At 45.9% G+C, this 72,089-nt stretch overlaps 1 protein-coding gene across 2 annotated transcripts; it reads right to left on the bottom strand.

Moving 5' to 3' along the window:
* Positions 1-11,776: 11,776 nt before the first annotated feature.
* On the bottom strand, positions 11,777-43,685 carry LOC109852723 (netrin receptor UNC5C). Of its 2 annotated transcripts, none has more exons than XM_020424157.1 (11): positions 43,127-43,685; positions 32,893-33,140; positions 22,029-22,442; positions 21,089-21,370; positions 20,756-20,923; positions 19,278-19,442; positions 18,760-18,801; positions 15,464-15,601; positions 14,483-14,980; positions 12,993-13,950; positions 11,777-12,530 (listed from the first exon to the last, which is right to left on the bottom strand). In XM_020424157.1, exons 2-11 carry the CDS (start codon positions 32,981-32,983, stop codon positions 12,359-12,361), a joined length of 2,928 nt encoding a protein of 975 aa, XP_020279746.1. In that variant the 5' UTR covers positions 32,984-33,140; positions 43,127-43,685; the 3' UTR covers positions 11,777-12,358. The 2 variants fall into 2 exon arrangements, with proteins under 2 accessions (XP_020279746.1, XP_020279747.1); XM_020424158.1 differs by having other exon boundaries at positions 22,029-22,439.
* Positions 43,686-72,089: the final 28,404 nt, after the last annotated feature.

Below are 72,089 nucleotides of genomic sequence, written 5' to 3'. Positions count from 1 at the left end.
TCTCGCTCTTTCTCTTGCGTGCACGCGTGTGTCTCTGTCACACTCGAGCGGGACGAGCAGTAAAATTGAACGCGAGGGGTACTCGAACGGACGAGGGTGACTAGACGAGCGGGAAACGGAGAGAATGAACGGAATACCCGCGCGTTGCCGTGCGCGCTGTGTGTCGACGGCGAGAAAAGGGGTTGCGAATCGATCCGAAAATACCGAACCGGAAATTGCCGCGCAGTCTGCGCGCGGCGTACATATGCCTAAGCCCGCCTTCGAACCTTCGCTCGGTCGGGGAGAGATCGTCGCCTGTTTCGGCATTCCGTATCCGTGCGTGATGCTCGCGTCATTGGCATTTCGCATTGATTGCACGCCGGTCTTCGGAAATATTTGTCTCGCGCATACACACGCGATACCCGCGTCGGTAACTTGATTCAACAACTCTCTCGCAATCCCCGATCTCTGTTTGACATTGCCGGCTTTACACCAAGTCGTACCGCTGAAGTATGTGTTTATGGTATCAATCCTCTCGTCCCTCCCGCTGGGAAACGTCACATAACTTGGCGCACGGAATGCGGATATTCGGTCGGAAAAGAATACAAACTACGAGCCAAAGTTGAGAGAGAAAGAGAAATTGTCTGAGATTAGAACCGCGTTTAATGATAAAAGCGCACGGGCGCGCTTTTGTTCTTTTGCTCTCTCCGAGTCTTAATTAAAGGGATCCGCAGGAAGCTCATTTTCCGGCCAGTTTTCATGCACAAAGGATTGCCTGGCAGTCGACGATTCTTCTCTCTCTTCTTCTTCTTTTTTTCATTTTGCGGCCGTCGCTCGTACCGAAATAACGCGAAGCACTGTCGCGAGTTAGCGCGTAATTTTTCGTTCCGCCGCTTAGTCGCACATCGCGCACCGTTCTTTCTTTCTCTCTCTCCTTTTTCTCTTGTTCCTCTCGCAAAATTCTGGCAGCTTGTTATAACGAACTTTCGAAACTAGCTGAGATTTGCATGACATTACTACGGTCGCGTTCGTCTACGCGCGCGCGCGCGCGCGTGCACGCTCGGCAATATCGTCCTCGTAGCATTTTAAGGGGGCTTTACGAGTAAGAGAGAGGAAGAGAGAGGAAGAGAGAGATTGCCGACCCCGTAATTTACATAAACTAGGCGCTCAAGAATGACAAAACTGACGTAAACTTATAATTCTCTCGCGCGGTTTCTCGTTGACTCTCCGCCGCTACTTTAGCGTCTCTATACGTCTCTCGTAAATATATTGCCGGGGCTCATTCGCTAGTCTTCATTAAGGGTTTTCTTGGAATTCGCTCTCATTTTGGTAGCGCTTCCTCAATTGGCTTACATGCTGTTCTAGATTTTTAGAAAAATTGTTTCAAACGCTCAGGGTTTTGTTATGAATTTTTTAAATTATTTTTTTTATATACTAATGATGTATAATCGTAGTGGAACTTCTTAATTTTAACATTTATTTTTATAGTATATAAAATTTATTTTTATAATATATAAAAGAATTTATTCGCGGAAACATCACTAAAACTAACAAAATTTGGAGACATTTTTATTTTTAGAGATATGATAATTTCTCACACGCAAACATTCTGAAATCACGCGCGCGCACACACACAAATCAGTCTAGCAAACCTCAAATATTTTGCTATTTGTTCAAAACGTTCTGTGTATCGGAATTATAAATAAGGGCTTACCAAAAAGGCTTTGTAATTGACGTATAAACTACAAACTTCATTGAACTATCTGTCCAATTCCGCAAACACATTTTACATAATAAACATGTGTGCGGACGGATGTAGATACATAACACGATGAGCCGGCAACGAATAGCGTGGAAGGCAGATCCGTGCCGCGTAATGAGCTTGAATTTCTATTAATATCGCAACCCGAATGCGGTTTCACCCCGACGCGACGCGAAACTCGCGCGAAGACTTTTCGCGACTCGACGGTTTATTTGATTTTTGACTAGAAAATAACGTGAGACGTAAAAAAGGAACACAAGGTATGTTGCTGCAAAGAAGCTTCGGCGGAAGAAAGTGTCTCTCAATTAAAGGTAATTAAATTAATTGGGCCACGAGACAATCAGACCAATTACCGATACCAATCAACGATCGCGCCGCGCTGCCCGATGCGGCTGCACCCACGGGGCGTTTTTACTCGGATGACAAACCCCATTAATTACAGGGTCACGGAGCCGACCCTTCGAAATTAGCACCCTCCGCGCGCGAAGCCAGAGCTGCCAATTTCAGGTGGGTTTAACACGGCCGTGTCACGGAAAAACCATTTTCACGTGTCTTTTCACAGACCTTTCTATACGATGAAGAGCGTATATACTGTATGTGTGTGCGCATTGCGCTATCGAACTTGTAACAACTTTGAAAAGCTGTGAAATAAAGCAAAATTTTCAAAAACGCTCGCTCGCCCGCGTGAGAAACTTATATATTCGCGACTATATTTGCGCTCGTCTATTACATCTGTTTACAAACTCGTGTTGCGCCGCGAACACGGAAAGTAGGATTTAATGGTAATCCGTGAAAATCCGTAATTGCACGTTGTGCGGCTATAACGCCGGCATTTCGCAACAAGCCCTCAACTTGCGCCAATCGCTCGCGATCGCGTTTTCCTATCGCTAAAACCTTATATCGATGTCTTGCGATTAAATGATTGTTAAGATTGATATCTCAATTGGCGGTTAACGATATTTCCACGATTATTATACTGCGAACGGGTGTGTATCCGCGCCGAGAAATGCCTACTTTCTCGCCGACGCGCGGCGGGGATTTCACTTGTCAACGACTTTAATCATACAGAAAGTAAGGCTCAAATTGATAGGTACAAAGGATGTGGAAACACGCTAATTGCATAGTAACACGGTAGCGCATGAATTTTGCGCGAACGCGGCAGTAAAACATTATCCGGTCGGGAATATTATCACAATCCTGTTTTAGCGTATCGAAAGAGATATCACTTCGTGAATTGAAAATAAAGCAATGCACATCGGATTTTAATTTAAGGTCAGAATAATGACCCTCTTTAATTACGTTCAACTATATAATTAACTAATGTGCTATAAATGCGCGCAAATGTAAACACCGCTGCTACTACTGCAGCTGACAGAATGACGCTCGATTTGCGAGCGATTCGGTGAATTAAAGTGTTTAAATCATACAGCGGCTGTTTATTGCAGTTTATAATTATTAGTAGTGATTACAATGTGTAAAACACGTTCCGAATGTCGATCATACATATTTAATCAGTCCTCGAGCTCGCGGCTTTTCGCCCTCCGGAAACCGCGCATGCAAAAGTTTCCCTCGCACGATCGATTGATTAATTGCTCGACTAAACGGTAATTGTTTAAAATTTTTTGCTCCATGTTATCCATCATTTTTAAAATAATCGCTCGGAACACTTTCATACAGATCTTAAATCTTGCGTTGTTTTTAATGAAGCAAACAATTAGGTTTTAGATATTAAACACAATGTTTTAGATATTTGTGTAACATATTTAAATTCCTTTTTAAAAAAATGAAAAACTTATTTGAAAAATAAAAAATGATTCTTTTCGTGTATATTTTTTTACTTTACTTTGTAATACGAAATGTTCTTTTTTAATTACTTTCATATACGTGTCAGAAATGTCATTCATGTGAAAATCTCTTCTTGCACCTTGCGAACTGCAACTTACGGATGCACTATCTGAATGCGGGAGTCGAATAACATCTTCCTGCTAGTGGAGCACCAATTTGATTCGCAAATTAGCATCTGGTGTCGTAATCCTAATGGCCGTGATTCAAACTGCTCCGCTGCTGTTCAAACAGAGTTCTTGTAACAGCGCGATCGCAGGGCAATTTCCCGTAGACAAGCGCGCAAGCCGCTGCTACACGGAAACAACGCAAAGATGATTAAAGCTAAGCAGCCATTACGCGCGCCGCGTGATTGGTCACGCTCAAACCTCGAATCCTGCGAGTCGAAAATCCCGCACCCTTCTCGGCGCGATGCGAGCGGGTAACAGAAAATTATCACGACCGCGTATCGCTCCCAGTGGGGCCCCTTTCGCGCACGGAGAGTACCCTGAAGCTGGGATGCGCGTCCCTCGCAACCCCCTTGTCACGACCGCGCCGTCGCATTACGCATTCGCGGTGCACAAGGGGATTCCTCGCGGTATTCGTTACTAATGGGCGTTCTATTTAGCGGCGCCCTCGGTCCTCCAGGGACGTGTCACGCGTCACTGAGTTCCCCGGCGCGCATCTCTCGCCGCACAATGCTCGATACTGACAATCGCCGCCGTGCGGACGTCAAAGATATCCCAGAAGTCAGGGAAATCGCACGTGTGCCGCGTTTCGATATCCGTTTCGTTCTCGCATGTCGCTGTTGTCGTTGTGTCACACGTACGTATGAAAACACACGGTGAAGACAGTTTTGACGCGAGAGCGTGTGAGTTCTCGCATGTGGTGACACCACGCCAAGAGGGAGAAGGACGACGCGAACGACGCGCGCGTGCCCCTCGATCAACGTCAATCAGCCGTTAAACAATGACGTGCCGCGCAAAGAGGATTTTATTGTATTGCGGAGAGAGCAAAGTTGAAGGCACAATGCGACCCTTCAGCTCGCCAGGATTCAGCATCGCCAAAGTTACTCCCCCTTTCTCCGAACGCTAGGATCCTTGTTCCTTTCTCCGTTTACGTCCTTCTTTCTTTTTTTTTTTTTTTCCATATCAGCTTTGTTGCACACATGAAGCGTGGAAGATGCGCTTTTCGGAGGCGTTTTTATTCCGTCGGTTGCACGCACGATATTGTGCACACCCGATAGCTCCCTCAGAGAACGTAAACGATCTCGAGGCGCTTGACGTACACGTATGAGAGAGGGTGAGAATTAGTCTCCGGCGAGATGTATAGCCTTGGGTCATGGTAGATATTTTAAAAACATTAACTCGCTCTTTCTCTCCAACGTTAAGGGTTGAGTGAAATATTACTGGAAAGGATTGCCGCGTACACGTCTGCGTGCGAGATAGATGAAACGGGGGGATGAGGGTTAGAATAGGACGGACGCATGAATGCTGGAGTTGAAAGAGAGATGGTGGTTTGTTACGGTTGGATCTTGATAGCGCAACTCCGTAGTCACGTATAATATGTATAACGAGAATCCTATATCGCGTGCGGAGAGAGGTAACGTTGCAAAATTTATCTCAGTTGGAATTAGCGCAAAACAGCTTTTTATCAACATTGAGTGGTTGCGAGTAACATTAAGAAGATGCAATTTGAAAAAAATAAAGAGAAAACAGCTTAGTCAACAGCTGTGTTTACGTTTCGCATTACAAAGGCATCTGGTTTGCCCGAAAGGAACTGAGCCGCGACTAAGCAGGAAAGAGTAATGGCTAACCGCCGTTGAGAGAACGGTGGCGGCGGGTTACGTGCAAACAAATTACAGCCGTAATTACCCCGGGTTAGGGAAAGTATTTAATTAGACGCGACGCGTATCTGCAAAGAAGGGATTGAGAAAACCGGCCCGGTTGGTCTCTCTCTCTCTCTCTCTCTCTCTCCCTCGCGCGATCTTATCGCGTCGCACGTCGTACGCGCGATACAACCGTCGCTTGTGTTTCGTGCATTATGCGACTCTGTGTCTCTCTCTCTCTCTCTTTCTGTCTCTTTTTTTCTCTCTCTGTCGTCGTGGAGAACCATTTGTAAGTGACACGCAGAAGCGCAGCGTCTCTCGCGTATATCCCGCGAAGTGAGTCACGAAAATCGCGTGGGCTTGCGAGCGGGTATCTGTCCCGGCCGTTTATCTGCTGTCTTCAGAACCAGGTCGACAATGGTCGGAAGGGCGGATACATATGTACGTACGTCGACGACGCGGTTGCAAAGAGATTCGCTTTCTCTCTTCTTCGTTGCAAACGAGGATATTAAATACCGACTATTAAAGTAGATGACGCATTTTTCGTATAAGAAGATAAGAATTTGAACAATTAAATTTGACTTTGCAATTTTACAAAAATCTCTACAATGCGTGTTTCTCATGTGGTTAAAGAAAAACGCGACTTGTAATAGTAAACCGTAGTCAATGTATCTCGTTTTCTTTTTCATTTTAAGAAGCAAGATGGAAGAAACATCGTGCGGAAGAAACATTGTATACGCAGTTTCTGACTTCGTCATCTCTCTTTGAGTTTAACTTGTCTCAACGATTCGCGAGACATCGGTGTTTATCCGAGTGTTTGTTGTTGCGGCTACTGCAGCGAGCTCCCGCGGATAATACACGGAGCCACAATGAGCAATAAGAAAAATTGAAGAAAAAACTGGAGGCCCGATGATTCGCGAGATAGGCTTCTCAAGTTTCCGCAGGAAGGCAAGTTGGAACGAAAACGAGAAAACGGTTGCCTCTCCTATGGGAAGCGTTCTCTCTTCGAAATCGATTTCGCGTATAGAACGCGGGATTCGATGTAATAATGCTGCGTGCGCGTTATATACGAGCGCTCGACCGAGGCATTTTCCAATGGAGTCTGCAATAAATACGTCTCTGCGCCGCTGGCATTGCCGGATATATAAGTGCGCGAGATTCAATGTATTATGCATCACCGCTGTTCGTTGAAACGCCCGCATTTCTCACGCGCGTAGGGAGTACCGTAATCTTCTCCGTCTCGTATTTACACGTGTCTTTTGGGGATTTACGAGATTTCGCAGACGCGGCGTTTCGCGAGAGGCGAAGATCTTCGCGAAGAATTTGCCGCGGCCTTTTTCCGCGCGAAGAAGGCGCGATCGAGAAACGCGATGGCGTCGTAAATCGACAAGAAATGTGACCGGCGCCTGTCTTGCGAAATGTCAATTATTGTTCGCGCGTGTCATATACTCGCGCGAACGCGTTTATCGCATTGTGTACGCACGTATGCATATCTCTGCATAATTTTCATAAACATTTCTCGAAAGTCATGAGTCATGTTATTATGTGCACGTTTACCGAAGTTATTTATCAATGTATATATATTGTGGCGTACTCTTTGATATAGTCTTTGAGAAATCTTATTCTCTCGCGTCGAAGATCGGTTACTTCGTCGACCGGAGGCAAAAGGAACTCGTCACGAACAAAAACTAAACCGCGTAGCGTCACGTTTGTTGTGACGTCCTGACGATCAGAAGCGGATCAAAGCTACGTGGCTCGTGTGTGATATTTAAGTGTACAGCGATAGTCTTATCGCTATTCGCGCGGCGAACACTATAAACTCACGATTCGAGACTTACATTTTACTCCTACACGCACAACATATATGTATATTGATTTATCTCTCCCGAGTATTAAGAACGCTTTTACCTGGAAGAACATATTGTTGCGAATGTAATTTACTTTCGTCTTGTTATGAGAGAAAATGTAACCTTTCACGTGAATTGTTCTAATCTAGCATCTCGGTGCCGAGAGATCTGTGCTTGCTTATCTCCGATCACTAGAGAGATGCTAATCTCTAAAATGCCAGAATATTCTCTTCAGAATACCGTGTACGAATATATTTATATATTCGTGCATATATTATATATATATATATATATATATATATATATGTATCGTAACGTTTATCTCGCAGTAAGACGCACCTTCGCGGTGTGCTTACAAAGACACAAAGTCCGCACGAAGTAAAACGCATTGTGGCACGATCGCGAAAGCGGCGAATGCGATCGAACGAACATTCCTGTGATGTCGAGAGCGAGTGGCACGGTGCAATGTATCTTTAAGTATTATATCACATATATGTGTGTATGCTAAATCTATCGATAGAAAATACAACATTACAACGGCGTAAACATTCGCCGCTTAAACGGTAAGAAAAATCGGCGTAACACGCGCGAGTCGCTGAAAATTATCGGCGAGCGATGTAGAGCCGTGTGTTTCGTGTTTTTCGCGTCGCCTCGGGTGTAAATTTAAATTCTTGCGACACTGCACGATATATCCATAAGCAGAAGCTCTCTCTCTCTCTCAATCGAGAGACACGCACGGCAATTTCTGTTTAACGTGTCATTTGCACGTCGATATATCCCCTCGTACCTCTCGGCGCGCATGCCGTGACCGGAACACGCGTGGCGCACACGCGCGCGATCAAACGGCGGAAAATAATGAAGAAGCCGGGGTCTGCAAACGCGTTATTACTTGCACTTTCTGTCACGAAGGGACGTGTTTGCGCGGAACAACTCTTCGCGCACGCGAAGCGAAATATGTACGCGTGCTCCCGGACTAGAAAGAAAAACGCCACAACTCGTTGAAGTCCCGTCGTCGAAAAGAAAGGAAACGAAGCGCGCTGCGCGCGCGCTCGTGCGATACGCCGTCTCTTTAATGATGATTCAACATGCCAATAAGTCATTAATGCCGACGCAAGCGCGCCGACGCGCACAAACTCGTACGAGTCGGAAGAAGACTCGTGATCTGCGTGCGCCTTTATTATAATTTACGCCCTATCTGCCTTTTCTCCTCTCGGCACTGTAACGTCGCGTCGGTCGTCGCTACGGATAGACCGACCCGCTCTCGTGCATATCCCACGCGAACATCCGACCGAGTGAAAAAAGACGAGAGACTCCGTCCGCCCAGCGCGCCTCGCCGCACGACAGGAACGAATCGGAGCGCTTATTTTCACAGACGCATTCTCAATGAGGATTCGACATGCCGATGCGTCATTGACTGTCTCTCGAATGGCGAGCGATATGTGATATACTCGCTACGATATTTCACGCCGTCCCGCGTAATAGATGAGAGAGCCTATGGTATACGCAATGCATATTCTATTTGATTTATTCTTATGTGCGGAGTCTAAAGTTGTGTAATATGTTTTTTTTTTTTTTTTTTCCATTAATTGATGATGCTGTGTTACAAAGTACACACTATAAGGACAAATTTGACAGATATAAAGATTTTCACAGAGATAGAAGAATTAAAAACCAATTGTTACATTTTTTATTAAACCATATTATTGCAAGAGAAAGAGAGAGAAGAAAAAAAGCAAAAAACGAGATTGTTTCCTTGATAGACGACGTGAATCTTTCATTGTCATTGAAGTAACAAAGTCCGTTCGAGAAGTTCAGTCATGTTATCGGGAAAGGAAGTAAAGTCTGTTCTCTCGGGCTATTTTTACAGTGCGTCTTTCTGACCGGCAACATGCTGGAGCACTTGAAAAACACTTGTGCGCATTCCGTTACGTTTACGCAACGATCTCGCGGAGAGCGTCATGAAGAAAAAGGAGAAAAGAGCGGCGGCATTGCTCTTCTCAAGAGTTCTCCCTTTAAATGCCGGACGGTTTTAATGTTTGAATAGTTATGTGCCAGATCCATCCGTCACTTTTTTTTTTCAAGTTCAAGTATTTTCCGGTTGCCTCGCACTTTGCACAAGACACCCGAGGAATTTCGTTTCAGTTTTTTTCGATTTGGCTTACATCGTTTTTCCGGTACTTGTGAGTAAATTAATAAATAGCGCAATAAATAGTGTATACGTTGAAAACACGACGGAAAGAAAATATTGTTGAAAAAAAAGCTAAAATAAAATAGAGACGTGACGAACGATCAACCTGTTTACGGAATGTTGTATATTTAGTGGGTGAAAACTCACGCGGTTTGACAGGTGTAAAAATAAACTTGGTTCGCTTTACTATGTAATACGTGTACGTATACCGATACGTTTCCGTTACAGCAGAAAATATATCGTGATATAAAGAAATTCCATTAGGCAAGTTAAACAGTTTATCCGGAATGCAGTTGACGTTTTCGTAAAATCGCTCTTTAAAGAGTTAAGTGCCGAATGTCCATCATTTTTTTGCTCGCGATTAAAAAGAACTTTTTAAATACTTCACCTCTTGCCACCCAACGTTCCCATCTCACATCTCCGCGGCGACTGCCGCCTTACCCCGTTTAATTTCCGGCGCATCGCATCGCCAGCGCACAAGCGACGAAAGTTTTCCACAATTCAGCAGAGAGATAAAGCATTTATTGAATCAGATAAAGTTTAATTTACCGTACTAACACGTACAAATACGATGGAAACGTCGCCGGTTTCGATAATCGAGCTTCGCCGTCTGACCGTCGAATTTATCGTATATTTTTTGTTGTTTCAATCCATTTAAATTTTACATATACTCCCGCGCAGATTGAAATAGACCTGTGCGTCCCAACAAAATAACTAGCTTTCGTTTAATTAACGAAGCGTCTTGTTGGTTCAAAAACAATTTTTCACACATCATTGGTGATTTTACTCCGGACAGTGTCCGCTTTCCGTGCGTCTGTTGACCGAAAAATACCCGTCGTTTTTAAATGAAGATTGAATTGTGCGATATTTGATGTGACGAAATAGATGTTTGATATAACGAAATTTATGAATTTTGTGTGTGTCTGTGTGTGTGTGTGTGTGTCTGTCATTACAAACACAGCGTGTGGTAAGCGAATTACATTAACGCTATACAGACACCGAGGAAAGCTGTCAGACTCGGTAAAACTTGGGAAGGGGGAATCGAGACAGAAAGAGAGAGGAAGAATGTGGATTGAAGAAATGAGTGAGAAGACACGTGTGTGACTGGTATCGACATTTCAAAATTGCAACGCTCCGACGTCCATTGTCACCTATTTCCGCCTTCTTCAACTTCCGCAAAAGGTACGTACCTATTTTCGAGACGGGAGAAAATCGAGTGAGACCGCCGCCGCAGCTGGGATCGAGGAGGTAGAAGATAGAATATCTTGTCCCTGTCGAACGTCCGGAGACAAGCTGAAATTGAAGTAATATACAGTCTCTGCGTAGCTTGCGCGCGCGCGCGCGCGCCAAGATGCGCCTTTAATACCGGCCAAGAAGGATGTTCTTTCGCCGGCAAAAAATTATTGACAGTATGCCGATAAAGTACGTTTGCGGAGTTATTACGTTGCAGCATTCTTTACGAGAACATCCAGTCTTTCATGTGATCTTTCACTTCGGAAAGTTTCGCATGGATTTTATTTACAAGATGTCGTCTCGTGCATTCTCATGTAGATTTATTTTTTCTCCGCATATTTAAGAAAGAAGAATGCATTTCTCATGAGAAGATAATTTTTGCACGCGATACGACGCGCATACTTCATTTTCAAATTTTTAAGAAATTAAATATCTAAAGACACATCGGAAATATGTTGCACTGTCGCGAAACAAAGCTTTCGCGAATTAATAAAACTCGATGACCAGCACATATTTTATTTGTGTAAGAAAGAGGATAAAAAGAGGACGAGTCGGGTGAAATAATTAAAACGAACGAGTTTGTCTCTGAGGTATACAAGAATATTTTATTCGTCGAAAGTAACAAATATACAATTCTCTCAAATAAATCGTCGATTTAAATCATGTCTGTCGTAATTAGCTCGTTTTATATGCGATCGCGCGCGTCGCTCCGATTCGACGTTGATGAGCAACAACGCGCGCACGACGATCGCCACGGTTCGTCGTGTGTTGTACATCGCGATCTGTATTGTCGACATGGGGTTTCGAAAAAGAGATAGGTACGGCGGCGTTCACGAAACTCTAATGTAACAACAACGGAAGTGTGTACGCTCACGAAACCGAGATAATTTTGGCACGATTTTCGAAGAAAAAATAATAAACCACTCGCTCGTGCTCTCGCGTGCGTTCGTGTTCAACAAATCGATACGAAAAATTACGTCGTCGCGTCGAAGTGTCGCGGATATTGTCGATCCGCTCGAACTTTACTTGGTGTGTGTACGTGTACGTGTGTTTGTGTGTATGTGTGTATATATATATATCCGGTATATATATCTATATATATAACATATATATTTATATATATATATAAACATCCATCTCTAAAATGGACATATCCATCTGTATCTGCGCGCGTGTTTTTTTTTTTTTTTTTTTTAGTATATATTATGTACAAGATACATCCGTCTAAATGCACAGTTCCTAATTAATTTCATCACGATTATATGTAAGGTTTCTTTCATTTTATAGACCGCGCGCGTCTCAGCTCTTGAACTTTTGGGTAAACATCGCCACGGTCCTTAAATACGCTCATCGAATCTCCTCTTAAATCTCAGGAGATCCACGAGCTTTTCCTTCTAAACTCGCGTTTATTTACAGAGTACCGGCGCGTTTTGCCGCGCACAATTAAGGCAGTGTTTCGATGAGTCCGTTTCGGAGAACCGGGGTTCGTTCTTTATATTATCTCGTTGTCGTTCTCACGCGCGCTCAACTTCGTGAGCAATTCATAAATCACTAGTAACTCACTCTGTGATCGATCTCTCGAGTTCGCCGTTCGATCACCCACTGATTCACCGATCTCGCGAAATGTGGGCGTGCAACGTGGTCTCGACTTTCACTCACCGCTGGAAACGCTCCTTTCAAAGATCCGGTTTTCTGTTTATTCAGAGCCACGGGCCGAGCTGCGCCTCCAGAATCGTGGCGGCGTCGGTCCGGCCCATTACTCTGAGATGGTTGAGCAGATCCGTCACCGCCGTCGGTTCACGATGCCTCGCCTCCCACAGATCCAGAATGTGCTCGGTCGGACTGGCCTTGGTCGCGAAGTAATTAATGTACCTGTTACACGAACAAAAACACCGGCTGCGTCGTTATTAAAGAAAGCGAAATGGCCGTGCGCACACACATATATGTATATGTATATATTCATCCGGCAAAATAAAGCGCGTTTAAGCAAGAAGGTTTATGCAACAAGACAATCGATCGTGATTTGCGTTAAACTTTGTTACGTGCCGACACATTGTACCTATGAATTTTCAAATTAGATATGCGCATAAAGAAATTAATAGACCATTAATCATAAGCGTCACCGGAAAACTGATCAGATCCTGTTATTAAAGCAAATATTTGCTATCCGATGTTGATTTATCCGCATTGGAGCGTAAAAGTCACTCACTCTGTGTTAGTAAATGTATTCGCTGTATAAACATAACGGAGCGCAACTAATGGAATTCTACTCTGAATTAAGTGCGAATAATAAACAAAACGGAAAGGCTGCTGCGGCTTGCGCGCGCTACCGACCTGTCGACTTGAAGCCTCTGCGCCAACATTCTCCAATCGTTTCCCAGAGCGTTCGGCGGATCCAAGCACTGGCAGAGCTGCTTCCTCAAAGATCTCGTAAATCGGAACGGCCGCAGAGTAGTGGAGTCCGTTGTGGCGTTGTTGGCGTGCCCGCTGCTGACCACGGTGACTTCTCGAAGCGGCCTCGTGACGCTACCCGAGGAGATCAACTGTTTCGCGCCGTCGTAAACGATTCTGAAGACTTGTCTCGTGTCGGAGTTGCCCTGCGCGACTTGCAGCTTGTAGCTTCTCGTAGTGGTCGGGCCAAAGGCCGTGTCCAGACCAAAGGTCACGTGTTTGGCGTTCTCCTGGCAGTTCCATACGTCCCGGAACGAGACTTCCTGGCGTTCTGTGGGCGATTTGCTCTGCCATTCGTTGCCGACTTCCTCGAGACTGACGCAGAGCGACTCCCCGTTGTCTTGGTACAGCAACGTGCGAGGTTTGTCCAGCAGATAGCCCCGGATTTGTGACTCCCGGTCCACGATGGCTTTCATGGCCGCCCTCGTGTCCTCCACGGCGTAAACCCTGACGCAACACTGACCGGCCTGGCTGGCGAAGAGCGCCAGTCGCAATCGTTTCGTGGCGATCGAATTCTCGCAGCTCTGACCGGCCAGCACGTAACCTCGTAATTGTTCGGTCACTATGAAAGCTTCCGCGTGATCCAACTGAGTGAAGAGCGGCGTGTTGATAGTCTCGTTGCCTAAAGTCAACACTCTGGTCCACGTAATCGACTGGTGATCTTTGGACACCATAGATGACGAACCGTCGTCGATATTAACACCGTCGCACGCCCATACGCTCAGCTCCCAAGTCGCCGGATGCAACATGGCACAATGCTCGAATTGGAGAATCACAGGCTTGTTGAAGGTTGCCGTAGACGGGCCGCAGGTCACCACAGCCGATAACTGAGTTATCCCGTCTGTGAGGAAAAAACCGAGACTCGAGATTCGAATAATATACTCGGGACGATACGAGAAGAAAAGAATAATGGCACGAATACATTACGCGCTATCGAACTTAATGCCGCTATTGTGCGTTATCGTTATCATCCCGTTGTTGATGCAAATACCGTCATGTTAAACTTTGATTAATGTTATTTTCAAATGCGTTTACCATGTACCAGAGAAAAAATTGTTTACCCGAATCAAGGATAAAACAAAATTATCAGTGATTGTGAAATCTCGTCTCTCTCCCCTAAACAACTTTATCCTCGCTGTTTTTTTTTCTCCGACACACAACAAAATCGATGTAGTGAATGCCCCATATATCGAACATCACATACAGGATGTAATCCGAAGCACGTGCGGAACGGGCGCTGATATAAAAATAACATCGCGCAAATGTCTACACCGGCAAAAGTTTTCTCGCGCACAGCTGCGCAATCGTAAAGCTCGGCATCTGGTTCCCGCGGCGCGCTTACGCGCGTAACGCCATGAATAATTCGCACTCACCGGGTAATCGGGGCCTGTAACGATCCTCGTTGAGCACCGCCAGATACAGCTCCTCCCGCAGCGGCTTGGGAACCGCTCCCTCGGGTACCGACATGGAAATCCCGGAGTCCGGAAGGACCAGCAGGGCGCCGCGCGTGTTCACCGCCGCGCGGGCGACGTTTCCGGCTTCCAGCTTTGGCAACCGTACGCTCTCCGAGGCGACATTGTATGTTGAATCCGAGCTCGGGTAGGAGCTAGTGACGCTGTTCTCGCTGTCGGAGTGGATCTGCTTGTCGCTGCAGGACTCCTGGGTCGACGTACTCGGCGTGGGCGACATCGGCGACGGTTGCGGCGCGATCGACAAATGCGGCACATCGTAGTGATGCTCCGAAAGGGATCTCGACATCGACAGCTTCGGATCGAAAGGATACTCGTAGCAGGCCGGTACGCTCGTCGCCGTTACGTCCGGCTGCAGGCTCAGCTTCTTGTCCTGGTCCGGGAAGAACTCCGGCTGGAATTCTGAAACGCACACGGCCGAGGCACGGCTCGTGGGTATCTCTGCCCGCTGCGGACAAACGCCCCGCCGAGATACTATTCCGATTCTACGGTATGAGCTACGATCGATTAACTCGCGCGCGTTTTATTCTTTTCTCTTTTCTTACATGAAAGATACGTAGGATTACACAGTGTGTCGTATTGATGAACGCGTTCAACGATTGTTAGTATTTGAACAATATTTTACGCATATGTTAGAGAGAGATTTTCATTCAGAGTTTGAGATTCAAATTGTTAGCTATCATAGGTTTAGCGCGATCAGTTTTCAATCAATCTCGAAATAGTATCTTACACTCCTTTCTGATCGAGAGACAAGATGTCTCTTGATTATAAAAAACAAAACGAAAAACAAAAGTTTTACGAACTCGAATCATACTCGTAATCTAAAATGATTTTTGTTTGTAACACATACTACGTTTGTTTTTCTTTTACCTCTGAAATGCTTACCATTACGAGCCATAGAGTACAAGGAGTGATCGCGACCTTTGCGTCGCAGGAGTCTCGCCAGAAAGAACGCCAAGCCGGCAATTACCACACAGGCGACCGTTAGACCGACATATAAGGCTACATCCATCTGGCGATTCGCTGCAAAAAAATTACATAAAGCAAATTCTTACATCTCTTCCCTTACTTATCTCTTATATAATCAGGAAGCGCGCGTAGAGAGAGTGTGTGAGAATTTCGTTCTTCTTATAAAATCACCCGGACGCTTGTTACGTTAAACGGCGCGAAAAACCAGCGAGCAATTTTCGGTAAATATCGTATGGCGCGCCGCTTCCTCATGAATAGTTAACGCCATAACTTTTATTTACTTTTTACACGACGAGTCCTCTTTCTCGCGACGACAAAGAAAAAAAAAGTCTAAAAAGTGCCAGAGAGCATTAAATGTTCCCGCGCCTCGCTAAATATTACGAGAGTTTCGTGTAGAAAAGTTTTCAAGGTTTTAAGGTTCCTCTCCATTTACGCCGGCGACACGCTCGTTTCCTCCGCGCGCTCGTTTTCTCGAGCGCGCGTCAGTTTATCGTTTTACAGCTCCGCGTGTTATTTCGTACGGCCATAAAGATTCCGATCATTATTATCGTCGTCGTTAACGTACGCAATAAAAGCATTGCGACGCAGACACGCTTCGAGTGGAATAATAATTTTAAGGTGATGTCGTTGCACTTATGAGATTGAGTCGGGAAACGAAATCCGCGGCGTAGTTTAAAACGCGATCGACCTAGATTGCATCACAATGCAACGAGTATTTAACGAAGCGTGGTGTATACGTATATAAAAGATCGAATTACGTAAAGGCGCGCACAGCTGTTCTCAAGAATCGCGAAGACGTGCGTGCGGACATATGCAAATTCGCACGACGCTTTACAACCGCCGTCTTTCCGGAAGTATGGACGATGCTAGATAAATGCAAGCGAGAGAAATAAACTTCTCAAAAAATAAAACTGGCCGCGCAATAAAACGCGACGATGCAGAAGCTCACCGCAGCATCAGAATTGTGAGCAATTCTTTTTTTTTTTTTTTGGTTTTGTTACCGAATTACTTGACGTACTTAACCATTCACGGGGCCTACCGCGTGCGGTAGATGCGGTTCAGCGGCAACGAGACGACACGCAAAGAGAAATGTCCCCGCGATCGTAAAAAATTTCGAGAAATACCTCAACCGCCCGGCGTGAGCGCGGGTTCTGACGCTCTTAAGCTTCCTCCAATTTTAGAATGTCAAAGCCATACGAGGTCGTAACCCTGCTACGTGACTTTCGAGCCCGGGGCTCCCTTTCGCGGGGATCATGTGCGCCTCGTTGGCGCACGCCGTGTTTCCGACACGTGCCCCGCACGTCAATATACACGACAGCGACGAAAATGCATACGAATTCGGAAGAGGGATTTCGAAAACGCAATAGTTCCACGTCGTTGCGCGCCGAGACGCGACGACGACGGCGAGATCGGAAACGCGCGCGCAGAGCTTCCAATCCCACCCCTCCCGTGGAGACAGCTTGAAAAGTGGCTTTCCGCACACAGGGGCGTAGGGATTTATTTTCTTCGAGACTATTGATAACGCTTCATAACCCGAACCTAATGTATCTGAAACCATTTTTCATCTTTTCTTTCGAGAAATCGCGCATTGTGCGCAGATGCTCTTAGAAAAGTTTTGCCATTGATAAATTTATCAATCTTCATATTACAGATTTATAAAAGTTATAACAAACGCGTTTTTCTATATATTATTACCTCCATGCTTGTAAGAAACGCTTATTCATTTTTATCATCATCGAGATAATGATTTGTAAGACGAGTTTTTTACATATTCGTTACATCGGCGAAGTGCCGATTAATATCTCTGTATGGATCTGCCCACTTTAAACATCTTTCCTCGATTGACGGCGTCGCGTCTTAAATATTTAAACCAAAAACGTCCGAGATGACTCGAGGCTTCTCGTAAGACGCCTGTCGGCGTAAGGCGGTAAATCGCATCACGTTTCTCCGACAGCGGGCGAGCGCGTATCTTCCATCTATATTTTATCGCCGCTTTCAGGAAAATCGAACTCACTTCTGGATTCAAGGAGAGAGGGGGCTGTTTGGGGTATCCAGCCCCCTCGGCGAGAGATCCAGTCGTGTACACGCTCGAGTCTGCGCCACGGGATAATGGCACTTTATTTGCATGCGCGATCAATTTCCCCCTTCCGCGGTAAGGGCGTAACGGCTACCGATTACATAATTTTCTTCGATATTAAAGCCGGTCTCCGCCCCTCGGCGCAAAGGGGGTAGAGAGGGTGCAGCCGTATCGCGTGCAACTTTGATGTGCCTCGGTCGATAGAATTGGCTACCTTAGGGTGACGTGAACGGCCGAAGTGAGGGCGGGAGGGAGAGAGGGAGGAAGAGAAGGTTAGCGTCTGTACGGATCGGCGAGCCACCCTTGGCTGCGAGCCGCCTCATTGTTACGATTGTTTGGATCGCGCAACGAGGGGTCGCGCGACGATCATGTTGGACCTTCGCGGGAGCGTCAATAATTAACCGGTCGAGTAATTAAAAGTAAATAGTACCGCGGGAGAGCCGTGTTCGTTATCGACGCGGAAAAACGCGTCTGCAAATATACGTTATGTAGCGGCAAAGCGCGAGCGTTTCGTATCGCCGGCAGCCGATCGGCTGTCGTTTTGCATACGCGGGAATTATTTTTAGCGCAAACGCGTAGAGAGCTTGATGCACGACGCGGGCGCCGCGACTCGCGTTTATTATACCGGATTAATGAATAATGCTAATGTTCACCGCGCCTGTACTCGCGCGCGCTCTCTATTTTGCCGGCTTTTTCGAGACGCATAAAACATCTGATTTGAATGGTATCAGATCGGCGGGTATAGCGCCGCGTCGCCGGGAATATAAATGGCGTGCACCGGGCGTGAAGAATCCATCCAAGAATGTCGCACGACGAGTTAAGGACATTTGCTTCGCGGTCGAGCGACTTGGTCGCGCCCTGGTGTGTGCACGAGAGGGAACCTCCTACTCCTCGCATCTTGTTTTATTTTTTCGCGAGCGTCTACAAATCCGGAACGAATCGGAGGTGGTACATCGCGGCGAGAGATCGTAGCTTATCTAATCGAGAAACTTTTCTCTTTGCTACGCGCACACACGGTCGATCGACGAGCGGCGCGCGGGAAACACGACGCGAGCTAAAATCGTAAAAGGAAACGAAACAAGAGGAAACAGAGATTAAAAGAGCGGGAAAATGCTTTATTGCTTGTAAAACTCACCTTCCTCGGTCAAATGAGCGCCGCCCACCTTCGCGTTGCCGACTGTAAAAGGAAGCGTCGATGTAAGTTGGATAATTAAAGGATTTCGATAGCATCGGAGTCTACTCCGATAAACTACTTTCACAAATGCCGCAATGCCGTCTGCTGTTAGTTAACGTTATTTGCTTTCTATCGCAACTAAGTTGATTTGTTTTTACGTTAATTTTGATCAAACACGTAAAAGAAAAATGATAAAACTGCTGTTGCTGCAAAAATTTCAGAAAACAAAACACTAGTCTCTATTTTTCGGATGAAAAAGTTACTTGAAATTCTCAACGCTCTTGGCAAAGTTGAGCGAAGATGATTTTCCCGTTTCTTCCGGAAAATGAAAAATACATTGTCGCGTAGTTTAAAACCTCTTCGAGAAGTAAAACGGAACAGGATGGTTCATGGCTCATCGGAACTTTACGGTACGCAAAAAGATTGCGGCAAGGCGGGAAGGCGCAATCAAGACGTAGAAAAGTTCGTCTGTGACTTACCGTTGCACATACCGCCGGTGCAATTCGCCACGTTGATGTCTCTGCCCTGGCAAGGTCGTCCACCGTGGCTGGGTGGCGGTTCGTCGCATGACCTCCTTCTTGTGTGCGTGCAGTCGCTCCCACACACCGACCATGCCGACCATCTGGACCATCCGCCGTCCACGACTGGCGAAAAAAAAAAAAAAAAAGAACGATGATCGAGATCTCGTTCCGTTCAGAGTCGTTAAGACGAGTCCGATCGACGTGTAGCGACAGTAAAAAAGTTTCGACGGGACAAAACGGACTCGTAACTCGCACGAATCCCGGTGGTCTTGTTGCGAGAGTCTATACTTGTCAATTCGGTCGCGTTTATTGCCGATGTTGCGGCTCTTAAAACGACATTTATTTTCCTTTCATATAATTGACTCATATCGACAAGGCCTTTCTTGATGTCAACCGCGCGCGAAGAAAAAAGAAAACGAGCGAATATGCGATTAAAAAGACCCGTTCGCATCTCCACAACCGTCCCGCTCTCTACTTTATTGCCACTTAAACGTCACCGGATAAACAGTGCGGCGCGCTTATTAATTATGTTTTTGCTGCGTGATTTATTAAAATGCGCTCTCATACGCGATCAAGACTGCGTTGTAACGGACGTTGTATCGCGGTGTTCTGTTCGAGGCTCTCATGATTCATTCATGCACATGTGGTAGACTTACCCAGGGTGTTAGTGAATTCTTCCGGAGCGCCGACTACTCCAATGTGAGCAAGCGTTAAAGGGGAATAAAAAGTGCATGGTGAGTGCATTGACCAAGGTGAAGTGCCGAGCGGTTTAACGTGTCTCTCGCGTGAAAACTCCGAAAGAATATATCATATCGATCAACGTCTTAACCATCGATTTATTAAAAGCTGAACGCCGACTTTTCTCGGGCATTATCCCCGCGAGTTCGGTCGTTTGCATGCAGTCTGCATATATATATATATTTTACGAGATATAGCCACAGGTGCCTTCAACATGTCGCGAGCGTTTCGAAAGATGAATACGATTTACAAGACTCGAACGGTACGTATACACACACACACATACGAAGAGACTGTGACAACATTCTCTCGGAAAGAAGGGACGGACAGACGGAGAGGATTAGGTCGTAAATCAAGCGCAAGTCTTGTCTCCTCAGCATCAGTAATATTGTTTCGCGATGGCAAAACCTACTCCTCTGTCGTCGTTTGCGCGATATGCCAGCTGAGAGAAGAAAGAGTAAAGCGCGCCTTCTGCGCTTGCTTACACGCTTTAAGTTTCTTGAGCGACGTCGCTGCCAGTAGATTAGAACGCAACAAAAGAGCTACAACGAGGACGAGCAAAACAACTTAGAGGTAAAGAAAGAAAAAGAGAGAGAGAGAGAGAGAGAGAGAGAGAGAGAGAGAGAGAGAGAGAGAGGTTTCTTCCTCGAAAGTCTTATGCGCGCGCGAGCGTGGATAATGAATTCAAGGGGACTCACCGGGACAGGCTGTGTTGCAGTCCATCTTTTGCTGAGACGGGCCTAGGCACGCCTGGCCGCCGTTCATGGGCGATGGATTCGTGCACGTCCTCGTCCTCTTCTGACCGCCTTTCGCGCATCGCGAGTGGCATTCCGACCAGGACGACCAGGAAGACCAGCCACCGTTAACTAATCAAAAACAGTGAAAATATCTTTAAAGTATCAAATAAAGTCCCTTTTGTAATTGTACTGAGTTTTATGAAAGAATCTGTCACGAAATGTATCAGCACGCGTATAATAGAATTAGTTGCATTTTCTCATAAACAATAACAAGTTTGTGTCGATCAAACTCACCGTATACTATTAGACTGACTGGCTCGCTCAGTCGTTTCGCCGCTATATTTTCGGCGACGCAGGTGTAGTTTGCCTGATGACTAAGTTTAGCCTGACCGATAAGAAGATGGCCCTCGCTGGATACGAGTAGTGTGTCCGTCTCCGTGTCTACAGGGACATTATTTCTTAACCAGTAAACTCGAGGCGGCGGCACTCCCGTAGGAGGCAAACACCTGAGTTCGGTACTCTGGCCCGCTTCGACGGACACGGAGTACGGTGGCGACTCGAACTGCTTTTTCAAGTCTGAAACAAACAAGTTTAGCGTGCTCGCTTTGATAACACAGTCATTATCAATGATGATGATAAGACAAAATTAAATATTACGAAATGTCGAAAATTACTAGTTTTCGATATAATATATTACATTTGTAATATGTACACTTTTTTTTTTTTCATTTCTTTGCTAATTGGTTTTTTGTGTCGCGCAGTGTTTCCGTCAGCTTTTCGATAATTTATACATTACGTCTTTTTATCTTCTTAGGCGCTCTTTTACGTCTAGCTTTTGAGTTATGTAACTCTAAAATTGGCCAAGTGGTTGTCTCTTTAAATTGATTCTCTTGGAAACTCGACGCTCATTGCATTGTCGTCAATTAAGAGACGAGGAATTAAATAACGAGTTCGCTGGCAGGAGAATCAAGATAATTACGAGGGAACGAAGACAAAGTGAGACGAAAAGTCGGCTGTCCCCAGAATTCTCGCGACGCTTATTTCGAACCTGATTCACGTACTTCAGTCAGAACACAAGAACACTGTCTGGCTTGAAAATAAGAATTTAATTCGTATTACAACAAGAATTTTCCCATTACGCGACTCTTATCCCGAATATTTGTTTCAACAAAAATATCAAAATTAGAAAAATTAGTCTATACTCGTACGAACACATTATTTATTGATTACTTACAAGCGACGTCAATAGTCGCCGGTTGGCTCTTAATTTGTCCCGATCCAGACCAAGCGATGCATTCGCATTTGAATTTATCTTGACTGAAATACTCCTCGATGTGATCTCTGGTAACATTGAGCTCGCAGTCGACTATCCTGGTACCCGTGTGCGGATCCACGAAATCCGTTTGCTGAGAGTTTTCCGCTCTTACGTTGTTACAGCGGAAATAGACCTGCAGCGCGTGCGCGGCCTTGCAGTGTAGAGTAGCGGGTTTGTTTTTCACAACGAAAGAATTGACGGGTTCCGTGAGAAAAACCGGCAGATGTCCGCCGCCTTCGGAGATGAGCTCGGTATCGCTGGCTATCGTAGCCGAAGGCACCTCATCTTCCTCTAGAAGATACGAGTCATCATCCTCCGCGGCATCTTCACCTTCTGACACAAGAGAAAATAATGGAACTTTGTAAAATTTGTTTTTTGTTTTTATATATTTCTCTTTTACGAGTATATATATTTATACAAATTATGATGATGTTATAAAATAGTTATATATAATCACATATATAGTTTATATAATCATTATAGTAGCATAATAATATAATGTATAAATTATTTTCGCAACAGTGTCTTTATTCCGTCTGCAAACAAAACATCGCGGAAACTCGTGCAGGTTAACATTAATAATTAAGCATGATATACAATAGCGCCTATTATTACGTAATAAATTGGATCGATCGCATATTATCATTACACGCTGCAATGCCTCGTAATCAGCGAGGACGTCTGCCGACGCGGCACAAACGCGGAAGAGTCTACTTTCCAAATACACACCGTAATCGCAATTTACTGAATTCAGTTATTAATTTGATGATCGCGTTATTCACGCGGCGCGTTCTCACCCTCATTCCCGGAAAATCGGGAAAATTTTATATTCGCCTGTCAACAATGGTGTGCCCCTCCTGTAAATCCTGACGCCCGGGACCATTAATGCAACGCCGGCTTCGCGCAAGCGGACTACGAGAGCGCTCCGGTTACGAACAATCGCGGTGCGCACTGCAGTAATGAATTTTCGGATTTACGCGGCGCACCGGTGCACAAGTCCGATGTATTTTCCGCCAACGAGTGGTTAGACCTTTATCCCCGTGCGACATTTGGCCACAATTTCCATCGCGATAAATGCGCCACCCTGTACCTCTCTCTCTCTCTTTTTTTTGTTTCTCTCGTTTTCTCTTTCTCTTTCTCTCTCTTTTTCGCTCTTTTTCTCTCCTCCCCTTCTTTCCAATCAGAAGGCTTAAAAATATGAAACGCGTCAGTAATAAACTGTCCGTATTCGGCTTTTTATACGGTGCTCAATTTGTCAACATAAAGTCCGATATCGAGCGTCCGATATCGCCGCGCTGCAACATAAATACGGGGATGAAAAACCCATGCAGCTGTGCGTTAACACTAACGGCTCGACGTGCATTCGCATATTGTCTATATCAAAGTTACTGATTCGCAAAAGCGACGACGACATCGACGCGAGATAAACGCGCGCGATGTATCATCGGATCAGCTCGAATGCACGCGCAATGTCTTACGATCGATTTTTCAACGCACGACAGATGTATAAAAAAAAAAAAAAACAGAAAAAATAAAAACGGATTGCGTTCAATCGTAGCAATCAACACTGATAATAAAACTGCTCTTCTCCCGGTTCTGGTTAAAGTTAGTTCGTTCCAACGTTCGTTCGATTCGTTAATTCCATTCGGCGCATTCGAAACGAATGTATCTCCGAGTCAACAAAATCAAATGCAAGCGCGCTGAAAAATATATGACATCGTTCTTGAGGGAGAGAGAAAGAGAGAGAGAGAGAGAGAGGGAGTTCACGGTGATGGTACAATGGGGTCGGCAATTGCCAAGGGTTGGACGGGGGGACGCAACGACGACGACGGACGCGGCGACGGCGGAGTCGGAATTTGGTAACGCGCGCGACGCATTCGTACGGAGACGCAAGTAAAATAGGATTTTCATCGGTTTCCGATAATTCGGCCAGATCGAAATAGCCGATAGGAGCCCCCCCATCGAAATCATTCTGGTTCCTCCTGATGGCGAATTCATCCATACGAATTCTCGTTAGCCGTTCGGAGCCAGCATGCGGCCAGTTCGTTAACCATTTCGAACATGCGCACGGCGCTCTCTCTCTCGCGAATCGCAGTCTCGCGTCGGGGATTTTATAGTAACGACACGGGGTATTTCATATGCGAAATATACGGAGGCATCATCACGAGTCGTATTGCCAGTCATACGTCTTGTTTATTACACAACGTCGCGCGTACATATAACGCAAGCCAGAGGGTTGGCATTAATTCCATCGCGGATGGAATAACTATCAGCCCCAATTGGAATCGTCGGTTCTATATCTCGACGAGCTTCCTAATTGCAGCTGCCTCGAGCGCGTTTACGACCGCTCTCCGTCCTGCGAATCGCGAACGGACGCCGTGTATAATTTGTGGGCATGATCTATTTGTACGGCGAGAGTACGAGTAGCGACGTTCCTGATAGCGGCTCTTTCAGAGCGCATTGGATACGTACAAAGGAAAAGAGTGCACGCGATAACAAGACGTGGATTTAATCGAGCAGCGTCACGCGATGCGCGGAAGTGAAACGAGGTGGAATTAGATTTTCATTGCTTACCGATAATTCGAGCGGAGATTCGATCGAAATCGCGCGCGTCGATATATGTAATGTATATAGATTATACGCGGAATGCGATTTGCGATCTTCTCCCCTCTATTATCGAGCGCGACTTGTACGTATCTAGATCGGTTCGCGTATATTTTTTAATCATTTCCAGTGACACGGTTAATTCTCGTATTACCTCGAAAGGTAACCGGACGCTGAGATACACGGACGAGATCTTTAAACCACCGAAAACAAGAGCGCCGCGAGCAGAAACGCAAGCACGAAGCCGAACTTAATTGAACCGGGTCACGCAACACCACTGGTATGGCCGAGTCAGTGAAGCAAAAAAAAAAAAAAAAAGTTTCTTCGTAAGTTTCTACGTAATTATTCCGCGCGTCGTGGAATCCCGACCGCCATGAATATTCGATGATCGCGTCACGATCATTATTTATTTTACACGCGCGTTATCCGGTCGCGTCGAATTATGTCACGTGTAATACATATTTCGAATTGGTTCCGAAAGTCACGTTCGTGACTTAATCCCACCAATTAGCGTAAGGGTCGAAAAAAAAAAAAAAAAAAAAAAACATTGCACACGACAATTTGCGGAGCCGCGCTAGAAGCCTAATCGAGTGACGTCACGCGACACGCGCGACTCTCCGTTCGTGTCGGCTTCGCCGGGCGGAGAATTGTCATCGGTTTCCGATAATTCGACGCGATCGGATGGGGCGATAGAACCCGGATGGAAACGTTGTATCCGGTCTCATATCGTCACCGAATCACCTGGTTGCGGCGCCAGCATGAACCCTCTCCCTCTTCTCGTTAGCCACGGCGGGCGGGCTAGTTAGTCGTGTCTCCGTTAGATACGCGTCGCAGGCAAGCAGGCAGTAGCAACGGCGGGTAGCAGCTACCTACGTACCTACGTACATAGACACATACACGTGCACATGAACGCGATGTGCATTCGCATCCTCGAACCCCACGTGGCTGCTATGCGGGTTGACCACGTATCGAGGCCTGAACGAGACAGAGACACGAGCCACTGTGCAATCCGTGTATATATGGGTTTCACGGCGCGTTCGCTCGCCCGGGTGAGAGACCACACATGACGCCTCTTAATTAACAAAGGTACCTGCAGCGGCAGCAGCAGCAGTAGTACCGGAAGCAACGTCGAAAGGTTCTTGCTCGGTCGACGCTACATTCTCGCTGTGCGAGATGACGACAGGTATACATAGAATAGTGTACACTACGGCGCGTGCAACGAGACACCGCGAACACAAAACGAAGAGGGATGGATTAAGAAAGATACAAGAGACGCCTTGTTTCTCGCGTCACGTGCCTTGTTATTTTAGTCCCGACCACAGTCCCGAGCAACTTCCAGACTACTATTACTACCGCACCAACGCCGTCGTGGCAACATTGACCCAACGAGAGACTTTTGTTACCTTTTCCTATTTTTCGTTCGAACCTGTCGAATCACGTAACTAAGAAAAAAAAAAGTCGAGTCAGCATCGTTGTTATTCGAGCATAATGTCAAACCGCTCGAGTTCGATTGAATCATATTCTTTCGCGTGGAGTGCTTCATCTTCCTTTCAAATGTTACAAAAGGCTGTGCGAAGAGTTTCCCTTCAGCGACGTTTCTGAAATCGGATTATCCAGAAAGTCGCGCGATGCACTGTGTATACGCTTCGCACCAGGTGCAGAGCAAATATTTTGAATGACTTTCGGGAAGAAAAAGAAAGAGAGAGAGAGTTGACAGTTGGAGTGAAGCCCGAAAAGTCGCGTATTGAATTAACTTTTCCACGATCTATCGTCACACGGTGAAGAGGCCCGTTTCCGGTACGAGAACGGACGTGCCATGTCGTCACGTCACAATAGAAAACGGCGCCTAGCCAGGTCGGGTCACCATTGTATTCCAGTCCGTTCACAGATCACGACCTCGGGGGCCCAAATAATGTGAGTCAAGTTCCGCGGGGCTCGCCGGGACTCGGTTGAACCGTCATTCCGGCTAACGAGAGACACGACGACCGAGAACGAGTGGGTACGGTACAGCGATTTCTTTATCGATCGTCATCGCGCGTGGGAGATATGGTCCAATGCAGATGGAGATCGCGTTGCGACCTAAAAGAGAGCCTGATGAAGATCGTGATTCTGATATTCTGCGCTCGAACGAGATGACATCGTGGGACAGATTAAGGCAAGTATGTATTCCGCCTTGATCCGGATTGGTCGATATATCTTAATCCCGGGTGGAGATGTTGAGGGAGATTGCACATACACATATCGCGTGTATTGTATTACCGTACACGCGTGCGAAAGTGGCATATGTTACCGATAGGATTTTGTCGAACATATATATATATACGAACATATATACATATACATATATACGAACCGACTGTTTTCCGAATCAGCACACGAACGGGCGGCGCCTGGTTTACTTAATTTCGAGTTGTATTTCACGTCGACTTGTAATAAAGAGAAATTGTGTTTCGATTTTTTCGCGAAAATGTTCTCGCGAAAATATAGAAAGAGCGAAGCACGATTTTTGCGAGAGAGAGTAATCGAATATAGCCTGAAGCGTAACGCACGCAGCCCGGCGTGTGCGTCGACGGCGGCTAAATGAATTAAAGAGCACGAAAATGCAGCGAGCGAGTGAGGGTGAGAGTCGCGCAAAGAGTGGAAAATGGAGGGTGATGATGCGTATTACACGACTCGATTGCGGCGCGGCGACGCCGTTACGTTAAGGCGTGTAATTAAGCGAATAACAGAATCAGATACGACTGTTCGCGTGTTACCACCCGCGGTGGCTTCTTGGAGGGTGTATTGATAACACGGCGAAGTCGAATCGCATGCGTCATGCCGATATGTTTCTTCCATATCCCCGCGCGCGTCTTTTGTAGTTCCGGGCCATTAAAAGTGAATGAAAATTTGCGCTCCGATGTAACATTCGGCGGGATTCATCGCGGAAGTTATGACGTATCGAACGTGCACCGTAACGATCTACAATCCCACAATCGAAATTGCATTCATACAATCCGCGTTTTGTTCGAAATAAGAGCGAGCCAGCGAGGTAAGATGAGTTTCATAAATCAAATCTGATGCTACGAGATTTAAGAATTTTTATATATTTTTTTTATATACTTACAAAATACCTCCATAAATTGCTATAATTTTTTGCGGCATAAAAATGTGAAAATAATTTTCATATTTAAAAAAACCTTTCACACACGATTTTCCATTTTAACTAAATATAGGCAGACACGTTGTAATGCGAAGAAAGACAGGTTTCAAGGAATCATTTATATTCTTAAAGCTTGCTTCATCTTCTTGCGCAGCCATCATTTATAACTCTGTAGTTAATTGAAGGTAATCGCAGAAACCGTATGCTGCAATCACATTAAAAAAAAAAAAGTTCCACAAGGTACACGGGAATATCACGACTTCGAAGAACGTAATCCGATCAGTCGATATTTCACGATCGCCGTTCCCTCGCATATTCGCAGGGTACCGCTCGGTCCCTTCCCCCCTTCTCTTCTGTTCCTCCTCAACGATATTCTCCCCGATTTCAACAATAATCGCGCTTGCGCAACTCGGAGCCTCCTCGCCGCACGGTGCGGCGGCCCGCTCGTTTGATTTACGATAATTAAAGCTGACCTGACCTTTCGTCGCAGCGAGAGGAACGCGACTTTGGTCGGTCGAAGTACCGATGAGAGACTACGAGATATTAAAGAGACTCCCTCCCGCGTCCTCATTCTCGTTCTCGATCGTCTCTCGTTGAATGTTTTTTTTTTTGTTGCCTCTCTCCCCTCCTCGTAAGAACCGCTCTTTCCGACGGGACGAAGACCGTCTGGTGGAACCAACCGCGTAATTGCACGATCGAGTGAGCGCGCTTGCACCGGCCAACGCGGCTTTTGCATTTTTGCCCATGGCGGTTTCGCGAGACCAGATCTCGGCTTCCATCGGCGTCGCCTCACCGCGCGCACGCCAGGTTACGTTCCTTGATCAGCGGTTATATCGCGAACGGTAATCGCGATTTACTTATGATACTTATCAAAACGGGGTGGTTGATGTGGCGGGCCCGGCGTGAGTAGCGGGATCCTTTCGATGCATCGACTCGCTCTCGCCGCTTCTATTATCCTTCTCCCGACGTTGTAAGCACCGCGCTATGATCGAGGATAACGAATCTGATCGTGAAAGCGATGATATAACACCCGGCGATTTATAGCGCGATCATTTCGTGAGGTATGATTAGAAGCACCGCGTCTTTCTCTCTCTCTCTTTCTCTCTTTCTCTTTATCCTTTCCTTTCTTTGTTTCCCTCTTTATCTTTTTCTTTCTTTCTTCGTCGCGAGATCGCTGGTGCACGGATTTGTCATGCTTCGTGTAATTTACTGTACCGCGCGATTAAACGAGCTTCTCTTCTCTCAAAGTGACGGCGCGAGAATTCTTTCAGGAGATATCTTGATCCATTAGCGCGGCGGAACTTGTTGGAAGGGGAAGAGAAGAAAGAGGAAGAAGGAGGTTACTCTTATTGGAATCGGACATAAAAGCGTCGATCACAAAATCAATTCCGCCGTCGCGTTTCTTTCTCGCGCTTGCACAATTGCACGAGCTGTTCCTCTCACGCTTACTTATTTAAACCTCCCGGTATAAATCACACGAAGCAACTCCACAAACGCGCGCACGAATTAACGATCAATTTCTCCGCATAATCCCACGTCGCGGGATATAAATTTTCGGCTGGGTCGCACGCGCGACGCTATCGGTTTCATAAATTTAATACTCGCCGCGCGAACCGAAATGTGCAGGCTACGAAGAGAGCTTTTGGCATAAAGAGAGAGGAAGGTAGCGAGAAAGCCTCGGTTTTTGCGGCGATCTTTGCGGTGTTGCAGTTTGTAAATGCGCGTCGTAAAAAAATCTCGCCACCTCTCGCCGAATGCCCTTTTCGGCGCGCGAATTTCACGCGCCGTTCGTGAGATAACGAGCGCGGTTGAAAAATTGAATGTCGCCACCGCGCGTGCAAATGGTGCAACGTGGCGCTCGGGAAAACCGGGCGGCGGGTGCAGCGGTGTGCGACAATTGCCACCGCGGCGGCGGCGGCGGCGGCGGCGGCGGTGACCAAAACGTGAGAACGCGGAGTCGTTGGAGCAGCAAACCTCCTCTCCTCGCGCGGGCGGGTCGTTAATTATTAGCGCGGCTAATATTTTTCTCGCCGCGCGAACGCGGCTGCAGCAGCGCCAGCGCCAGTCAAGACAGCGAAATTATGACGCGATATCACGTCGCGATAAATCGTCGGGATAATTATTCACACAGGCGCGCGCGAGTGTGCGTGCATGCGTGCGTGCATATAATACGTCTCGCCCGGCGAGAGTTACACGTAGGAGAATGGTTGGCATGCGAGCGAACCGCTAGGCGCCGTTTGTTCGTTGTTTCCTGCCCGATGACGAGAGGGCGACGACGACGACGACGACGACGACGACGGCGCTGACAATGATTACTCGACCGAAGTAAAACCGGCGACGCATGTAGAAAAGATCGTGCCGTTTCTTCGAGACGCGTTACGAGGCGAGAGCGATAGGCGCCACAAGCGCGCCTAACTCCCGCTGGAATTATTACGAGGTCAGAGGCCGTAATTGTTATTTATCTGAAGGGCATGCGCGGGGCAAGCATATCGCCATTACGGCTTGTTTCCCGCGTAATGATGATAATAACGAGGGCGGCAATTATCTCCGAGTCATACACGCGATGACTTAGAACGATAGATCGCAATCTTTTTCATATGCTTAAGAGGCGCGTACGCGCGGTGTCGCGCCTGTGCCATTAACCGATATCGCGATATATTTTATCTAAACGAAACCTGTAATAAAGCTCATGATGCGATGAGTAGACGTGTATACGTCAGCGTTCACGCACATGATGTATATATGTATACAACATATATGCATACATATAGCGGTTGTGCGCGCGATTTCAACCGCGTTACTATGTCCGTCGTATGCGCCTCGCAAAAACGCAACATGTCTAGTGAAGATAATTGTTACTTATTCGCGGAGACGTGCGTGAGAAATGAAAGGCACACTTTGCGAGCACGTGTACTGACGTACATATGAGATATGATTTCTTGCGCCCGGTGACCGTGCGAAGAATACTGGCGAGACGCCTCTCGTTGTAGCTTCCATCGCGAGAGGAGGATGCGCGCCGGAATGGGAATTATTTATCTGCCCGGTGCGCCGCAAGAAAAATGGCCAGAGGAGGATGACGTGTATGTGTGTGTGTGTGTGTGTGTGTATGTGTAAATGCGAGTGCACGTTGTGTACGCGCGTTATGTTGCGATTTCTATTGTACAGCACGTAGTTGAGGGAATGGAAAACGAATGTTTTCAAGCCGGCGCCGTTTGTTCCTTCCATGTATGTGTGTGCGTGTGTACGCGCGCGTATGTAACGGCGTAGACTACGCGACGCGCGTTTCTTGTCGGATAATAAGGATCTGGACGGTCATCTCTCGCGCGCGCGTGTGCACGCACCAAGATTATATAGTTAGATCTTGAGGAGAGATGGTTAGCAAGTCATAATTGTATCCTCGTTTCGCGCTGGCGTTAAATCATACACATCCGTTTTTCTTTCGAGACTCTCCTGTTTCGTTTACTCGGGAAAAGCGATATTACACGTCACACACGAGCGAGCGTGACACTCAGGGAGGACGAGAAGAGGAGGAGGGGTAGGTAAACGACAGATGCGATTACTCGACGGGAAACGAAATTTGGACAATGCGCGAGGACACGTCGACGAGAAAAATATGAGAGATGAATTACTCTGGACGTGTTTGTTTTAGGACGCGACGACGACGACGTCGCGATACTTTTGTCCCGAGTTAACGGAGATTGATTGTCGCATGCGCCCTTTTTACGTTAACGCGCGCACGACGACGCGACGGCAGATACAATCCGTCGTTAACGCGAACGAGCGACGATGACGAGAAGATACGTCGGGAGCGCTAATTAGTTAGCCGCCGATGTGTCTCTACGGTAGAGGAGAAGATTGAAGAAAGAGAGAAGAACGGCACAGAGATTTCCACGTAGTCCACGAGGTCGGTTCAAAAGTAGCTTCGGGGAAGCGTAATCCATCATCGAAAACGGGCTGGTGTAATGTAACCGGCCGGTTATACCAACGACTAATCAGTCAGGGTGCTCTCGCCGTATAATTAGCAGTCTCTCGGTCTCTTTTTCTCGCGATTGTACGTGTACTCCTAGCGTATTCGTAGCGTTCCACTTGTATACAACCCCCTGTAGCCGCGATATTCCTGTGGCTCATAAAAGGCACACGCCTCTGTCTCGCTTTTCCGTTCGCGATCGTTAGCGAAACACCCGAGTCACGGTGTGTTACGTCTGGTCTGAGTATTGCAATTCGCAGCGTTGACGGATGATGTTTTCAAGTAGCGTGTCGGTTACTATTTCATTGTAAGTGCGGGTATCGTGTACGATATCGATTAGGAAAAATACCGGTTTTATAGCTCAAATCATAGATAATCTCGGTTTCAATATGAATTATCTCTGACTTAGACTCTAGACGGAAACCGTGTAAAAGCTTGTGCCGGCAGATATTTGTTTTCCACTTAAAGATCCTCGTTTTTTTTTCAAAATGTTGCATTGTAATCTCCATATATTTTTCTCAAATGGACTATTAGTTTTTGTGTGTAAATTAGATTGGATTTTAGATAAATTTATAATATAACTAGAAAAAGTAAAAAACTGTTCGCACAAGCTGTTTATCACCGCGCATCGGTTTAGTTGCGAGTATCGACACGCGAAACAAGCGGAAATATCTCGACGTCAGCAAACAAATGAGAACCCCGGGAAAATTAATGCGATCGGGTGATCGTTCCATCAACGACATAACGACACGGCGTAATTTACAGCTTAACAGTAATTCCTCTCGCGCGAACGGCTTGCGTCCGGCCGAGGAACTTCTATAAAGCAATACTCAGACGCTGTGTTTGGCGCGAGTATCTCGTGCAAGGATGCTCCGACCGCGCGCTCTTCAGATGCACGGGGATGTGCGCCGTTGAGAGGTCATTATAGGCTTGGCACGAGTTAAATGGCGAACTTAACGATCTTCTCTACGAGATCTCCTCTTCCTCGAGCGTCTTCGCCAAGCCGCCCGAGGGCTTTACGACGGAACAGCGACCAAGTTCCCCCCCAACTCTCCGATGGTTTTGCTTACCTTCGTGAGATGAGTAGGGATGAGTGGGACGCACCACACCAGGCAGAAGCACGCAGAACAATAGGAACAGCGAGCAAGATTTCGGCCTCATCGCGGATCACCTCGGTCCAGTCATTCGTTCTTCATGTCTCGTAACCCGGTGGTTGTTAAAGGATCCACGAACGATCCGAATTACACGTAAATACCGAAACGCGTCACTCGCGACACGACCACTGGCCACTCGTTGTCGGTTTGATACGAGTCCGCACCTGCAACAGAAATGAAGAACAAAACGCTTGAATTTTAACTGTAATTAGTGTTCAAAATTATTTAATTAAAACGTTACGTTAAATTACACACACATGATTTACACATTTTAATTAACTGCGGTTTTACAGTTAGAAGAAGATTTAATTTTCCGCGAGCGCGAAATGTGCATAATCGCGCGTATCGTAAATATTCGTAACGAAGATATAAAAAGAGTGTAAATGAAATGCTACTTTCAAGAAACACGATAAGGCAACCTACTTCGCTCTCTTATGCGTGATGTATGGATGGTTAATTTTTGCGCAAAATAAAAATTCTCTCTTCACACGCAACCGAGCGAAGACGTATCGAAGTGAAACGAGTTTAAACCGTCGGTCAGGTCGCCGCCGCAGCGTTGTTTCTACCGGAAAGCGTAAAAGACGGTTAGGAAAGTCGAGAGTGCCACTTACGACGTGGCTGGCAGCCCTTGCCATTTAAATATTCCAACGGCGGCAGACACTTTCCCGCACGCGAAATTTCCTCGCGGCGCCTTCATTTCCAGTCGCCGCGCTACCGTGAAAGGAACGTAAGGAAAGCCAAAGGCCGAGGGAGAGGGCGTAATTTTCCCCCGTGGTTCGACACGGCTCTCCCTCTCGAATGCGAAACTGCTGTTTCTTCAAGAAGGGAGGATACCGGTCGATAACCGTCGGAATTAATTATTAAGCGCGATTCGTCTACTCGAAATATGGTTTCTCAGGATTATTCGATGTATGTGTGTACCGCCGAATTCGAGCCTTAAACAACTTGAAGCGCGCGCGTCAACTTTGACGTAATGAGTTTCGTAGAGTTTCGACCTCGAAATGTATCGTCCGTGGATCGCTATAATGAAGTTTTCGCAACATACTTCATCGCGCATTAATCTACCTTACCACGTAAAAAATATCGCTGTCCGCGAGGACATTAAACTCCGAGCGTTGCGCGAGAGTTACTCCTGCTTATCGATCGATGTTTTAAACTCTCTCCCCGACGAGATGATTAAAATTCACGCGATGTGTGCATATCATAGAACAAAATTCGCGCAGAAACATATGATCGTGAACACGCTTAGCGTGCATATATGCAAAGCTTGTTAGCATATATCAGGTTGTTATACGATCTCGCTGAAACGCGGCTAAGGGATCGTTTATCAATGTCGTTCGTTTCGAGATCTTAAGCTAAATGTTCGATTACATTCATAAGTGCTGTTGTGCAGAAGATCTCTCGTGAGCAAACGCAGCGGAATTATGATAGAATAATGGAACATGACAAGTTTTGTAAAAAAAAAAAAAAAAAAAAACAACAATAATGATAATAAACCTCTTTTCCGTGTTCACAATACATGCTTGTTTTATTGTGGGAGCAATAACGATAAGAGAAATACAAACTGAAAGTCAGTCAAAGTAATACTGTGTGTAAATAATTAAGGTGATCGGACTGTGATAGTGTATTCTTGATATGTAAGCAAGAAAAAACTATTGTAACTCAAGATTACATCCGATCGATATTACCTTTTGTGTTTGTTATATTTGTGTTATTATATTTGCGTATTATAATTATCAAATAATAATATCTGAATATTGCAGCTATTATGTAATGTATTATGTAATTTTTCGGAATTGTTCCCAATCGAAGTTTTTCGTCTTCTCTTTGTTATCGCGCACAATGGAAACAATATTGAAAAGCGAAATTATTATTTTTAATTATTATTATTATTATTATTATTATTTAATGCAAAATCGATTTCGAAAAATTACATGACCAATACAGCTAACCCCGAGGGAATCAATAAAACCGTGCAAACACAGCTGTGAATGGGACGAGTACGCAGGTCGCAAATGCTCTCGGGGATTCATGACGCGGAATAATCCAAACGAAGACCTATGCAACGAGCGTATTATGGCTACGTATCGCGGAGCTCGACACAGATTTCCCATCTCGAGCTCGTCCTAATCCTCCGGGACGGAGGACTCAATTTATAAACGTGCTCTCGACGCATTATCCATTCAAAGATTTAAAACACTCGAAGGAGAGAGTTGCGACATGCAGCCACATGGTATTTCACACTGCAGTTGGCACGAATTCGCTTGTTCTGGACTCCATTTGGTTGGAAAAGCCGACCAGAAAGGCCGACCTTTTCATTGAACTTATTCGAATAAACTGCAACTGCTTTGTGGCGCGATACGGGCGCATTTAAAGCGGGTGAAGATGATGCTTGTTTTTTTTTCTTCGTGGCAACCATCTAGAAAGGCGAGCGCGCGAGACGAGAGCGGATTAAGTCTCCCGATGTGATGCATCTCGAGTATCGCATGACAACAGGTAGGACGACTACCAGACTGGACCCTAGTCAAAAGGATTCAGCTACCGGTTCTCTTGATGCGGTCGTCTTTCTCACAATTCACGACGGTCAAGATGTACACATATTGTACACACATATATGTATGTATATGTGTGTATAATATAACACACGGTCCGCGAGAGTATATATCTCCGAGAAATTCTCGATGGATGCGAGCGACGTTTTATGTTTTGAGAAAAAAAGTTAGGTCAGATGGGTGAATGCGTTCATAAATTTCACTTAGAAGAGGCAAGTCGCTCGGTAGTCCAATATTCGCTGGCAATAAACGGGGGATAATCTTACCGGATTAAAAAGGTCCGGACATAAATTCCAACGTCTTAATTCACGATAACTAGACTTCACGCGGATCTCGGTCTTTGTAGTTTTTTTTTTTTTTTGCTTTGAGGTTGCATTCCGCGCACGTATATCCCGTCAATGCAACGTAATTTCTCGCACTTAGTTTCCGCGCGGAACAACGCGCGCAGTACATCACGACGTGCGAAGCTAATCCGCGAAAACCGCATGAACATTCCTCAAAGATGTACCGACAACCGCAAGGGATCCCACCTCCCTCTCTCTTTGGAACACGCGTCAAGTTCCAGGTACCTTATCCCAGAACTCCGCCCCGAAGGCCGACTGTTCCTTCTTTGGCTCGTTTCTCTCGATTTTTCGTTCGTCCTTTTCTCTCTCTCTCTCTCTCTCTCTCTCTCTCTCTCTTCGTCTCACTCGCGCGTGCTCCTCCGTAACGTAATCCGAGAAGATTACGGAGCGAAATAAACATGTCAACCTCCCCCGCGGCGCGGTGGCCGCAGGGATGTGGGCTCGTGTGTGCAGCGTCTTTATAGACCGCACGTAGAGGATATCGTCTTTCTTTCCCTCCGCCGGTCCCTGCGCCTCGTGCTTACATACGTCGTCCTCCCTTTGCGACGTAGATTCCTCAGATACCGGTCCTCGTTCTCTCTCTTGTCGGCCGTTGCTTAGCCATCGGGCAGATGCGTCTAGTCCGGTTCACACGAACTCGATCGGTCACGCGTCTTATCTGCTCACAATCTGGGATCCTCCTCAATCAAGGATAGGTCATCGCGAGTTTGTTTTTTTTTGTTTTTTTTTATTTCCATCCGATCGATCCTATCGGCTCCGAATGTTTCTTTTTTCTTCCACGTAGGATACACGTATCGTTTCCCGCGATGAGAGGGAGGAGGGAACAAAGTCGACAAACCGTGGCCTGACTCACTCCCTGGAAACCCGCGACTTCACGGAACGTGTACAAATTCGTGACTACCTGCGGCAAGAGGATTCGATTTATGCGCCTCTTTGAAGCGCAACGTGTTTCAGCGGGTTTTAAAAGCGGCTTGGTATTGTGTCGGGAAAGATGTTTGCAGGTGTTCGAAAACGTGCTCGATGTAGTTATCGATTTGTAGTAGTTATTAATGACCTATAACGGGACGGATTCTCTATTTCCGCGGTTTACACTGGACAAATAAACCGTTTCGTGTTTTTTTTTTTTTTTTTTTTTGTTCTGTTTTGTTTTTGCTTTGTGCAATATCAGTATTCCGCTGACGCAGGTACCGCTGACCTCTTCGTTTTTTAGCGATACGCTATCGGATCACGTAAGAAAACTATTTCTCCGCGCTTGTACACACGGTATTTCAATCGTAATGCACGGTGAGACCTTTTACTCAAGAGATCACGGTGCACAACATAAATTACTTGTTCGTGAGTATCAAGGATACCATCTCGCGCCCGAGACGTCGTTTCCCCGCGTGGCAAAGAGTAAAACTCTCCGCGGCGCGTGCTTTGGCCGCCAGAGTATAAAGTAAGCGTAATAACTCGGGGGAGATCAAAGGGATTGCTCTCGCGGGAAGGGTTTTAAAAGAGTGCAACCCGTAAAATCAAGCGTCGCGGGTATATCCACTGTACTCCCGCGACTACTTCTCGCGCGAGGCGGAAGCGGAAATCGACGGAAGCGAGAGAGAGCCAACGATGTCACGACTCCGGGGCAGCTCGGGGCACAAAAGAATCTTTACAACTTCCAGCACACGGCTCGGATCAAAGGATCCGAGCGTGGCTAAGGAGTTTCCTCCGATCCCGCTATGGTAGGTAAGTCTGTGGCTTCTTTTAAGGGCATTTTGAAAATCAGACATCGCCGGCGTGACGTTGCCGCGTTTGCGGAACGAAAGAGAGGAGACTCCGGCGTCTCGCCACGTCAGCGCTCCTACTCGCTCGGCCAAACACCGAAATACACCTTCTCTTTGCTCTTTGATCGTTTCATCGCCCGCGCACACAGCGCGCGGCTACGGCTCTTTTGCGCGCAGTCATCTCGCAAACAGGAACGCCACGAGAAGGGTAGAAACCGGCTGAAAATACACCGTGGAGACGATCGTGCGCACCCACATGCACGTCGGCGATATCAACGCGGTAACGCACGTTTTCCCCGCGTTCCTCTCCCTGGTAGTGTAGGATCAAACGTTCCACGAAGCTGGCTTTTGGTCGGCGAGGCGAACGCCGCGCCTGGAAGTTATTTGACGTTTTTGCATGAATATAAAGTACAATGCGACTACGACCGCCCCGGGCGGAATCTCCGGCGATGGAGCTATGCACACGATACGACGTAGCCGGGAGATATGAGAAAACGGGGACGACGCGCCAGGCTCTCGTCGTCGACCGCGCGCATATATATCGGCGGAACGTAAACGAGAAGCTCTCTCGCGCGTTCGCTCCGAGCGTACAAGATTTTCCAGGCGCCTTCGGCTGGTGTGGCGTTACGACGTGTAAAGAACGATGGGGCCTCTTGGCCCGTAAAATTTTTCGATTTTATCTGCGCCGATAAGAAATTCCGCGTTGTCGTAAAAGCTAGTGGGTAGTGTCGTTTCCGACGCGGGGTTGTTTACGGCGGTTGTTTCGTGCCGCGCGTGACTTTTTCGCCGTCTCCCCCGTGAAAAACTTCCGTGGCAAAGCAATCGGCAGAAAAACCCGACGCGCTTACAGTCTAAAAACGTTCCGAGTTATCAAAATTTCACTGACGTCGTGGTTGTCGTTAAAATGAATTCTCTTGCTTCAGCATTTTTATTTCGGTGTCATTTTATTTCGTGAGATAAAAAATCGTTTCGCCGTCACGAAATCAGTTAAATGAAACGAAATATATATCGTTCGTTTCTTTATTATCTTTATCTTACATCCCAGTTCGGACGTTTTACATTAACTCTTTAGAGATCATCATCGTTCGTCGTCGTTATCGATCAATCAAACGACTCACAGAGTACTTAACATCTGCCTGTCCGTGCGTTCAATCGGCATCTTCGCCGTGTTTCGATTTGTATCGGGTCGTGTTCCCCGACCAGATTACGTTGTGCCGAACCGTTCGGTCCTTCAAAGATCGATCGTTCGATCGATCGGCCGACGCGATCTGCTCGAAGACACGGCCGTTTCGCCACCGCAGAAATTCATCGACGCGTGAATATAATTTTTCGCGCGCGCGCGCGCGCGAGCACATTGGAGCTTCTCTTCTCCGGGCTTCTTTTGTGCGCGTCTTTCGGAGCAGGTAGATGGGTACTTCATGTTCTCACGAAGGCTCCAAATGGAGTCGACCGCTGCAGATGGGGCCCCTACGCGTGCCAGGTGGGCCTCTTATTCGACGACGCTCAGGGTTCCCCCGAGTCAATGCAACAACGGTGTTTCCTGCAAGCCGATCGAAACCGCGATACAAGAGCACACTGCGTGGCGGCCCGGGCGGCTTCGTCGATGCTGACGGCGCGATAAGGTGAAACCATACCGAGTTTTTAATGGCCAAAGCACGGAAAGCGCGGGGATCCGTACGGGAGACTGAGCGGTCGCTGGCCGTGCCTCACGCACTCGCAGCACGTAGAGAGGCACGTACGTAGGAGACACTTCCTGTCTTCTTCGTCTTGTCGCGCGGTACACTCCTCGATCGAGCACGTATGACGTATCGTTGTCGTACGAGGAGAAACGGAAGTTGGAAAACGTCGCGCGTCGGGGGTGAGAAGCGGCACTCGAACGTCGAGAAGACGCCGGCCGGGCGGCGGCGACGCGAAATGATAGACGTCGGCGTAAAATCGTTCGGCCTCTGTCACGAACGTGAGCAATGCACACGAATGTGTACCCTTCTGCGAATAATATCGCGTGTGAATGGCGTATTAAACTACCACGGAGAGAGAGAGAGAGGGAGAGAGGAAGAGAAAGATAAAGAAAGAGAAAGAATATCGGGCCTCGGCTTCCGCACGTGAAGGATCTCGTGAAAATTCGAGAGTACAAGTTTCGCGTAATAGTTTTACTCCAGAATATCCCGACGTGATATTTTTATTCATGACGAACAAAGTGGAGAGGGAGATGGGAAATTTCAACGAACGTATTACGCGGCACAGCAATAAAACCGAAATTGCACGCCCAAAGGAGGCAAGAAAAGCAATATCAACAGTTTGCGTATCAGGGCGAATTGATAGAGGTACAAAATTATGTACCGCTAAATAAATCATTGCTAAAAATAATAATTTAAGTTTACTCAGTTGTTATTTTAATAATAATTAAATTTTGAGAAAGCTAGTATTTTGATAAGAATAGGTATTAAATCTAAACAATTTTATTTGATAAACGTACATATTTTACACGGCGTTTATTCGATCGACGTTTATTCCAAAGAGATTTGTCAACTTTTTTCTCTACAAATACTGATAAAATAATTAATGAATCGAGAAACTTATTTGAGCAAACAACTTGCGACGGTCGACAATATATTATCAGTCAAATAATCATCATTTTAAAAAAACATCTTGTTATTTTAACTCTTATCTGCGCTGTACCTAAGTACAGACTTGAGTCACAAAACAAATATTTCATATTTATGTAACAATTAACCGCGAATTAAAAAAATACAATTTTTTGTTGACATTGCAGTATTTTTTGAAGGAGCGCTCTTTTAATTAAACGCCTTTATTATTATATATTACTGAAAATTCAAACATATCTCTTGTAAAAACCGCCTCGTACATATAATTATTCTTATACTGTTAGATAGAGAAAGAGCGGAAGTTAGAAGAGCTCACACGGAACCGACACGAACGGGGCGGTTGGGGCTGAGGGACGAACGGTCGGTGACGAGAATATTCAAAGAAGCGCGCGCGTGTCACGCTTGGTGTATTTACAGAAAGCGACTAACGCAGTAAAAGCAGAAATAAAGGGATCCATTGGCATAACAGCGCCTCTCGGCTCCGCTTCATTATATTTTCCTTTTCTATACACGACTCGGCGTTGTAACGATCATTACGCGTTTGTGTGCGAACATCAGGTAGTCGTTAATAATGTCCCCGACCGAGTCGAGTGGAGATCGTTTCTTTTCAAGAAACCGAGAACCACCGACGCAGTCGAAATATTTAGTCAGCCGCTGGATGTGTTCTCTATAATCGTTCTGAAGCCGCTCAATCTCTTCTCTATCGCAAAGTTATTTATAACGATGGGATCATAAGTCAGAACCAGATTACTTCAGATTGTATTTTTCAATCGAGTCGATTAATCTTAATCGCTGCAAGTAAACTTTTTTGCGCTGTTATAAAATTTAAATACGCGAAAAAACATTCTGTACGCATTTGCTTAAAATTTTTTCGATACGCGTTATCGCACAATTTATGAGCGATATAATTAGTTAACATTCCGCCGTCAGACGGTGCGCAAAAATATTTCAGCGGATATGACATCCACGAAGTGGAACAAAGAGCAATCATTATTGATATGGTGCCAGTGATATGATTAATATATTCTGCCGCCGCTGTTTAAAGAGATAGCGCGGTATTATTAATTAACGACATTCAGTGAACGAGTGCGCTTGTATCGTGCATTTTCTATCCCGAGCCATTTACTCGGGCCACAAAGACGCGATCGTGAGGCCATGAGCGTCACGACTAACGATTCGCAGTCAATAAATGCCGCAAATAGTTGGCGGCGTAACGTTCGCGATTTATTGGAGATAATGTCGCTCTTTCAGCGTTATTTTCCTCGTTACAAACGCGTAAATGTGTACACTCGGCGTACGATACGCGAGATATTGCTGAAGCGGTTGTAATTGAATCGATCGTTCTGCAAATCACCGGCAACGATCTAGCCAAACGCAACGACATAATAGTGACGTCTTATCGACAATCTACGTTGCATATGCGCATTGTACTCGGCGGCGCGCCACCGAGTACCTCCTATAGGGACCTTATGAAAAACACCCCTTGGCGTGTACATATTTTGTGTATTTACGAGTGGATGTAGATAGGAAACGGCGAGTGCAATTTTACAGCAAAAGATGCGGGCGCATAATCCGCCGCCTAAATCGCCAGCAACCTACTGCTAAATCATAAAAGATCGTATACATTTCTATAATTCTGGTAAGTGCTCCCGAGCACTTGCAAATCTCGATTCGAAGCAACACACACACACATACACACACATACTTTACGATTATGCGCGTTCGCGTACGATTTTCGAGCTTTAGCGATCATTCGGGAGCCGTTTATCGATGTGTTCAACCGCACCGCGGCGGTTAGATTTCGCAAGCGCGATCCATTTTGTATGATAAAGTAATATCGCGCGTATTACCTCATTCCCAATAAAACAGGAAATAGATTTACGATGAACCGTAATCTGTTTTAAAGTGCTCCGCATATTTTTTTCTTCTCAGTAAAAATCTCTCAACCGCCCGGCGGTATAAAGGAAGGAATATAAACATAGCTTTGATGAAGCAACAAGTAATAGCGTATTCCGCGAGTTAATGCCGCGTTCGTGTAATTTTTCCAACGACTTCATTTATTTAATGCGCAGACCTGTAATACAGCGTACTTAAAGCCCGCCGGTGCAACGGCCGCTGTACATGTATATACATATATATATATATATATATATACATATATATAACGCGGCTGAAGATTATAGTCGTTTCGCGCAAATCCGGTAGTTGATATCGAAAAGCGATCACTCGGAGTCGCGCTTCGGTAATAGCAACCGAATATTTTCGAAGCAGCTCGAAACCGCTGCGAGGATGCGCGGTTTCGAGCCGGACGAAAGTTTACGACACGCCGCGAGTTTTTAATAGGCTCCCGGGAAACTTTTCGACCGCGCGTGGAAGCAAGCCGGGAATGCAGAGGTTAAATGTTAACGTCGATCTTCCGTCGACTCAGCCCCTTGCGCAGCAAAGCTTTTCAATGTGTGCGGCAACTGGAATTAATCAGGCATATATTCAGGCGTGATGACTCGGGAGCGTACATAATGCATTTGTATTGATTAGTCACTGATCAAAAGCTCACGATCAAGAACATTCAACGAACATTTTAAATTGACATTGATCTTTAATTCGGTTGTTTGTTTTCTTTTTTCTCGCTTTCTTACAGATTTCTCCGATTTTATTTCGCGGTTTCATGAAAATTATATTTGTATCAATGATGATTTGTATCAATGATGACACATCTATCATCTACGAACATTATCTTACAAGAGTGATTTTATGTGTCACGTTTCCGCTCGTCTCGGATAAGAGCGCTAGTTTCCATACGCTATCAGAAATTTCCTGAACCGAAGCGAAAAGGAAAAATTCGCTTATACGCACGACGACGCGTTATGCAACTAATGCCGGATATCACTTACTCGTGCAACCAATCAGCGTGGCGTGGTTATCCATAAACCGGCTGGCACTTTAACCCCACTGCACTGACACTGGTGTTATCATCGTTGCAAGTTCGTTACACCGCGCGCCGTAACGTCATTCTTCACTTCGGAGCGCCACGATCATTGAATTACACGTTCACCGATTCGGCAAAAGGAACTGTGTCACATCGATCTCGCTCACCCGAAACCCTCTTGATTCGATACCCCTAAAGCAGCCAATCCCGGGCACGCGAAAAGAACACACTAAAATTTCTCTCTCTTTCTCCGTTTGTACGGGGGGGAAAAAAAAAACTATCCAAACGGTTGGAAAAATCGGAGTACGAACAATTCAAATCTGTCCCTTTCGCAGGTACAAACTGTGAGAAATGTCGTGTGCTTCACCCCTCGTGTACGTTTCACGAGAGCGGGTACGTGCACGCGCACGTCCCAATGTAACGAGGGGTTACGCGCGTTTCGAGATTAGCCGTTAAGAGCGGATAAACACCCAGAGCCCCCAGCACGCGCGGCTCATGTCGGCCAACTGACTCGTAGCGCGGAAACGTCGGGGCCCTTCGCCTCTTGGGCGCCGGTGCTGGGTGAGCGTGGTAGCGATGGTGGTGGAGGTTGCTGACGGTGGTGGAGGTATCACCGATGGAGGAGTGGTGGTGGTGGTGAACGGCGATGGTGGTGGCGGCAGCGGCGGCGTTCGAAGGCGAAGTCTTTGGTAGTGTAGGTGCTCGTTGGAGGCGGAGAGGCGGCTTAAGAGTAGAAGAGCTGGTGGGAGTCGGTGAATGCTCTGCAGTATGCACTCCGCTGTCGTTGCCGCACAGACAGATGCTGCGGAGTGCCGTTCGGACTGCCACACGAGACAGAGTGTACACCTCCGTGTACAGAGAGATGGCCACGGACTTTGTTAAATATTCATCCTATCCGGTTGTCGTGGTATATCGTACACACATACACACGAACCACATGCCCTTGCGGTAGGAATGTTTGTCCAAGCTGCTTGTTTCCCGATTACTCGAGGGACTGAGCGGGCAAATTTTGGAGCATTCGATGGTTACGCGCACTTATCAAAGATGTATGAGATAGCGGATACCTGATATTATGAAGATATGTATTTTGCAGCATTTCAGACCTGTAAATAGTATTTTGTGAGCGAGCAAAACTGCCGACTTCAAAATTCAATGTCGTACGTGAGGCAGGGGAAAAACGATTCTCGTGTGTTTACATCCAGGCGCAAAGGAAGGCTTTCGAAGGAAAGGGCAACATTCGGGAAACCTATTCGGGAGAGCTATTCTTCTCCCTTTGACAGCGAGCAACGAAATTCAGGTTGAGCGTGCGATATCCGCATTTTGGCCGGTGCATAAATTTGTTTTTTCTCCAAATAAATACTCCGCGACGCATTTATTTACGGTATTTCTTGCTCATCCTTCGCCCTTCTTTCCCGTTCGCGGCGATCGTCCTTTTCCTGCTCGCCAACGCGACACGACCGTACTCTTGTCGCACCGTTCGGTAAATAAATATTGACCGTCGAGGCGGGCATCGCAAACAAATCCATTAATAACACAAATTTAACCTCGTCGCGGAGGTGTATGCGTGTATACTTGTGGAATCAGGGGCGCGAGTACACGCGCGCGCGTTCAGTTTCACGTGTGGACCAATCTGACAGTCCCGCCGCGTCTAACTCGACGTTGTCGGTGTCAATTTATGTCTGCGGGTGGATTCGACGTTACGGTAGAACAATTTAATAACATTCATTTCCATATACATACATGTACATATACATATGTACGTACATATACATCATTCTTCCATCCCGGCTTTACTCGTTCCTAACCTTCCCCTAACCGGCGATCGTACAGCTCAGCGGAAAGATAGAGAGACAGAATCGCGACTCGGGAGAGTGAAAGAGAGACGGAGCAATCAGTGTTAACCACAGGAGAGTTGCGGCAAGCGAATTCGCGCAAATTCGCGAGACTGTAACCAAATAATCCTCGACGTTTAATATCCAACTTTGCGGTGTATCTCGTTAACGCGCGTTGCAAATGCAAACATGTAAGTTTCATCGATATATTTCGATACACACACACGGATCGAAGGAAAACGCACGCAAAGGGATGATGAGTTTCAAACAATTGATTTTCACTAAATTTTCTTTAATAACTTTTAAATATCCGTCATTATAAAATATATATTTCTATATTCGCACTTAAACTTATTTAATTTATCAACAGAATAGTAAAATATATTTTAGGATATTGTATTAATATTTTCGAATCCTTTTTCTCTTTCTGAGAATGTTCTTTTGTTCGAATATATATATATTATTGTCTTAGGTTCTATATTGAATGTTTTTCAAACGTGCAGGTGTATATAGAAACTCGAGACGTTTTCTTCTGCTACAGAAGAACTCGCATATATGAGAGAAAACTCACCGATATTTCAAGAGCTAGAGGTAAAAAATTGTATATTAAAAATAGATCGTGTGAATACGAGCGCGCGTGCCAAGTGCGCGTTGCGGCAACTATAGTACATATACAAGGTGAATATCCTTGAAGTAACGCAGCTATTAGAAATTTTTTTTATCGTTGACTTGTTGTAACTTTGTGTTAGATATTTTCGATAAAATATTCATTCAACGGAGTTGAACAAAACACTTTCTATTCACTTTTCTGTACATGTCTTTGTACCGAGACTCTGTAATAAAAATCTATTTATGTATCTCGTACTTTAGTTATGCATTTGTAATTACCGGGAACTTTATATCCTATATTATGACAACACCGTAACACAATGCTTATTTTTCACACTCGTATTCTTCTGTCATACGACTTCTAATCGATAAATGAGTTTTCTCCTAGGTAGACAATAATACAACGAGCAAGAGAGATGAAAAATTGCATCCTTTCAATCGATTCCCCCCTTCCCCCTATTTTATACTCTACGTGGAGTCTCGAATGGAGAAGATGATCGCCTCGTAATCCTATATAAACACGGTTATTTTTATCCCATTACGGGGCGGTTCTAGTAACAGCTCGTGTACCTTCGAGTCTGCATAATGCCGCATTCGTTGTGCACGCAGCTTTCAAGACTGCCGACGACCGACCGGGGATGACCGCGGGATCCAGAGGGGTGCACCTAGTGCCACACCCCCTCACGTCTGCCGCCACGAAGCTGCTTAACAGCGGGGGGGACGAATGCGCCCGGTTTATGATATACAGACCTAAATAGTCGTCGGGTCCTCCGAGGGTCCTGTGTTCCATTGAATCCTACGCCTTCGTCTTCGAAATGGGTCGTCACAACGTCCCTCGGAAAAAAACATAACAAATGATGATTCACGATGAAGTCATAAAATACCTAAGTACACAACCGATACCTAATAGCTTTTATTATTGAAAAATCGACAACTTGTTTTTATGTACACATATAGTAAAAAATACTTGTGATTGATTGTTGTACACTTTTGTTTATTTTGTTTTTTTTCTGAGAAACAGTTATTTTATGTGCGAAAACATTTTATGTACGTATGTAATAACGCGTAATGATGTGCGCCTATTTTCTAACACAGCGATCGTTCACGATGTTCTGTGTCATTATTTCGTAATGATCTCGACTGAAAAACGGGTGGCATGGGATTGCAGTAACATGTGTCACGCACTCGTTCTGAAAAGTTTCGGTTGCACGTGACGCCCACCAATCGTAACGTTTCTCATTCCAAAGCCTCTTTCTGTCTCGTTAATGGCGTACCCGGCACTCCATATCGCTAAAGTAAGTATCGCCTGTTCTCCGACAAAGGAAGTCGGCCCTTATCAGCCGGAAACTGAAAAGTTTTTCTTGCATTTGTCACGAAGAGATCGAGATACGTATAACAGATCTCTTCTTCATGTGAAATTCATCCAGAAACACCTTGTCGAAGGTTCGTTTGAAGCAAGCAAACGTGAAATATTTTTTCACAGACTCTCGTATACGCTCTCGTGGGTTGCTTTTCTTAAGAGGAAACTCTTGTAAGGTCGTTTCGTTTCGCCATGAGGTCAGCGGAGCTCGAGGACTTCCCTCACTACGCGGCGATATCTCCCCTTCAGAAAAACCTAACAGAAATTCTATGGTTGAATCGGATCGAGAGCGAGAGAGGCAATTCAGTTTACGCAAACAGAAAAACTCGGTATTTTCTTATATAATTATATATACATATGTAGAAATATTATATTACAAATAAGAACAAGGAAAATTATTAAGAAATATCAAGGTAACACAAAATTCCATTCAAAATTGCTCTTTTTTGCGAATTTGCGTTTCTTAAAAATAAATACAGTATAAATTATCTTTTGTGTACTGCTTATCATATTTTAAACTAAAATGTAGAATTTCTTTGTAAAGATTTCTTTCTCTAAAGAGATCTTTATAAAGATGTTTTAATATAAATGTTCTTTTTGATAAAAGTCTGAATACAATAAGTTGCACCAATTTTATCACCGAAAAAATTGTATTCTTGTTTTGAGGAGAGATATCCCACTTACTTTAAGTATATTTTATACTAAAATAGGCGCCAAGAAGAGTTTCTTATTTTAAGAGGAAAATCCTCTAAATAGTAATATTGATAAGAATATATACTGATTAGAATAGAAAAAGCCTCTATAAAAAAACATATATATCTCACTATCGAAAAAGACTATATTCTTAAATTAAGAATATATTTTTAAATAAAGAATATATTCTTAATTTCAGAAGAATATTATCTAAAATCTTTAAGAAGATTTTGTAAGTATAAAATCTTCTACTTACAAGAATAAAAATTTTCCGGTGTAGATAAAAAAAATGAAAGAAAAAAATAAGTTAGATATGTGCCGTATCTTATCGCATTGATAAGTTAGAGTAAAAAACTCATTAGAAAGCGACATCCAGGGTTTTTTTTGCGTCTGTCAGCGTGTTCATTAATTTTCAAGAGAAAAATTGACGTAAGCCATCTAGAATTACGAGACTGGAGTGTCTTCGAAGACCCCATGAGTGAAATTCGAGCTTGTACCATTTCTCGAAAAAAAGGGACCAACGCAGAAGCGAGAGCGCGAGGGAGAAACTGAGAAAAAGAGACGGAGAGCAAGATGAAAAAGGTTTGCTCAACCTTACCAAGGTGTTTCGAAGGTTTCACGAAGATATCGGACAGGTCAAAGACAGAAGACGAATAGCGCCCTGTTCAACCGATGCATTCAAAATATTCGAGAATGGATTCTGACCGCACGAATACAGAGAAAAAGGTTTCGAAGATTGAGTCCTTTATCTCGAACATAGGATCTCATCGTCCTTTGGAGAGAGCCTTTCTAAAACAAATACAACATCCAATTCAGTCGACGGGAGTGCTCAAACAGATAGGCATACCTGTAGTGCATCCGAACCGGTATCCTAGGAATGTTTTTTGTTACTCGTCTCTGATAGCATTTTAATGGAATCGATAAGTTGTGCGACAAATTTGTGATATCCCACGTATATAAAACTAGCTTCGGTCGTAAATTTGATTCGTTCTCGACTCGCGAGTAAGTGGGATCCGTTCGATCTTTCAAATGGTATTTCTATATCACAGGGCACGGACCGGGAAGATAGTCGAACCAGGTTAAATTGTTCTTTTTATAGCTATAGTGACCTCTCACGACCGTTCTATCTACGACATTTACGAACAATACGATTTTTTTTAGTCGGCCGTTTTATCAACATGCTCTTCAGTTACGCTTCATTTATCGGGAAATATCTCTTCCCGACCTTCGGAACGCTTTAACTATATGGATAACGAAAAACTATTTTAACAGGAGCTCTCTTTCTCTCTCTCTCTCTCTCTCTCTCTCTCAAGTTTCTAACACTGTATTTCTACTTGTTATTTGCCTCGTTATTTCGAGAATTATCGTAGAAGATAGTCAAACTATTGAAGCGTCGTACGCTTCACCTCAGTCATCTCGCGTTCTCGTCTAACTTCAATCTTCCGAAAACTCCTCATGACATAGAATAATTGCCCGCGGGCGATGAAGAGGAATCACGAAATATCTCTCTCGAAGCCGCGCGAGCAAGGGAGATCCAGAAAGCGGGCGACGCGATCACGGCGTAGGAAATCGGGATCTCGGGAAACAAAAGGGAACCGAGTCCTTCTCTTTGTCTCACGAGAAGGGGCACACCCTCTAGCCGCGCATTATTTACTGGCGATATGGCCCGCCCGCGTGCATGCCGGGATAGCGAGGGAGAGACCAGCCGCTAATGGCACGTTGGTTTTCTGAAAGCCGGACGACTATCCGGGTCCGGTCTACGAAGATTTCTTTCCCGTAACCCGGCAATTTCGGCGTGCCCTACAATCTGGTAGATTGCATCCCGCGCGCCGCCTAGGAGGCGAATTATTCCCGACTGTATACGCGAAAGGGCCCGCCGGTAGGACGGCCGGGTCGTTCGCTTTACTTTATTATTTTACTTTCTGATGAGACTTTTATGCGCGCTGGCGACCAGTCATAATTCAGAGAAACAGGATATTTCTTTCTTAATCTCTACTTTTGCCCTCTTTCTCGTTGCACCTGCACTCACTTTTCTCTTCGGCCCGCCGCCGCGTTCCCGGCGCGAGATAATAACAGAACTCTCGGTCCCGTGGGATTCCGGGAAGAATCGTGCAACAAAATGTATCCGCGCATACGTATCGAATTATACGGCTAATTCAAAACGAGAGAGAAAGTTGTTTTGCGTTGTTTTGTTGCACGCATCTCTCAAATAATAACACTGCAACTGTTGAGATGATTTCGTAACGTCGGTGTATAATGACAATGCGAAATTCAATAGGAGTGTTATCGCGTAAAAGACGGTTTGTGTGTACTACAGTCGTCAGGCACACTTTCTGTGATCTTATACACGCTAGTATATTTATGAGGTTATATTACAGCATGTCCGGAGTTAAATATATTTACGATTCATCATCATATCTCTCTCAGGGATCTCAGGGTTTATGGCAGTCTTGGCATTTAACGAAAACAATTCATTTCCATGTCATTAATCATTGCGCAATATACACCGGGGAAAGACTTTGTTGTTTTGCCGCTTTGCAATTTACAATATATTAAATAATGTATTGATAAATTGCGTAAATCCGACTGTTAGCGTGATTAACGAACGGCTTACGGCGGTGTATCCACACACACAGTGTATGTAATGATAGTGTTTTGCGCATTCACGAAAGACTCGCCGAATCGCTCGTTAGGCTCCTGAAAGGACGACGAAGCGAAGAGTCCAACGAGGAGGTAAAGTGAAACGCGATATTTATTTCGATTACGCATTATCAGAATCGGGATTCATAACGACCGTATACGCCTTCGCGCGCTAGAGTGCCTGCCAATCAGACTTCCATTCAAGGTGTATCATTGAACATTACACCCCGCGTCTACTCGCTCAATAAACTCAATCAATCCAAACGTGCTGTTTACCTCTCGGTGGCGCGCTGCTATCGCGATTTTCAATTAGCGGAGAAAGAGAAAGAAAGAGAGAGAAAGAGAGAAACACGATGGAAAGCCGAGAACATCGCAAAAGACAGGAGGACGAACCTGATCCGCCCAAGGACGAGAGGAGATGATGCGCGTTCGACGACGGACGATACGCTCGGTAACGGTAGAGAGAAAGAAAGAGAACGATTCGACGCGCATTCTTCGAACGCGTGCTCGGCAATTTGCGGTATGAGGGCGCTTTACAATTAGCGGTATCTCTTCCGAAGCGGCATTCTTACCGGAGTTTCTTCGACGACGGGTCCCACGCACCGCGCTCTTCCGAGGATTTCTCTCGGTTTTGTCGTTAAGCATTAATTGAGCCTCGGCCGGGAGAGATTACAGAGAAGATCCTCGCGCAGAATGGTATCCGAGAAACCGAATGAATTTCAGGTCGCCGCGCGACGTTCCTCTGACGTTCGTTTCTTCGCTCCGTCGTTCTTCCTCCATCGCGCCGGTTTTCTCTACAATGTATCGTCGTCTCTCGCTTCTCCCTTCGGGCGCGGTTGCAGCTTCACTCTTGAGCGAAGCAGCAACCGAGGCCAACCTGTTATTAAGGGACCCACGACGATTAGATTGCGCTAATGGCGAACCGCTGTCTCCTCCTGAAAGAAGAATCGGTCTCTCTCTCGCTTCTTTTCCCGCTTCTCCGCGTTCTCTCGTACTCCGCTGCGGCCCGATTTCTCATCAGTCGTCGGTTGCTGTCTTGCTCAACGAAGGTCGACGGGAAAGCATCTCGCCAACGTAAATTCGAGCTGTCGCGCGCGCGCACGCACCGTATTCGAGAGGTATTTTTGGATCTTTGGTGGCCGGTCCGGCTGATACTCCACCCGGTTGATTCCATTAAGGGAGAAAATCTGCGCCTGATCCCGCTCTCACTCCTACGACGATTCCCTTTCGCGATGGGATTCGCTTCCTCCGCGCCGACGGGTACTCATTTAAGCGCTTCGTATTTCCCGTGGGAACCCGACAGCCCCAACAAAGGCACGAAAAACGTTTAATAAATAAATTGATCAGGTTTCTCCCCACTCCGCGCGACGCGTCCTCAACCCTCGTCTCAACCTCTTTTTTTTTTCCACAAACGACTGTCGCGCTTCTTCCTGGCAGGACGCACGGGGACCCGTCTCAGCTTCCGGAAACGCGACACCACAGACTCGAATCCAACTCACGTTTCATTAGCTCGCTAATGCTCTGGAGACGAGAACGTTCCACGATGTGAGAAACGCTTGTTCCCATTATCGCGATTGTGTCGTGATATAATGGAATTGTTACGAGATTTTCGGCGCGCACACGTGATCCACACGTTGATCCACACGTCTCGGAAGTATACTGCTAGTTTTCAAGTGTTAGATTCTTAGCATAAGTATGTAGTTTTTCAAACAAAATCTAGATCGAGTAGGATGTATTATTAAATTATATAGGATGTATTATTAAATTATGTCAAATAATACATTTGTGAAAAAAGAGACAATCAGATTGACCGTTTTACGCAAACTGGAGACATTATTCTCTCTCTCTCTGTATATTTAGCGCTATATTGTCTCTGATTTTTAACTTATTCTGACGTTGATCTTGTTATATTAGTACATAAAATAAGAAATCACACAACGTTTAATGGTGGTCGATGGCGGCGTCAAAGAGAGATCTCGGAGTGTTGTTTTCTTTTGCACGGAGACACGTAAGTTGATACGTAATCTCCGTTGATTGTTAACCGGCAAAAGAATGCGCTCTCCGAGAACCACCGCGTGAATATGTGTTATACCTCATGAAAACGCATTGCAAATAAAGATCCGCATTGTAACACGAGCGCGAGTTTACGATTCGCGCTTCCACGCGCCTAAAGGCGAACAATAGACTATCCGATGGTCTACAAAAGTTGTCGTCATTAAACTACCATATGCGAGCGCGTATGCACGTACGCTCGCGCCCAAACTAACTCGGCGCAAAGTTCCATTGTATTGACGACGGTTTACGACTGCAGATAATAATAATCATGAGGAAAACCGACGGAGAAGAGAAGGAAAAGAGGGGGAAAAGGGAGCCTTTCTCGCTCTCGCACACGACGCGCTTCTACGGATTTCCATTCTGAAACTCTCCGAGCCACTCCGCGCCGGCATCCGTGGGCCGCTGTGCTATTACATGGTACTTTACGAATCGTCTGCGTTCACGGGGAAGGGGAGAAGGAAAAGAGAGACGGTAGGACCTACGAGAGCGAGCACGCGGTGCGACACAATTGCGAACGGCGCGCTCGGGCGAGCTGCGGCGAGTAACTCGAGTAGGCTCTCGGCGATCTCTCTGGTGCGCGCTGCGGGATATGCATTTGTGCAACAGACTTTATACGGCCGTTGCGCTACTTATGCAATCGTGAATGCGTCGGCATCCCTCCGCACGTTTCCCGCGCGCGATCTCCGTGGTCACGTTTCAGTATGTCGTGCCTATTCCCGAAGGCTTTGCCCGCACGAGATATCCGCCTCGAGGAGACGGCTATTGACGAGATCCGCTGCAATTTTCTTCTAAGTTACGAGGATTCGGATTACATATCGTTAGTTTGGAATCTAACGTAATCGATTTTTTTACGCGGCTCGAGTCACACGATTCGTGAAAGTTGCTCGGCGAGATAGAAATGTATTGCTTTGTATAAGAGTTAAAATAAGCTAAATAAAAAATATAACAGAACAGAGAAAAAGAGAGTTGCAACATGAGTGAGCGAGATATATATTTATAAGTTGGCGTAACCTAATGAGTCTCTAATTAGACCTAATTATACAGGGTGTATATTTTGTTTGTTTCTACTTTATAGTGTCCTACTTTGTTGATGAAATGTGAAACATAGGATTTAGAATATTACATATTTAAGACGGAGATGCCAAATATTTGATTTGATTTTTTTTTAACTGGCTTATCTCGATTTTATATTATTATTTATGTAACTAATTGTAAGAAAAAATTAAGGTTTTGGAAAGCAATTCAAATTAAAGTAGACGCTAATGAGTTCTAACATTATTGATATTGCTGCTCATTAAATATTATTAAGTATCACACACGTAGTTTCTCTAATTTGGATTGTTTATATAATTTATATTACATTTATACGTTACATAATATTTATATAATTTATACGTTAAAACAAAAAAAATTGAACAAAGTTTCTAATCTATCTATATAAGTATAGATAAGGTGCGATAGAGATAATTTTTATCTGAATACAATACACAGGTAATTAAAAGTAAGAAGTTGCACTTGTAGTATTTTTTAATAATAGTTTTTTGTTGTATCGCGTATAGTTTTATTTTAGAAGAATGTATACACTATTTGTTTTCTTTGGCGTTGCAACCGCTTGAGATTTCGTCATATCTGATGCTGAAATCTGAGCTATTTTCTCCGCAACTCTAATTACAGGCTTGACCAGTATCTGGCATAATTAACATAATTAATACACGGCCGACGAGTGCCTCCCGCAGCTCTCGAACCCAAACTATGGAACTTTCGGGTTTGCACGCAGCGTGCGGTAATTTTACCTGAAATTATCTGAGCGAGATAGTACCCGGAGAAAGAAGATCAAGGTAGGTTCCGTGAGATACGTAATGCCCCCCCTAGAGCGTGCAGGGGAGTGATCGATAGTCCTTACAAAAGGTCGGATTAATAGACGGATGGGGTTGTCCGAAGTCCGTCTGTCCTTACGGTGATGGTTCTTTGTCAGTGAGAAGGGAAGAAAAAGAGGCAACAGAGTTCTCTCTTTTTTCTCCCCTCTCTTTCTCGTTTCTGTCTGTCTCTCTCTTTCTCTCTCTCTCTCTCTTTTGGAAAGAGTCAAGACCGGAGTGACCGGACGCGGCCATTCACATCGATATCTCTCATCCCTCTCAGTTGAAAAAATTCCACGTCCTCACCCACGATCTGTGTATGTTCACATCGCAGGTGCGGAGTTCGTTCATTTCGCGCACCGATGAGGACCGCTCTATCTGGCAGCTGCAGACCCACAGAAGCGCGCCGTCCTTTTCTCACCCGGCGCGATTTGTCGCGATTCACTCTCTGTCTGGTGCTCATTCTACCTTGACGTTGTCGCTCGTGAGTCGTGCGGTCGACGGAACAGTTTCGTGCCACTGTTTTTTTTCTGTTCTTTTCTTAAAGTCGAGAGGGCCAGGAACTGCTCTCTTGACAGTCCCGTGGCTCTCTCGCAATGGATTGCAGGACTGTTGCACAATGCGCCGGGGTAACACCGGGCCCTTTGTGCAACGCCGGCACGTACGCGTGCTCTTTCTGCCTATCGTAGCGTTTCTAGTCTCGCCTCCTGTTTCTCTCACTCAAAAGATGGAAAAAGAGACAGAGAGGAGAAGTGAGGGAGATCGGCAGAAAAATCTATTCGCCTTTAATTCGCTTCTCAGCAAATGTACAATGGGTGTGCGTTTTCCAGCTCGCCAGTGACGAAGGAGAGCGTTGCCTTTACTTGGGAGGATTTTCTCCGCGCTCTCCGGAGATTTCGCCTCTATTCATCTGTTTTCTCTTTCCGTCGCTCCTCGGTTTTTTCTTCACTTTTTCTTACGCCTACCGAAACGGCTAGCCACTCGCATCTGTTCTGTCCATGGACATCCATCAAAAAGATCGATGTCTTCATCGTGATAATTTGTCTTTGGTTTCGATGTAAGTTTAGAAATGAAGTTTCCCATCATTTACGACTACGCTGTCTGGAATCGTATCGAAGATTTATCGTTTATTTAACGATCCCGCATACTAACATGATTCGAAAAATTAAATTTTCAAGTTGATAAAGATTTTACGGATATTTGAAGAAATTCTTTACATTCTTAAAGATTCCCATAAAGTCCTAAAGCGGAATAATTTTCTCTTTGGTCAAAATTAAAAATTACTTGAAAATGTAAACTGAAAGTTTGATAAATAATTTAAAATTCTTGGTGTACAATTTTGTTTTATTTTTCTTTTTTAATCATTTATATTTTTATAAGATATTCTTTATGTTGTGTCAGAATTCTCTCTCTTTTCTTATCATCCCATCTCGGGCGTTACCACAGACGACCGATGGCGACGCTCGGTGTTGATGGATTTTCATCCATCAAGTTTAATTGATGTGATACCACCTCGATTTACGTATCTCGCGTTAGGTTCCTTGCGGCTGACCTCTCTCAATCTTGTTTCCCAGTTCGACAACGCAACACCGTAATTCGTCGAACGACCGCAGGCGGCCAATACTCGACGGTGGCAAGCATGTAATTCTGATAATGGACGTAAAAAGGTTAGGCTGCGTTCGCGGTACTGAGAGGTCTTTTTCTCCGCGCGCGCAGAATTTAATTTCTCGCTAGGATTTACGCCGGTCACTGGGGTCTCGCGAAATTCATGGTTCTAGATTTCTAGTCGATTCCTGGGGGCCATATGAAAATTGAATGGGATCTGTCTCGCGCGTGTATCTATCTCCTTTCACCGCTCAGTTCTTGCTCCTCCCTGATCTCGCCTCTCGCGCCGCGAGTTCGCTGGGAGTTCGTTGTTTTCCGACGAAACGTTCTGACGTTCTCCTGAGGTAACGCTCAAACTCGGACGATATTGGCGAGATTGCAGCGGGCAAGTTGCTCACAACCGGCGGTAGCCGCGCGTATTGCGCCTTGCGAAACAATGGGAGCCCTTGAGCATGTTGCGAAGGACTTCCGGCAAGTCCGGGAGTCTACCGGGGATGGGAATGTTACGGGGAAGTACCGTATCAGTGCGGAAGACATGTCGCCGCATGAGTTGAAACGTACGGAAGTTGATCCCGTATTTCTTGTTATTGAAAAGCGAAAGTTCATAGTAATGTGATAGATAAATATATTTTTTTTTATTTACAATACGCACAAATCTTAATCCAATGTCGACGGTATTGATTGTAAAAAAGTTATTACTCGACTTTATATTCGGAATTAATGTAGTTTCTTCAACTCGGCGAGATAATTGATTCACAATCGAGTTTTCCAATAGGAACAACGGAACGCTGCAGATGTACGACGGTCGATGAAAGCGCGGATATTATTAATACGGTATAATGCGAAAATTAATAGTTTACGGCAGTCACGGTTATCTGATTTTTTTCACCAAGAATCGATTAATCTGGAAACGCTCCGAAACCGTAAGACATAATTACTTATCTTAATCCGCGTAAGTAGAAGTTTCGCTTCGGAACGGACGGTGCTTCTTCTTAATGATCAGGGACGAACGATAATCGAGTCAGCCGACCGACTTAACGTCAATCAATCCGGGGGCCGCGTTGCTTCCTTGGGGCATGCTTTTATTTTGTCCCTCTCGTCTGACTATAAATCAGTGCGTTTTTACGGATGCGCTTTTTCTGTCGAAGATCCAACGCGCATGGGCCTGATTAAACGGGTTATTAATTACGCCCTGCCGACGACGTGGATGAATGCGGTGCGCCCGATAAATTAGGGAAGCTCTTTCTTCCCGGGGTATGTTCTTATTCTATGGCGCTCGAGTGAAATGCATTATCTTTGCTTATAGCAGTGCGAAGTGCGATATCAAAACACTTTTTAAATTCCGCACAAAATAAATGAATTTACATAAAAAAATTGATTTTATTATATAACAAATGTCTTTACTACGCATTCGCAAATATAATTCGATGTATCGCAAATATCTAGGAAGCTAGTTTATTGATGACGTTAATGCTTGCTGTTCAACGAAATGAGAAGCTCACTGGTTATGAGAGAATAAATACAGTCATCTTGTCATCCCGCGCTTTTAATGAAGCGATCGTCGCTAAGGTCGTAATGGCACAAATACATTCATTAATCCAAATGAAATGTCGTGTCACAAGTTACTCGCGAGAGAACCGGCTCGCTCTTTGTACTTATTCCAAAGCCATAACTTATCTCGACCGCAGTTTATTATCGTCTAATCGAGAATAAACGTTACGAGCGTTTAATTGACTTTTCGAACTCCTTCTCTCTTTCTCTCGATTTTTTTTTGTCTTTCTTTTTTCTCTCTCTCTCTCTCTCTCTCTTTCTCTCTCTCTTCCTGTCTTTCTCTTTCCGGTCGTGCAACTTGAAACTTCTACCGGACCACCGCAGAGCGTCAGACGGGAGAGAGTCGCCGTGATAATGGATTCTTCTATGTAGAATATATATCCCCTCCCGTTTTGCGCTCGGGTAGACGGATTCAGCGAAACTCTTACGAAGTATTTAGCCGGATCTACGAACACACGCTCGAGAGCAGGCACGAGCTGTGATATTCTCCACGAAACGGGCTGCATTATCTCGAGAGCAATTAGCCAAGAATACCGCTCTTGAGAATACAGACCGGGGTCTTATCAGTCTTTGGAGTAAACATCATTGCCAGCCATCCATTATCGCGCGAACGAAGAAAACGTTTGCCGCTTTTACCGGCAATGCCGTAGCAAACTGTATAAAGCAGAACAGTCTTCTTTAAAGCAAATTCTCTCTTGTGGTCATCCACTTCTCAACTTGTATAAATATATATACGTATCGAAATGACTCTGATTTCCTATAAATAGAAGATACGAGTCTTAAATCTTAGAAATATATCGAAGCAGTTACGTCACAAATATCGTTGCTCGCTGTACAAAGAATTTAACGAAGCAAACGTATGCGCGCACGACACGTGCGCGCGTAAAGTAACAAAACAAAATACTTACAAACACATCTGACATTTCTCATTACGGAACATAATTTAACTTAAGCGCAGTATATATCGCAACGGCTTCACGACGTGTACGCAGTTTCACCGGGTGTTGAGTAAATAATCACCGGAGTTAGTTTCAAGGTATCGAGTGTGTTTCGATAAGGCTGTCGAGCACAATCGAGTCTCGTTTCCCTTTACTCGCGCGCATGCAAAGGACGAACGCGGAGAAACGTTGCAGCTGGGTCACGACGCGTTCCGTGCTCGTGGTTTTACGCGATGTCGGTATCTCCGCTGGCAAACGAAATAAGCAATTTCCGCCGAAGATCGTCGTCGAGAGATCAGCGAGATACGCGAGATACCGATCTGCCGATGTCGATCATGTGGATTATTGCCCGAGTTAACTGTCAGGACAGAGGAGAGATAAACTGGTAACGCTCGATAAAACATTTTTCCGCGCGGCTTCATGGAAACCCGAGTGTTTACCGCGTATTCGGGATGTGTCGTCCGGGAACCGGTTGCGGTAATAAGACGAGCGTCGTTATGTGTCGCGCGCGAGACCGAGCGTCATTCGTTTGAGCTCGGATCCAGCTGTAATATATCGAGATCCGCGGTCGTTTTAATGCCGAGCGCCGCGTTTCTCGTAATAACGCGAGATAATAACGTAAGATACGTCACTTCGAATTAAACGCGATTATACGCGGCTCCGCGCATAATGTGCGCGCTCGCGCTCATCCGCTCGTTTCGCTCGCCAACGTGTTTATGTGTGGACGTTAACAATCGCGTGCGCCGGTGGATTCCACCAGTCTGATAAATTATTTCGCCGAGCACGCGCGAAGTTTGGCGCGTTTCAAGATACAACGTGACTCTCAACGCGCGCGGCCAAGTAGCAGGAACGACCGTCGGTGTTGTGCTATCCGTGTTTTCTTTCTTTTGTTGCCACGTGCACTGCGTCGCGAATGCACGTTCTTTTTTCGCAGCACGGAGCAGCACGCGCACGGCAGAATGTCGCGCAAAGTGGACCTGTAACGTCCTGTTTAGCCGCTTTTATTTATTATTGAGAGCACGAGCCACGCCGTCGAGTCAATTAACTCGTCCGAGAAAAAAACGTGTTCTCGTTTCACGTCATCCGGCTTATGCGCTCGCTCCGCCAACACCGGCACAAATTGCTCGCAAAAGTCGATACGTATCCGCGACCCGGGCCGAGTACAGTGCGCGAATAAATAATGGAGTTAACGAGCGCCCGAGCGTCGCGCACTCGGCCGACTTTCTTTCCGCGCCGGTTTTCGATCGTGCGCGGTCACCGGCACGTTCGGAACCGCCTGGAATTCACGTCGGGAACATAAACCGAGAGAAAGGATCGATCGATCGATCGATCGACCGATCGCCGTTTTCAATATGCCCGACGGATCGCCGATGGCGGTTGATCGTATGAAAAGATAAATTGGAAAAGCGCAGATTTAATTTGGTCATATCTTTCGTATAAATTTAAATCGTGAGAACATACACATTTCAACTGTAGTTATTTTGTACTCTCACAATGTGACCATATCGAGAATAACGCACGAAAAAAATTCACTAGCACATACTAAAATTGAATAATCTCATATATACTAAAAAAGAGGTGTCGAGCTTCGTTATATTGCGTTCTACGACAGTGAAATGCGCATCAGGGCGGAGTGCAGATACAAAAAAGTCTCGGCCTCGGGCTGAATCGCGAAGGCGTGCGAGGGAAATATGCACAACGAAGACAGACTTGCGCGCCACGCGCTCGACGTGAGAATGAGAAAGAGAGAGAAAAAGATACGCCGGAATTTTAATATTCTCCGACGGTGAGAAAGAAAGAGTGTAATCCTCTTGACAAACGGTCGCCTCCTTCGTGATGCCTCTTGACAAACAGGGGCCATCGGTTTCGCGCGTGGCTAACGTAGACAACGTGGAAAGGGCGAGTCTTGAACGAATCGTCTACGCTATGCCGCACGTGAGTGAACGGACGGAAAGAAGCGCGCGCGCCATTCGAGAAAGAAAAAGAGAGACGGACCGCGGGAGTTGCTGGATCAGCTCCAAGAAGTTTTGCCGCGCTTTGTCGCTAAAACAAATTGCCCGGACTCGTCGCACAGAACGGACGTCGCTTTCGTTCCCTCGTTTTCGCCATAATTACGGCGACCGCGCGCTGCGGTCGCACCGCTGGGGTGCGACCGACCGGTCCGACTACTCGTTTTCACCTTGTCACAACAGCGTCATAGTTGTAGAAAAATATGGACACTACTCGGTGGTGATGCGCGCAATATGGCCGCGCTCATGAGATATGAGCGGAGGATAGAGCGCGAAAATTTGGCGCGCTGTAAACCGCGTATTCGCGCGACGAGAGAACTTCTCATATCGCACGGGCATTAAGAATCTCCGACTTTGAACTCGCGCGTTCGTGGCGCGCCATTAATATGGGTCGCCGAATAGTCGCCGCCGCCGCCGCCGTCGCCGACGACGACGACGACGGCTACGTTCCAAGATTCCGTCTTGCACCGCTGCTATTTTCAACTCGTCGCGTCGCCGCGCGCACGTTGGCTACATCCACCCGAGGAGAAAAATTGAGCGTTCATCAAGCGAGTGGCTACCGTAAACGGCGCGCACTTAGCGCGAAATACGCCAGCCGGCGCATTTCATCTCGGCTCGGATGTAAACAGTTTCCAGATGAACGTAATTACTCTTCGTTCCAGTCCTAATGTCGTGATAATTTTATTTGCAATGTGATTTATTCGCGTCGCTGCTCCGTTGGTGTAAAATTTCGATGCGACATTACTATATCACTTCTCTCGAGAGTTGATTCATGAAATCGATAAACATTACAATATACCTCGCGACAAGCGAGTTATTTGTATCAACAGTAAACGCGCTCGGCCCGAACGAGATGATGAAAGGCATGCATGGCGGAGAAATAGACTCCGCTTTCGCGAAAGGAATAGATTAATCTTCGGACCGAAGTATTCCCTCCCTCTTCTTTGTAGAAAGGTGCACGCGCTCGCGTGGGATTATTAATCGACACCGCGAACGATTACACGCGGATTGCTTTCTTTCTATCGGGAGAAGAAAAGCTTTCCGGAGATTAGTATCTACATATCGTAACTCTTGCGCGTCGTAATAAATACGTTATTGCGGTGCGGAGGTCAGCACGAGAGGTTGGCCGACGACGGCCGTGGAATGCGACGCGACCGCGTCGTCCAGCAGTGAAGAGGCACGAAATGATAAGGATGAAAACCCCTCCCCATTCCCTCCCTCTCTCAAAAAAAAAATAACCAGTAAGATAGCGCGTGGCCGGCGGGAGGGAGACGCTTAGGGGAAAAGAGCCGTGGCGGACAATTAATTTCGAAGCGTCGCGACGAGGAAACGAGTCGGGGCGCGCCACGGCGAGGATCTGCATGCAAGAACAATTAGCTACACCTCCTCGTGGCTCACCTCCGCGATAAATCAGCGAACCGCATTACCGCAACGGCCAGCGCACACAATGCCTGTAATTCTCGCCCACTCTGGGAGCAAGGAGAGACGTAAGGAAGAAGGGGAGGCGAGGGAGAAGAGCGCGTTCTCTCTCTTCTCGGCCCGTGCGGCGTCCTGATCATCGTCCACGGCCGTGAACGAGGTAACGAGAATGTACACTTTGCCCGCTCGAGATTCGTCAACGCCTTCTACTCCTCACCGGCGACAAAAGATTAATGAGAGGACCTTGCGAGATTCCCTTCCTGGTCATTGCACCGAGACACTTCACGAGGGAAGCTCGAGCGTGAAACTCGACGAAGAGCTTAATAAAAAAAAAAAAATATTCCTCGGAAACATTTGCGGCAAACCGAAATGATGTGGTTTCACAGGTTTCTTATACTTTATTACAGCCCGATATAACGAGCGTTAATCTCTGCCAAGCACTCTCCCGAAGCCATGACATTGCTATAATTTTCCGGTGAAATTATAGTCTCGATGGGACGTTTACAGTCTTCAGATAGACGAAGTATCTAAAACGTGTCCGCGGCTTTTATTTTACGAGTTTGTTTACGAGAGAGTGTATTATGGTGAGAAAAAAAATCTCTTTCTTGGTCCCGTGACAGCGCGCTTTAATCGAATTCGATATTGCCGAGTCATCGTCGCGTGAAGAAACGCTCGACGGAGGCAAATGAATTATTTCGCCGCGAAATATCACTGCACTGTTACGTACATGTATTTTTTTGCGAGCAGAATTTTCGTCGCCGTAAATCAGAAAGCTTGCATTACCGACGAAGCGTTCACATCGTACTTCTCCATTATCCGATCGTTATCCGCCTTCCGCGACGCAAAATACGCGGCCCTCGGCTTAATAGGTCGACGTCTCGATCGTTCAGGCCGCACGACGAACAATGGAGGCAGACGATCGGCGCTCGCGGGATATTCCGTGGACTCGGACAGGACGATAAAGCCCCCCGGTCGAGCGATAGAGAGACTCAGAACGTAACGGGAAGAGCTGTCAGGTCTCGTGGCAAGAGGAGGAAGGAAACACCGGTTATCGTGTATCGGTACATCGAGCACCCGCGCTTACGGGGCGATCGAGCGGAAACCTTTACTGCCTGTCCGCCCGCCCGCCTTCGTAAATCGTCGCGGCGCTTACCGATTTTATTTACCGCCGTTGCGCGCGCGCACGACCGCGGCGGAATCCTTCAGGGGTGGCCGGATAGCGCCGTCGGAATGTGCACACACCGGCACCAGGATTTATCGTCGCGCGGATATATAATACTCGCGCGCGGGGGAATCAGGGCGGAACAATGGCCGGGATAATGGGCGCGAGCAGTTTTCGTGGGAATAAAATCGCCGTGCGCGCGCGAGTTTCTCCCTGCGTCTCTTCTTTTTTTTTTTTTTTGCACCTCTCCCTTCCGCGAAAAGCGCAGGATTTTCGGTGGTGAGAGACTGTAGAGCTTCGTCCTTGTCGTCGTTGTCGTTGTCGTCGTCGTCGTCGTCGTCGTCGTCGTCGCCTCGTCGAACATTTTACGTCGTCGACCGGCAAAAAGTTTAATGACGACCGCGGCGATTGTACTTCGAACGCTCGCAATTTCACGCTCAAGCGATTTGGCGAGGTGAGAAGAGAGTCCGAAGTACCCGATAATGTATCGTTAAGTGGTCAATAATGTCGGACGCGAACGTGGTATTGAAGTATGTGTTAATGCCGCGGTCGATGTGTCTGGGTTCCGCGGTATAAGCACTTCCGCAATTTTTTTGCAATCCCGTTTATTAATGTCATTACGGCATCATGTGTAATTAGTTTCCCGACGTGAATTCACGCTCGGCAACACGCGCGGCACTTAATTGCATTGCAGGATATATGCTAAATGTATTTTCGCTGAAAACTGCGCGGCGAATTTACTGGCAGGATTACGTTTCCTAGAAAGTTGTACCCTCATCGACTAATATACGCATATGTTTGTATGCATATCCTCTGTTAGATAAGAGAAATCCTTTCAGTTAATGAGGTAACTCCCAGAAGAAACGGCAATACACAACCTACGGTTGGAAATTAAAGCAACTAGTCGTATTACCTTGGCAACGTGTTTGTTATCAAAGAAATAGAGGCTCCGCTAATTACGAACCGAGTTACGTTATCTTGCAATTATATAGTTATGGCAACGTTTATACAGTAACACGAGTAAGTTAACTATATACACACAATCCCGACTATTACGCGTCTTGCACCAACTGCCCGAACTTGTACAAAAAGCAAACACAAAAGCAAACTTGCTAAGCGAATGACGGACACGCGCGCAGAGCAATACCGGAAGCCGGGGAACACTAATATCGACGCTTCCAACAAGTGATCCGTGTTATCGTGATCAATCAATGTTTCATAAATGTATCGCGGCGAAGAGCACCAACGCAGACAATGAGCGGTTTTCGACGATAGCGAGATTCCATCAGCGATCCATCAAGGAGATAAAGGGCCCATCGATCCGCCCCGCGGCGGAGAAACGGGTTAAGTCTTGCCCGCGGTAAGAAGCGTCGGACTAGATTCACTTTGATCAATCATTCCGACAGTTGAAGGATGGATCGAGACTCGTCGATGTGTTTACGGGGAATATCCGGTTTAAATTCTTCTCATTACCGGAGTTACGCTGTCTGGTCTCCCGGGAGAACGAGGAGAAGGAGGACGTGCCTCTTTTCTCACCAGGAAGTAATTTCTTCGAGTCGAACCGTTTTCGTGAGGGTGGCAATTTTTGCGAGTCACACCGGGGGAACGAAGAGGAAGTTTCTACTTCGCAAGAGAAAGAAAGAGAGAAAGAGAGAACACACAGCGTGTATACATGAAACGAGAGCGACAGGCCGCGGGGGCGGTCAGACGCATTAAAACTCGTCTCGGCGATGGCGCGAGAGAAGGTCCTTCTTCTCTCGCAACGGGCCCGAGAGGCAACAATTGGAGCGTAATTATGAGCCGAGGCCTCGACGGCTGACTCATATTCAGCGGTCGCGCAGCCCGCGCTCTCTCGCCTCCTTTCTTTGGATTTCTCCTTCTCCTTCGTCATGGCACGATTCCACGAACATTAGAAAAAAGTATCTCGCTCTGGGCGCTTATCCCGTACGAGCTTATGGTTTCTGACCACATGTTAAAGAGGAATAGTGAGGTACTTAGACGCTCGCAGGCCTGAGGCACATTGCCGACGCGGTCCAGACACGCTCGGGAATTTCGATAATGGCTCGCCCGTCCAAAGAGCAGCTCTCGTATGAATACATGTTAGCTGTTACTGCGCATAGTGAAACCTATTATTTAGAAGTGTTTTGTGAGAATTTTTTTTATATCCGTAAGGGAAACCGAACAGATGTTACGTGTTCTCGCGTGTCACATTATCAGTATCATTGGCAATAAAAGATTTATTTATGTAACGTGATATAAAACCGAAAATATAAAAATAATCTAAAACAAATATATTTAGATAAATGCTTGAGAGCAACCTATATATATATATATATATATATATATATATATATATACACATATATAGCGATATCTTTTTCACGCAGCACGGCTATCAAGTTACCAGCAAGTTTCATTTATCAACTGGACGGCGCCTGATATGTGTGTGTACGTAAGTACACACAAGTAAGCGCCGCGACACACAGGAAACTTTAAAAAAGACATAAAAGAGGACTGTGTACCTAACCTACGCTGCGGGAAAACTTTATAGCGCCGAATAATTTTTCGTAGAGGTATAACCCAACCAGGCTACTTTTCCAGAAAACGGTCGTAAAACTGCCGGACTTTGTACGTCCCTGGGCAGAGATATGCCAACGCCTCCCCAACAGAGGCTACGGAGCGTAACGCAGCCATTCATCCCACACCTCGTCGCCGGTGTCCGGGTTCCGGAGCAGGCCGGCGACCTGGCTGCACGCGCCAGGAAGTGACGTAGCCGCGGCGACCAGCTATTGTACAGCGCGTGTCCGGGAAATCGTGTGTGCGCATATTATCCACCTATACGAAAATGAATAATCGAGACGGAAAAAAAATAAAAATAAAAAAATAAAATAACCGTGTCCAATCTTCTTGCCGCGATGTGAAATCGGCCTGGCGTCTTTGCGCCGAGCGCGCGGGATCGTCGAACCTCGTGCCGATTGTAAATCAAACGAAGCGGACGATCGATATCCAGCTGTGGGTAGATCGATTCGGGGCCTGATAAAAGATCGATCGTACGCGGAACTATAATAAGTAAGCGCGGTCGAGGGTGGATGATGAGGCTACGTGTGGGCAGACCGTGCCACGTGCGAGAAAAATTGCGGCCGAACGTAATCGATCCTAGTGTATACGATACTCTTTAATAGAAAACTGTGATGCGGTAATAACAGGATTGCTATCACGCGGCGAGCGCCTTGCGCAAGATGAAACTCTATCTGTGCGTTATTCGCGCGTTCGTGCACTGCGTGCGCGCGACATAGGTGTAGGTAAATAATTGTATATTGTGCTCGGCGGTGTGCGTTTCCCGCCAAACGCTCTCCAGCTTTACGAGCCGGTCTCTTTATTGCGATGAGAGGCGTATTCGCGAGGAACTGATAATCCAAAAAAGAAGATAGAAAAACAGGAGATTTATGTAATTCATTGCGTTTGCTTATTGTTTGCCGAAACGAAATCGAATCTCATCCAATTATATCGCGAAAAAACTAAGTATCGATTATCTCGTATAAACACACGATACCATATTGAAAAGCGCTTCTTTAACGAAGACGTATATCGCCACGTTCAATCTTAATGCCGCGAGCATTAGGCCAGATTCCCCACTCGATACAGGAAGTAACTAAATCAAAAGCAAAGGATCTCGAACGGAGTAATTTACCGCCGTCGGTTGCCGTTTTTTTCTTTTTTTTTTTTTTTGGTCGGTTTCTTGTGAACTCTTCTTGTGAACAATTAGACCCTTTGTGGAGACGCAAAGGGCATCGGGGCGCCGCAAAGAAAGCGCGCATCCTGCGCCAGAGGAAGAGAGGGAGAAAGAGAGCCGGGTGGAGAGAAAGTTGCTTGAAGTGTGACGCCCGCCACGTGTTCCACGCACGAGAAGTACCGTGGGTAAGACGCACGGGGGGACGGAAGTTGTGAAGGATGAAACGCGCATCATGTAGATAGAGTCGAGAAATGACGACGCTGACGCCGGTCGTAAAATTTCAATTTTTTTTGGAAAATCCATTAGAAACAACGATCCCGCGTCGCAGCTTTATTAATATCTATCTACCTACGGGAAGTCCATTACATTCGGGAAGATTTAAACGCACTTTTAACCCCGCCGCCGTAGGTATTTGATTTGTTATTTGTGCCGCGCCCGGCGAGTGCCATCCATTACGTATTCGGTTTGAAACCGCGCGCGCGCGCTGAGATGGGACCGAAGATTTGTAGTGAGCGTAAATCAGACGCGCGTGGTGGGACCGGCGCGGTCGGTTCTTTCTGTTTATCGGCATTTCCGGCCGAGGATCCATATTAATTTGCACGATCGAGTATCGTCTCAATATTTCCCGAGTGTTTGACTTGCTGACAACGACAAGACCAAGCCGACGAGACTTGCAGTTTCAAGGAACCAATTGTATGCATCTTCCAGACAGGTATCATATATTTGCACAGCGTGTTGGAGAATACACTAAGAGAGCGTACTGTCTGAAAATCCGTCTCCGCAAACGTAGACGAAGGTTGTCTCTCTGCTTCTTCTGCCTCCCTCTTTGCCTATCTCCCTTCCTTCCTTCCACATCCCGCCTTTAACACCGCTTGGGTTTCAGGGAAAACGTATATGCTCGGCTTAGGTTTCCACGGCGACGTTTCAACAGCGACATAACAGCGAGCGACCAAAGCGGCATCGAAGAACAGAGAACTCGGGTCAGCGTTGTCGGAAGAGACTATCTCACCGCTACCGCGAAGCGGCTAGGTCTCTCTCGATTAATGGACTACGCGTGTTGGACGCTTGTAGTGGATGCGTGTAAGACACGACGCGAGTACATATCGTCCGACCCCGTCGGACAGACGCTATAAATTGATAACCAGTTCGTGGAGACGGTCTTTTCGCGCGGCGTTCAGTCGCGACGCTGCGTCGCGGCACGATGTTTATGACAAGCAGCGAAGGAAACTCCGGCATTTGCGCATATCGTCGGCGTGTCCGTCAACAGACCATTTCCCTCCGCGCGCTCCCGCGTTGTGTTTGCCAGGTGCACGCTCCCGTTATTATCGCGTGGAGATAGGGTGCATAGACGATTAGAAGACAATGGGCTGTTTGCGGCCGTTTGCTCGTCGTCGCGGCCGGAACCAGACGCGACGCGCGCTCCCGCGGAAAATATTGTATTACGTTTCGATGACATCCCCGCCGCCGTAGGAAGGGAGGTTTGCTATTTCTACTCTCCGACCGGCGCGAGCGATCGATCGATCCTTCTCTCGATGCTGCTGTCGTTTCGCTCCGCAAAAGCGCGGCAATTTATTTCCTTTATGTCGTGCTCGACGCGAAGGCTGTGTGAAGGTATTTGATTGTACGCTGTGGAAACGACTATTGCGGAAACGCTTCAGGAAATTACATACTTTTTTTCTATATTGCACAGGCGGCCATTATATATTTTTATTATCACTACGCGGGTATAAATATATAAGAGCGTTGTACAAATATTATTCTTTATTTACGTGATAAAATATTACGATCTGATAATTAACTTTAGTATTTTTGTTCAATCTCAATAATATAAAAGGTCACATTATTTTTAAATATATTTTATTGTCATCAATATAAAAAGAAAACTTTTAAAGCTAAACAAAATTAAACTTAACCTGTTTTTGATTTTCTTTTTTAATGTTTCATATCGCCAACAAGTTCTTGAACAGAACAGTAAAATAAAAAAAGAAATCCGAGAAATTCTTCTGACATTTTTCCGAGTCTCGTACTTAATAGTCTACCTAGCTATTACTTTTCTCGTGATAAAGCGCGGAAGTGTGGTCGGACATTTCGAGGAAAATTAACGTGTCCCGCTTCGGCGTGTCCCTAATCCCTCGATTGCGGAAGGAACGAAAGAAGCTAATCGGCCGCCAAGTGGATTATAAATCCCAGCGAGAACGGAGAGACGCCGTTAGGCAGAACGAAGCAGGGAAGATGCGTCTGGCATCTAGCCGAGAGAGGCAGGTTTCGGTTCCCGGGCCGAGAGCAACCCTTCCTAATTATTAACCGTTTTATCTGGCGAAGGAGAAAGCGATAGAGAAGAACGGTGTGGCTTCTCGCACGGTACCGCTATTCGCCTCGCGTAATTAAAAGTAACGACTCACGACGGAACACTCCGCGCGACGTGATCGTCTCTGAAAAACAAGCTGCTCTGTTCTATACGCGAGAGACCGGTGTTTGCCAGCCACCGATCGGTCGTGGCCATAAACAATCCCGTTCCTGTAAACTAGTTTTGGACGTAATTGGACGCGACTCCGGCCTACGTTAAAATCCGACGACGATGAGAGCCAAATGGAAAGTCAGTGTCGTCGTTAAATTTGTTTTGCCGTCCTTTCGGAATGAGGATACTTCGTTGAGACTGTTTAGGCTGGTGTGGGCGTGTAGAAACGGGGTGTGTAACGACCGTGCAAGCTGATCACGGAATTTCGCTAATTTTAATCGACGAACCTGTGCGAGCTCCGAACTTTTCGCTGATTCAACAAATCTATATTTCTCCCGCGATATTCCGGGAGTTAATTTCGTGCGTCAATATGTAACAGTTCGTGCAGGACGAAATCATCATGTGTTTGTTGGCGAGAGATTCTAAATACTGATTTTCTCTAACAGGCAATAACACACTGTTATCATCACGGATTAAAAAGCAGTTATTTTTAGATATATGTATTCACACACATTTAAAAACATGATGTGTAAGGTTACGCAATTACGAGTAAAAAAGCCTGTTATCGTTACGATCCTCCCTGAATAGGTACAGTACGTTTCCGTTTCGATTGCCTTGCTAATTGTTGGGGAGCCGTCAATGTTAGTGTTTATCTTAAAGCGGATAGATCCAATTACGAAGGATGTTCGCTTACCCTCCTCCAGTAGCTTCCGTCCGTTTAGATCATGCGCTCTCACGGCCCACGAACGGCATTCAGTACTGCCGCGTCAGTCTCAGAATTTTTTTTTTTTTAATACTTTTCGCATAGCTAGAGTTTCAGAAGGGATTCTAACAACCAGACATCGCAGAGAAAGCTGGCTGTGCTGCTTCTCGTTTGATTTCCATCGAAAGCTCCGTGGTACTAAACCCACGCAAAACTTTCCCCTTCCCCGAGAGAAGAGCGGTCTGGTTCGACCGGCTGGTCGGGGGCGAAAAGGTCGAAGCCTGCCGCCGCGCGTTGCCCTTTTCCTCCAAACCCCGCGTCCTCCATCTTCATCTCGCCCTTTCTGGTGGGGTTAGAGCGCGCGGGAGCCACGTAATGAGCTTCCCGGGCCGGTTGTAACGAGCAAAAACTTATCGTCACTCTCCCTTCTGATTTACTCGACCTGCCACGTCGTTAGTTGTACTGTCCCTCTCCTCTTCCCGCCCCACCATCTCTTTCCAGTCGTTACTAAAAAAGAGCCCGGTGCTCTCTCTCACTGCATCACCACCGAGTATTATTTTTTTCGAAAGCATCGCGCGGCTTTACTGCCTGTTTCTCGAGCGAGATTCTCGGCCGGCAATTACAGTTTGTGCCGCTTCATAGGTGCGCTAACTGTCTGCGGTTTATTATTTACGTTAACGCGTCACATGTGCGCGCCTCGCTCGAGACGAGATTGCTGTAATGAATCTAGCGAGTAGGCTGCAAGACGATGACAGGTTGCAAGACGTTTTCAAGTGTAGTTTAAAAGTATAAGATTTAAATCGCAATTTAATTTATAAAATTGTTGTAAGAAAAGAAAAATATTTGTTACGTTGGTGTTTTGAAAATTTAGAAGAAATAGACACGTACAATTCATTTTTGCCATTAATTATGCATATTTATTTTTATATATATTTGAAAGATTTAACTTTTTTTTTTAAAGGAAAAACAACTATGACGACAGCTGCCGAAAGTCATAAGGTATGTGTATCATTTTTAGATAACCTCGCGACTATCGGACTGATAGTGCGATAATGTTGACGCATGTTAAGATATTTACTGGATAAAAAGGAAAATCAAATGAATCGTAAAAAAACAGACAGATTTACTAACAGACAGAATTACTCGTTAATTATCGGACACTACAAATATACATGTATGTATGTACTTTAAACACGACTTAAGTAATGTCACGTGACAGGGTAGAGAGGAAAAACAATACGTGACTAAAGTCACGTGATTTTACTTAGTTAAAAAAGTATCCCACTTCACAGGTCCGATCGACGTCTGGAAACTTGATATAAAAAATACTTGTCATCGTACATATAAGTAAAAAACTTTCTTTTCTGAAATATGGTCATCGGGCAATTAATTGCCCCTCGTTGCAGATACTTTACATTTTTCCACAAGCGCTGGGGACTTCAAATAATGAAAGCACGGCCAATAAAATGCAGATTGTCGGCGAGATATATTGAGAGCTGACACTTGATAGATCGCTCGGCGATCAGTGTCGGATTAAATAAGATGAGAAAGCACATTCGCGTCGTAATGGTAACGGTTTCGCAATCTACCAGCGGCTTGGAATGGGTCCCCCGGTCGCTTCCTGGAAAAACCAAGAATTTGATTAGACGCTCGCGGCGTCTAATCGATAGCCTTAATTATGACTGTGCCGATTGCTCGCTAACGAAAGAAATCGATAACGCGTCGGCGCGCGAAGTCGACTGATGTCAGACCGGCATTTAGTCGGCCGCGAGACCCGATTCGTGTTCGCGTTATTTAAGTCGTTTGTCTTAATAGGAGTTATTTGATCTCTTCTCATGTCGTCGAACGAACGTCGTAACGCAATAAAGCAAAAAGCTAATGGTGCTCGTTACCGCATTGTTAGGCGATAAAGATCGACGGAACATCGTTGGCACGCTCTCGCTTTCGCGTTTGTCGGAAAATATTTCTGACGCTGATTGTGAAACGACATGCACGACGCACTCTTGTCCGCGATTTCTTTGTTAAATCTCCGATTGCGTAAATCTGAGCGCGATCTGTTGCGTTCGATTCGTCATCGTGCCGGCACAATACGTCGCCGTAAATTATCCCCGCTCCCGTTTCTCCGATGTCGAATTGCATGTCATCCCGGCATACGGAACAAGTACATTTCACGCGATAGCGTTCACAGCCGTTCGTGTATGAAAGAACTCCCAGGGTTTCTTATCAGCCGGTCTGTATTCCGTTAGGTCCGCGCTGTTCATTTTCGAGACTGGCATTTCTCATCAGCGTCCGGACATTTGTGGAT

Source organism: Pseudomyrmex gracilis, unplaced genomic scaffold (assembly GCF_002006095.1).
Source record: "Pseudomyrmex gracilis isolate BER0280 unplaced genomic scaffold, ASM200609v1 scaffold_34, whole genome shotgun sequence".
Taxonomy (NCBI): domain Eukaryota; kingdom Metazoa; phylum Arthropoda; class Insecta; order Hymenoptera; family Formicidae; genus Pseudomyrmex; species Pseudomyrmex gracilis.
The sequence above is the reverse complement of the archived record's forward strand: the minus strand, read 5'-3'. Positions and strand labels throughout refer to the sequence as shown.

Excerpts from the sequence above, each read along its gene's own strand:
- LOC109852723 (XM_020424157.1), bottom strand. The coding sequence starts at position 32,983 with ATGAGGCCGAAATCTTGCTCGCTGTTCCTATTGTTCTGCGTGCTTCTG. Across the intron at positions 13,951-14,482 it reads TTACAGGCCCCGATTACCCG|ACGGGATAACTCAGTTATCG; the intron begins GTGAGTGCGAAT and ends TTTTCCTCACAG. Across the intron at positions 12,531-12,992 it reads CAGAGGCTTCAAGTCGACAG|GTACATTAATTACTTCGCGA; the intron begins GTCGGTAGCGCG and ends TTCGTGTAACAG.